Here is a 60,948-nt window from a genome sequence, read left to right as displayed (position 1 = left end):
ACCCAAGCTCTAGCACTTACCAGGGTGGGACATGGGACTGTAGGCAAGTCATGTCCTCTCTCTGAACCTCACTTTTCCACCTCTGTAAAATGGGCATATTACTATACGCCCAGTAGGGCTGCTTTGTGGATTAGCCATGCTAATGCATGTACACTGCCTGGGACGGAAGAGGGGGGCCTTTTTCTTCATTGAAATGAATGGAACTGACCACTGACATCCTGTAACTTTAATTTAATACAAATTCATCATAACTCACAAAATGGGCAACATTTAAAATAAAAATACTGCTGGGGGTGGCCCAGATTCTGGGAGATGAAGAGGCAGGGGGAGACTGAGGATTCCTCCTGCCCAAAGGAGGCCCCCGTGAGCAGCTGCTGTGAGGTGGGAGTCCCCCAAGACGAGCTGGTCTGGCTCCTTTGGGGTAGTTGTGGTCAGAGACCTGACCCACGTTCAGAATCTAGGCCCCAGGTCTAGAAAGAAGAGCCAGGCCAGAGAACATTTCAGCTCAGTCCTGCAGGCCCACCCCTCGGGCTCCCAGCCCTGGGTGGGGACACAGCCACAGAGCGGGACCCCTGGAGGCTCTGCTGCTTCAGAGCCAAGGCCTGGAGGTGGCCTCCTGGGCCAAAGCCATAGATGGGCTTGTTCAACATCCATTCTGACTTCCTTCTAGTGGGCCTTTTGTGTGGCTGAGGCTGGACAGAAGAAAACTACATTTCCCAGACTCCCCTGCAGCCGAGGTTCTGGATCTAAGTTTCTCCAAACAGAATCCCTCATAGAGATTTGGATTGGGAACTGAATTGAGTGGGAGAGAGGTAGGCCTCAGGACACCCATTGGCTGGCATAGGCAGTAGCACAGGGAGCCCAGTTCTGCAGTCAGCAGCTTCCGGATGCCGTGGCTTCCTGAGGTGGGAGCAGAGTTCCTGGTGGCTAGGAGTTTTTGTTCCTGGAAATTCAGCAAAGAGTCTGCTCCTCCTGCCCTTCCAGTGAATTTGCGAAGCCATCAGGGACCTGGTAATAAATCCTGTCTAATTAAACTAGCTAAAGCCGCTCTTTTCTGCAACAGGATCTTAACTGAGAAAGATGCCAAGATTGCTGAGACGTCTCAGCCAACAGCCCGTCCCAGGGCTCAGGTCCTGACTAAAACAATTGCTCTCTGCCCCCTCCTGCACCCTAGCCTGGTCACAGGGGCCTGGCTGGACCCTTATCCAAGCTGCTAGGGACCTCCATCATCCAGCGATGTTTGTCCTACAGTGGCAGGCTACTAGGCTACTAGGCTACTAGGCTCTGCATCAGCCTCAGAGTGTGCCTTTGTCCTGCCTTTAGACTTGTGGGCAGGAAAGTGGTGGCAGTGACTGTAACATGTGGGCTCAACTACTGGGTGCCTTCCAGAGGCCACAGCATCATCTCTCTCTCCCCGCAGGTAAGTGGGGAAAGCAGGAACCATAAAGCTCTTGGTCCAGAGGTGGAAGGAGAGGGTGGTCCTCAGGCAACCCGAGGACCAGCTACAGCCTGTGTCCACTGTGGGCTGGGGTCAAGGGCAAAATGGCCCATCCCTAGCTTGCTCAGGGGCAAGTCTTAGGCCTGGGAGCATAAGAGGGTTCTGTGTATATTTCAGGCTGCCAACTGCTGGCGACACTGACACATCCTGAGGTCAGGGCAAGTGGGAGGGCAGGAGGGAGAGGTGGGGAGGCAGTCCCCTGCCCCTGAGAGGATGGGGATGAGGGTTGGGCAGGGGCTGTCCTGAGGATGTCACATCCTCAGACCAAAGCTACACCCCCTCAAGGTCACAGCTACAGAACATCAATGCTGGGAGAGAGTCTGGGAATCGGGCACGACCTCCATTTTACAGACGAGGCTGAAGGGTAAACATCTGGCCTGAGATCTCAGGGTGGCCAAGCTGGGCCGGAGTCCAGGCCTCCCGTCTCTTGGCGGGGCTCTTGCTGGCGGCCATGGCCCAGGGCCTGCAGTCTCCCTCTACTGCACTAGATTCGCACAGTGTTGATCCGCAACGGCTGCACGTTCTTGCCGTTGGCGTGGCTCTGCCCGGGGCTGAAGTAGGAGCAGAGCTTGCCGGGGAACTTCTCCCGGAAGGTGTAGAGCCAGGACATGTCGTCAGCATTGTAGAAGATAAGCAGCCCTTGGTCGTAGTCCAGGAAGACGCCCACCTTGTCAAGCTTGTCGCGGACGTTGAGCCGCGTCCAGGGCTCGGTGCAGGCGCTGTACTGGTTGCCATCGTGCATGACGATGCAGTAGAAGCCGCGGCTGGGCTGGATCTGGATGCTGCCCTTACGGCTTGCGGCCTCGTGTGCCAGCCCAATCACCCACTGGGTCTTCTCCGCCACCACCACCTCCCAGTAGTGCACGCCGCCACTGAAGGCCTCGGAGCCCAGCACCGACACCTCCACGTCGAATCGCTTCGGCGAGTCCTGCAGCGGCTGTGGGTGCAAGTTGCCGTAGGCCACGATGGTACAGTCGTCGGACAGGATCAGGCGCTGGTGGGCGGTGCCCGGGTCCAGGGTCAGGGCAGCTGGCACTGTGGGGGGTGGAGGAGGGAGAGAAGATGAGTGGAGAGAAGACAATGGATCTCCTGAGGGCTGGGTTCTGGTCGGTCCCCAGGAGGCTGTGTGATGCTGAATACAAGCCTGCTCTTTCTGGGCCTCAGCTCCCTTCTCTGTAAAATGAAAGGGTGATGGCTAAGGTCCTTCCTGATTTACACTGGGTTGCAGGGGAGCAGGAGGCACAGCTGTTCACTGCTGATGCCCAGGGCAAGGCACTCTGTGGGCACTCCACAAAACTTTGTTGAATAAACCAGAATGAGGTCCAGAATTAGAGAATTTCAGAGTTGGGAGAGAGCCTAAAGATTATCCAGGTGCTGGACAATCACCCTAGGGGGCGATCTGGAAATCTGTGGGGGTATTTGGTTGTCTCAGTAGATAGGATGCTAAACGCCCTGAACAAAATGCAAAGGGCAGTCCCATGCCCCCCATCCCCAAAGATTTTCAAATGTTGCACCAGACATTCATGTGGATGAAAAGCCTTTTTTATAATGATCTGAAACTATAGCTTAACTCCATTTTATGTATAAACATGCCATGATGTTTGCACAGGGTTTTTTTTTTTTTTTTTTTTTTGGTGAGGAAGATTAGCCCTGAGCTAACATCTGTGCCAATCTTCCTCTATTTTATATGTGGGACACCTCCACAGCATGGTTTGATGAGCAGTGTGTAGGTCTGCACCCGGGATCAAACCTGCAAACCCCAGGCCGCTGAAGCCGAGCATGTGAACTTAACCACTAAGCCAGTGGGCTGGCCCGATTTTTGTAGTTCTAATATATACTGGATATTTTGGAACACAACGACCACGGAAACTGAGGGATGACTGAATTTGTTTTGTTTGGAACTTCACTGAGAATTATTCACTGTTTCGGAAACTACATCTCCAATAACAATGCCACTGACTGATCTAACCTCACGGTTTCAGACCGCTTTTGAGGCAGAATGGGGTTTACCTGCGGCGTGAGGACCTGGCTGTTCTTTGCATTTTCCAGTGTGGTTGTGAGTGAGCATCTACATACTGACATACACAACATTTTGTTATAAATAATTTCCTTCATATTATAGTCAGAGTATGTATACATATGTACATATACACACACATACACTTGAAATTGTGAAAAGTTTGCATTATGTTTGAGACAGCACAAATTATCTGTTATGAAAAGTAGACGATGGGTCTGAAAAAGTTGGAAACCACTGATTCTAGGCCATCTCTCCCATTTGACAGATGGGGAAACTGAGACTCAGAGAGGCAACATAACTAGTCTTAGGTCACCCAGCAAACATTAGTAGAGCCAGGACTGAACAAGGCCATGTGCAATCCAGCTCAGCCCTCTCTTCCAGCACCCCCCCTCACTCTCCAGCCCCCACCCCACGCAGGCCCAAACCTTCGCTCCAACTGTTCCCCCCACCACCTCCTCTCCGCTTGCTGTATCCCCCCCACGAGGCTCAACTCAGGGCTCACCCTCTGGAGAGCCTTCCTGGTTGCCCAGAGGGTGGGCTCTCTCTTTCCTCCGAGACTACTCAGCTTTGTCTGTGCCCTCTCCCCCATATGTCTGTGCCCACATTCTTACCAGGGGGGCAAAGACTGTGTACTATCCAACTAGGCTCTCCCTGTGTGCCCAGCGCAGGGCCTGGCACGGGGAAGGTGCCCACAGTTCTCACTGAATTAAACCGAGCCAGCTTGTTGCTCCTTGGGCGAGCAGCACAGGCTGGCCCACCTGTCTCTGGTGTGGCCGCACTGGCTCAGCAGGTCTGGCCGTCAAAGTCTCATGAACTCTTGTCAAGGCCTCTGTTTACTTTTCCTCCCTAAGGACGCTGATGCCCAGACAGAAGACAGGGGAACCTGGAATTGGCCCTCCCGAGCCTGGACGACCACTCCCAGGCCAGAGCAAGACAGAGGGGAAGAAAGGTGGGAAGAAGAAATCCTGTCACTAGTTCCTCAGAGCGAAGAAAGGACTCTGGTGCTTTTCTTATCTGGTGGCGCAGGGACACGATTACACTTGGCTGGAGCATTGTCCCCTGCTTCCATCTCCTCTGTTGGCTGCATACATGCACAGAAATAAAATCAGTGATGGTGACTGTCCCCAACAGACAGCAACAGCCAGTTCCTGAACTGTGCTTCTGTTCATACATCCGCGAACAAAGCTGAACGTTGACACGCCAAGCTCCTTCCATGAGCTCTGTCAGAAGCAAATTGATTTTGCATTTTACACTCTTCTTTCCTGTTCTCAGAACTCAGAGGGCTGTATGGAAACAATTAGCCCTGTGAATAGAGGGGTCAATGGAAACACAATTCTCTACCCAGGGACACTGGAGAGGGGGAGCCATGACAGGGAAGACACTGAATCAGGGGGTGACCGTTTCACCCTGTCATCTGACTCGTCACAGTGCAGCCTGTCAGAACCAGAAGGCTCCTGCCATGTGGAATGTGGGAATGCCCACAGTGGGGTCAGGAGGTAAGAGGCGGCATGGGTGTAGGAAGTGTGTGTGCGTGCGTGTGTGTGTGTGTCTAGAGGGGGAGCTAGGGAGAGAATAAGAAACTAATCAGACACAGATGGGGCCCCTCCTACCGGCCGTGGAATGTGGGTCATACTCAGGCGTCTATAGCAGAGGGGCAGGGCAGGCACGATGCCAAGGTGCGGGCACAACACTTCTGAGTGCCATGCGGGAACCTGGGCCTTATATCTGAGGTACCCAGGAGCATCTGAGGAGACCAGCCACAGGCGGGAACTGCGGCTCAGGGCAGAAGGACCGGGAGGAGACGAGCACGAGGGCAGGAGGGCTCAGCCCCACACTCTTAAGCCTGTAGGGCAACGTGGGCCACTCCGGGTGCCACTGATGAGTGGGGATGGCGTGCTAGGAGGCAGCCAAGTGGGCTCTCAGTGGTTCTGAGACTGGCCGGCAGAGATGCGCCTGGAGGACCACACTGACTGCCAGCTCTGGGTGTGGACCCTTAGCTCTTGAAGCCCAGGCGACCGGATAAGGGCAGGGCCTGCCACTCATTGGGTGGGTTTAGGGGTGGGGCCTGCCGCTCATTGGTCAGTGCTGATCATGGAGGCGGGGCCAGGGGCGGGGCCTGATCCACGGGGGCGCAGGGCCCAACCTCCGGGGGGCGGGGCCTACTTTCCTGTTAGGCAGAGGGCGTGGCCTGACTCAGGAGGCTTTTACACACCAGAGGGTGGGCTGGGGTCCACCTCCAGGACTTCCCACCTCGTCAGAAACAGAGGTCCTGTCTTCCAGACTCCCTCTTGCTGACCCCGAGGCTAGGGCATCAGTAGTAACAGCTGTCAGACCAGAGAGAGACCCAGACCCGGGCATGGCAACACTTTTTCTGTCTTGGAAGTCAGCGCTTGTGTAGGGACTGGCAATCCCTCCACCCATCTTTTATCCTCAGGAGAGGTGACCAGCACAGTGAAACAGATCCAGTCCCCTGGGGGTCACTATTTCACAGGTCCGAGATCTTTTCTAGGTCCCAAGACACTGTTTTATAAAAACAAAAAGCAGGCACTGGGGCAGCCTGTCTGGTCTCCAGGTGTGTTCTCCATCCACTTAAGGCTCTCTGGGATCTCGAGGTCAAACAGCCCTCAGGAAGGAGCATGGACTGCGGAGGCCCCGGAAATATCTCTGGGCTGTCATCAACCACAGCACCCCAGCAGCAGAGAAACTTGCCCTGGGCACAGCCCAGTGCCATCACTTGGCAAAAAGTGGCTGGTGCCTCTTTGTTCTCAAAGACAGTCACAGGACAGGAAATACGTGAGCTCTTCCTTCTGGCCAGGCCTTTAAAAAACCTGTCCCCTCGGGCCTCCCACCTACTCAGGCCCTCAGCTGCACAGCGCTGGCATTCGAAAAACACGTTCGCACCTTCCAGCTCATGGGAACACCCTAGTCGCCCCAGGAGCACAAATTATTATACCCAGTTTTCAGAAGAGGAAACTGAGGCTCCAAGGAGATTTCTTTGAGATAAGTAGCTTGCTCAAGTTGTCACTTGGGGTGGAAGCAGAGTTGGAACTTGAACTAAGATCTTTCCACACCACATTCTTTCCTTTATGTGGCCCCAGAAAGCCCGTTCAGCAAGACTGAGGACCCATCTGATGACTCATGATACTAACAAACAGGTATCGAGTACTTAACTAAGTTGCAGGATTATTATCCCAAATAAATAATCTTATTTAATTCTCACGCCTGCCCATCTGTTTTATGGATGCGGAAACAAGCTCAGAGAGGGCAGCGATTTGCTCTGGGTCACAAAGCTAGGTAGTAAACATGCTGGAACCCAAAATGATTAGATTCAGATAAGCAGGGGGAGAGGAGAGAGTAGGCCAGGAGAGGGAGGTGGCAGGAGCAAAGGCAGCAGTGTCTGGGGCCCTCAGGACAATGGTCACCTGATCTGGCTGGAAGTCTGTGCCCAGGAGCTGGGGCCGTCAAGCCAGGCCACTGGAGGTGGGTTTCCAGTGTCAGCTGAGGGGTGGGGCAGGGGCATAAGGGTGGTGGAGAGTGGAGGTCCCAGAGCAGGGGAGTGACAGGAGCTAACTGGGATTCTCAGGTGACCCATTAGGAAGCCTGAGCTGGAGGGGGCACAGGCAGGAAGCTGCTAGAATCCGTGGGCTAGGTCCCTGGGGGGCACCTGCCCCTCCAATCTGGACAGAAGGGCCTTGGCCCTGGCAGAGGAGCCAGAGTGACTTCCCAGGCCCTACAGACAAAGAAACGGGCCTCGCTAAGTAGGTCACTGTTCTCGGAGCTCCTCCTGGGCCTCTGTCCTTGGCAGGACGTTCAGGGCGCAAGTCCTGCTCCCTCAGCCCCTCTCCCATGGGCAGCTCTCGTGGGCCAATGGTTCTCAGCCAGGGGGATGTGCCTCCCAGGGGACACTGGGCAATGCCTGGAGACATCTGTGGTTGTCACAACCTGGGGGAGTTGGCATCTACTTGGGGAGAGACTACGAATGCTGCTAAACATCCCCACACACAGGACAGCCCCCTACAGTGAGGAATTATCCAGCCCCAAGCATCAACAGTGCTGAGGTTGAGAAACCCAGCTCTGGGGCGACCAGCAGGTTCCCACGTGCGTTTGCTCTCCTGTGAGGGAGGCGAGAGGAGGACACTGGCATCCCTAGTTTACAGAGTTGGAAACTGAGGCTCAGAGGAGGAAGTGACTTGTCCAAGAATGTGCGGCAAGTTCCTGCATTCAAAAAGTATTTAGTGAGCACCTACTTTATGGCACTATTTAGTTGCAGAACTGAGACTAGGACTCATTCATTTCTGTATTCATTCATCAACCAACTTACTGTGCTGGCTGCTGGGGATATCTAGTGATGAATCAGACCCAGCCCCTGACCCCTCAGAGCTTATGGTCTAATGAGAGAGAGAGCCACACAGACATTGACAAAACAGTGAGACCAGGAAAGGCCTACCTGGAGCAATCCAGGAAGGCTCCCCAGAGGAGGTGTTTATAAACTAAGATGCAAAGAAGAGTAGAAGTTAGTCATCAAAGATTGAGGTTTGTGTAGAGGGTTCTAGACAAAGGGAACAGCATGCATAAAAGTGTGGAGGAGGGAGAACATGGCTCATTTAAGACCTGAAGATGGTTCAGTGTGGCTGGGTGTGATGTGGAGGGGAGGATGAGAGAATGGCAGGCCCAGATCTCGGAGGGCCTTGACTGTCAGGCTGACGTGCCTGGATTGCCTCTTTGAGCTGTGACAGGGATGCAGCAGGTGGCAGCGGAGACAGAGCTCCTGAGACCATGGGCCTGAGGGGCTTCCCCGGGTCAGCAGCTGGGGAGGGAACAGGACCCTTGGATGTGCTTCTTGCCTCCTTCATTCATTTGGACATGCCTGCTTCACCCACGTGTGGCCCTCACCCTGCTGGGTCCCAGTGTGGTGGTCCCTCCAAGGCTGGGAGCACACAGAGACCCCCCCCCCCCCAGGAGGGCAGCCCGGAGCCCACCCGATCTGCTGGAAAATGTGCCCTTCCCCCAGCCACTGGCCCCTTTGTCAAGGAGGGCACAAATCCAGACTGAAGATACTAGGGGGCGTCCTTTCACTTCCGTGAAATTGGTGATGATGTGTCAAATGAGACCTTCGGTCGCCTTCGGGGGAGCCCCCTATCCGCCCTTTTGTCCAGCATTCATACTCAGTGCTTGTCCTCAGCCCCTGTCCATCCCCACCCGGAAGGCCCCGTGTGAACATCCTGGGATCCTCACGCCTCTGCCCTCCGTACCCCTAGGCAGTTTCTAACATGGGGGCTGTCTGGAGGCGCCTGCAGGCCACACTCTCCCCGAGTGGCAAAGCGCTCAGCTTTCAGCACTCAGTTCAAACATCATCTGTTCAGTGCTTCCTGGCCCCTCCCCTGCCCCTTCTAGAGCTTTCTGTTGCCCCTCTGAGCTCCCACTGGCACTAAGTCCCTCGTCATAGCCCTTCTCCTGCTGGACTGTCTGGGTCTATTGACCCATCTGTCTCTCCTGATCCCTGAAGGTGCCTCGAGGGACTTTCAACGTTTGTAGATGGACAGGCTGAATCCAGATAGGAGGAAAGAACTCTGCCTGCTGTGTGACCTCGGGAAGTCAGTGAGCCTCTTGGAGCCTCGGTCTCCCCAGCAGCCTTCCTGGGTTGTGCGAGGCCAGAGAATGGCTGGTCAGCTTAGAAGGTAAGGGCGCAGGCTCTGGGGTCTGACACATCTGGTCTAGATCCTGGCTGTACCTTTTACAGGTTGTGACCCTGGACAAGCTCCTAGCAGCTGGGTGCCTCGGTTTCCTCATCTGAAAAAATGAGGATCACAATAGTGCCTACCTCTGAGGGAGCACTCCCCTCTCTATCCTTGTCGCACCTCTAAAGGACATTGTGCCTGACTCAGGAACACACAGGGTCCCCTGGCGCCAACAGGCTCCAATATGACGCTCTCGTGAGCTGTGTGATTTCGGGAAGGCACTGGTCTCCCATCTGGGGTCCCCCAACTCTACTCGACACCCACTAACTGGACTCAGTACCCTTCTCTCTCGGCAAACCTCCCACCGCCTCCTCTCGCCCATCCGCATCACCCCGATGACCTGGCTGCCCATCTTGCTGGGAGAGGTGATGCCATCAAAAGAGAATCTCGCAAGCTCCCGCCTCTGCCCCCGCTGCTCCAGGGCCCATTAGTCTACCTTCCCTGGGCTCCCGGCACGGGCCGCGGAGCATCCCGCTCCAGCAACTCTCTCTCCTTCATCCTCAGTTCTCCCTTCTCCTACTGGATCTCTCTAGTCACCCCACCAATATGCTGTTATTTCTTCTGTCTTAAACAAACAGCCGCTGCCACACTCTCTCTCCGCCCCTTAAATAAGATTCCTGGAAAGCCTTGTCTCCACTCGCTGTCTCCACTTCCTCTCCTCCCGTTCCTCCTGGACGGCCTCAGTCAGGCTTTGCCGCCATCACTTCACCAAAGCAGCACTTGTCAAGGGCTCCAAAGACCTCCATGTTGCCAGACCTGCAGGCCAGTTAGTTCCAGGCTCTGCCACACTTGGGTCAGCACTTTTGCCGCCATGAGCCCCGCTCTCCTCCTGGAAACGCTTTCTCCGTTGGCTTCCAGGACATACCCAGGTTCCCCTCCCACTTCTCTGGCTGCTCCTTCTCGGTCTCCTGGCTGGATCCCCCTCCTGTCCCTGACCTCTAGGAGTGCCCCGGCTCCAGATGGTAGAGTGGCCCTCTCTCCCCTCTGTCTACCCTCACTCCTAGGCGATCTCAGCCAAGCTCATTAAACACCGTCCACATGCAGATCAAGCCGGCCCCGACCTTCCTCCTGTACCGCAGACCCGTAAGTCAAGCAGCCTTCTCCCCATCAGCACTCAATTGGCCTTGCAAACCTCATGTGCGTACAGCTCCATCCTTCCAGTCACCTCGGCCGAAATTGCAGCAGTCTTCCTTGTCCTCTTTCTCTCACACCTGAGAGCCAATTCATTAGCCAAGCCTGTTGGCCCTCCCTTCAAAATACATCCTAAATCCGATCACGTCTGACCGCCTGCACGGCCTCCGCTCTGCCCCGAGTCACCGTCCTCCCTCACCTGGACCCCTGCAGTTAGTCTCCCAACCGGCCTCCCAGCCTCCACCCTCGACCTTCTTCAGCCTATTCTCAACCCAGCAGCCATAGGGAGCCTTTAAAAAATTAGGCCAACTCACCTCACTTCACTGCCCCGAACCCTCCAATGGCTCCCATCTCATTCAGCATAAAATTTAAAGTTCTCACGCTGGCCCACAGGTCTTCACAGTCTGGCCACTGCCACCTCCCTGACCTTCTCACTTCCACTTTCCCTCTCACTCATTCCACTCCAGCCACACTAGCCTCCTTACTGCTCCTTGAACATGCCAGGCTTGCTCCTGCCTCAGGGCCTTTGCACTTGCTGTTCCCACGGGCAGGAAGGCTCTTTCCTCACAAACCTACATGGTTCACTCTCTTTCTTCCTTCAGGTCTTTACGCCCATGCCTCCTTCTCAGTGAGGTCTTCTAACTGGATCCGCTATCTAAAATCTCTATCCTACCTCAACCTCCCCCAGCCCCCTTCCTTACCCTTTATCATCATCTCACAAACTATATATGTTGCTGATTTACTTTTGTTTTCTTTCTCTCTCACACCCCAGGATGTAAGATCCACGAGGGCAGGGCTTTTGCCTGTTTTGCTCACTGCTGTAGCTCCAGCGCCTAGAACAGCATCTGGGGTGAGGCAGGTGCTTGATGTACACTGTACAAATAGAACGAATGAGTGAGCGGCCCAGGGCCTCAGTCCCTTCATCTAGAGGGTGGGTGTCCTAATGGAACCTCCCTCATGGGGCTGTGTGAGGAGTCACCGAGCTGAGTGCCTGTGCAGGTGCCCAGCAGGGCCCTCTTCTCAATCCTCTGCTCCGCCCCCTGCTGTGTGTGGAGCAGAGGGCTGGGCTTGGCTGGGACGGCCTCATCTAGCTCCGACCCTTGATAACCTTGCCTCTCCGGGGGCCCTTGGTGAGCGGTGAGCAGGCCTTACCTGGGTGGATGTCCTGGAACAGGGACTTCCAGATGGTGTACTGCAGGGGGCCTGTGTACTTGGAGGTCGGGAAGTCTTCGTACGTCAGATTCGTCTCGTGGATTTTCCCTTTGAGCCTGGAGGGAGAGCAGGAGAGCAGGCTGCACTGGGGGCTGGGTTCCTGTCCCCGTGCTGGGTGCCCCACAGCCACCTTCAGGGCAGCTGACATGGGGCGAGGTCATGCCTGTGAAGTCTGCCGGACCAGATTCAAGCGCCTGCTTGTGCCACTTCCTTCCTCTCTAGCTCTTACCTCAGTTTCCTCATCTTTAAAATGGGTCCTATGACAGCACCTGCCTTCTAGGCTTGTTGAGAGGATTACACGGCATGACGTATGAAAAATGCTTAGCACGGCACTTGGCTCATGGTCAACACCGAATACATGATGTTAGCTGTCAGCACGGACCATTAATCAACCAATAATTAAGTGTTATTATTATTAAAGGTGGCTATGGGACCAGAGAGACCTCTGCTTGAATCCTGGCTCCCCCATATCCTAGATGAGGGGCCTTGGTCAACTGATCTAGTTTCTCTGTGCCTCAGTTTCTACATGTGTGAAATGAGGATGACAGTGGCAACTACCTCTGAGGGGGCTAGTCGGGTTATAATAATATAAATATTATTATTTATCATATATCATATCAACGTTATCATAAATAATATAAAATATAAGAACAATGCCATATAATATAAGTCATATAAGACAAGTAATATACTGTGTGATTACAAATATTATATGTATACATATAGCCTTTGGCCCAGGCTCTAGCACACAGCAGACGTCCTGTAAGTGTCTGATGAAGATCTGAATGAATGACTTCTCTGCTCCATTCCCTAGCCCGCAGGGAGGGATCCCCGTCTGGGAAGGCTCCAGCAGGCAGGCCCTTACCGCTCGGACAGGGAGGCCACCCCGGCCAGGAAGGTGTGTCGGTCGGTTTCCGCCAGCCGCTCCTGCAGGATCTGGGCCCCCTCCTGCACCTTGCGTAGCTGCTGGCTGTAGCGCTGGACCTTCTGCTCGATGTCGGTCAGCGTGCGGGCCGTGTCCGCCTCCAGCTCCTCCAGCATGGCCTTCTGCCGCTCGCGCAGCAGCCGGTGCAGCCGCTCGAAGGCCTCGCCGATGGTGGTCCGCAGGCTTTTAGTGGAAGACTGTGGGGACAGTCACCAGGGGTTATGGCGGGGAGAGCAGATTGGGTGCTCCCCGCACAAGAGGAAGAAAGCAAGAGCCTTGGCATGCCGAGAGGAGAGGGCGGAAAAGGATGCGCTTGGTGGGGGTGATGGCACGCACGTGCAAAAACCTGGTGGCATGAAAGGACTGGCATGGCCAGGGACAGAAAATAATCCTATGTGCCCGTTAGGAAACTAATGAAATGGTTCGGGTGAGACAATGAGGCTTGAGCTAGAGGAGCAGCAGAGGGCCACAGATTGAAAGACACTTAGGGGGGAGTGTCTGTGGCCCTGGTGTGACTGGCTTAGGGGTGCAGGCGAGCAAGGTGTGAGGATGGTGCCCAGACTTCCGGAACAAGAGCTGGAGGTTAAAGCCATTATCAGAGGAGGCAAGCACAGACCCGCATGGTTCTCTCTGCCCCTGGGGGGACTGCCAGGCCCGGGAGGGGTTGAATGGTGAAGGGCACAGGCTTCGGTGTCCAACAGCCTGGGGGAGAACCCCAGCTCCAGGTCTCTAGCTGTGGCCGCCCCGGCCGCCTCATACCTCCGAACCTTAGTTTTCCTATCTGTGAACAAGGTAACCCAACGACACTGCAGGGTCACGGTGGAGATGAAACGAGGGAATGTTCACAAAATGCACGGCATCGTTCGAGGTGCAGAGAAAGAGCCTGGAGGTTAAAAAGTCATCGATTCTAACAGGCACACCCTAGAAGTCTTGCTGGAGAGATGGCTTCTGAGCTGGGGCCTGAAGGATGGGCAGGATGTCAGTTGGGGGGTGGGGGGTAAGAAGAGACAGAGGGAGCAGCACGAGTCGGGGACAACACAGGCTACAGAGGAGGCCAGGCGGCAGCAGTGTGTGGGGCCTGCCTCTGCAATTTGACTTTGTGGCATCCTGGCTGGGAGTTCACCAAGTCAGGGACCCTGCTGTGTTCAGTGCCCAAGGCTCTGTGGGAGGCCCGACAAAGGCTCAATTAGGGCCTGTTCCCCGCACCCCCTCCAGCCCCGCAGCTGCCGGCCTGCAGGAAGAACTGTTGGCAGGGGGCCAGCCTCCCTGCGCATGCCCACCCAGAGCGCCAGGCAGACAAAGGGGGTGGGGGAGAGGCTGGGGATGAACAGCCGGGCTGCCTGTGGCCTCCCTGAGCCCCTCGCCTGGGGAGGGCGAGGCTTCTGCAGCGGCAGGTCACAGGTGGGCAAGACGGGGCCCACCCTCCCTGCACCATCTGCCACTGTCCTCCAAAGGCCCCCAGACCCCAGGGCCACCCCTTCTGGCTCCTCCTCGACCACTCTGCGGCAGTGTTTGGCCCTCAGGCCCCTCTCTACTAATGGAAAATTCTAGTTTGCCTCCCACCTCGGTGGCTGCTCCCTTTCTGCTGCCCTTGATCCTCAGGGCTGGGCCAGGCTGCCTCCTTCCATCCTCCCCTGCCTGGCCTCCCTCATCTTAGACTCCCTCGGCTTTGAGGATGGCTCCCAGTCCATCTCGACTGCCTTGCTGCTCTCCCGAGCACCACACTCATCTTTCCAACTGCCTCCTGCCCACTTCCCGCTGGGGTCCCACAGGCCCTCCAGCTCACTGAGTCCACAAGTCAACTCCGTGTCTTGGCCAACAAACTCACCGCCAGAGTGACCCTTCTAACACACAAATGGGGTCTTAGCCAATCCCACACTTAGAAACCTTTTCTTGGCTCCTTAACAACTAGTAAAATGCCTAATTCTTTAGCTTGGCATTCAAAGTCCTCAATCTGATCCCAACTGCCTCCCTAGTGCCACTGTATTGTAATTCTACCTGCCTAGAATGACACCCCCCACCCCGCCCCAAACAAATCCTTTGTTCAACTGGCAAACTCCTACTCATCCTGCAAGACCCAGATTGAAAGCCACCTCCTCTGTGACATCTTCCCTAATTTTTTCAGGCAGTTAGATAATTAAATGTTCCCAGAGCACTTTGTAAATACTCTTGATACACTGTCCCACATTTTCTGTGGCTCCCCGCCGTCCTGGGTAGGATTGGTACCTTTCTCAGCCCTGCGCCCTCCGTGCCCATCCCAAGGCCTGGCACCAGGCAGGCAGAAAGGAACTGCTTGATAAGAGGAGGAGGGAGGGGTCTTGCCAGGAGACTGCTCTGCAGAGGTGGCTGCAGACTCCATCTTCTTTCTAGGGAGGGGGCCCAGGGTCTCCAGGACCAAGCATGTCCCCGATGGGTCCTCTCGACCTACCTGGCTTGCTGACCACAAAGCTATAGATCTTGCTGAGGATGTCCCAGCATGAGGCTGGAATGTGCACTAGGCTCTGACAGGAGTGGACGGTAAGTTCCCAATTAACCGCTTACAAGCTGTGGGGCCTCAGGCTGGTCCCTCAACCTCTCTGGACTTCAGTTTCCTTGCTGATAAAATGGAGACACATGGAAGCAGTTCCTACCTCAAAAGGTGTTTTTCCCCTACTCATTTGTTCTACAACTGTTTATCACATGGAAGGCAGGGTGCGAAGTTCTGAGGAGTCCTGCCATCAGGGAGATGACGTTCCACGGGGACCAGCAAAACACAATTCCCAGCCCAGAGAAAGGGCAGCTCAGCTGGTGTGGCCCATTGACTCTGGTTCTTTCTGGGGCAGAGTCACCCCCAGCCCACTCTCACTCCCTTCGGTACCGCGCCTGGGAAAGCAGCCCCCGCCGGAGCCCACCACATCCCTGGGAACACGCTGGGGCCATTTCAAGAAATCACCCTGCCAAGAACGCGTCACTCCAGGGCCAACCAAGGAAAACATCGGCCCAGGGAGGGAGAGGAGACAGGCCCTCAGGCCGGGCCAGCAGAGGGGCAGGCGCCTCCGCAGGAAAGCCGGGTGAGGCACCAGGTGAAATACGACCTGCAAGGCCTCCATAGGCATTTCTTGTATAAACACCCCAGTCCAGACAGGAAGCAGGGCTCGGCGAACCGGGGGAGGGGGAGGTGGCCCCACAGGACCCCTCAGAGGTAGACAGATGGACAGGAAAGCAGGGGAGGAAGAGGTCAGCAGAGAAAAACAATGGAGGGTGGAGAGAAGAGAATGGGGGGGGGGGGGGGAGGAAACAGGCCATAACATTCCCCCTCATCCAGACAGAGGCTTCCACTTGCTTCTCTTCACCTGAGAGGTGCAGAGTCATCAGGCAGATGGGGAAACTGAGGCTGTGGGAAGCAAGTAGGCCAGAGTCCTGTGACTGTTTCTCGTCTGTTGCCCGCTGAGGGTCCTGCCCAGAGGCACTCCAGAATGTTCTCTGCAGAAATGTTTGTCATGACCTCCCTGAGACCCTCACATGGGTTGGTGGCCGAGCTGGGGCACAGGTCTGGATCTCCACTGGCCTCTCAGGCTCCAGGGTGACCTCCAGAGACTCAGAGCATCCCTGAGGCTCTGCTCTAGCTGCTGCTGGCTGAGCCCCCTGCTAAGGAACGGAGCCAGACAGAAATCCCCCGAGGGCTGAGCAGCGGGCCTGGGTCCTCAGTTCTTGGTCCCAGAAAGATGGGGCAGAAATCAAGGCAAGCCTTGCCCAGTTAGTGAAATACCTGTTGGGAGTACTTACAGGGAGCCCCTGGAGGTGCGCTAGGAACCACAACTTCGGGCCTGGAAGGAGCTCAGCAGAGTCCCCACTGTACAGATGGGGAGACTGGGAGCCCAGAAAAGTACGCGATTTACCCAACGTCACCCTGCGAGGTGGCAGCTGGGTCAGAACCTGAGGTTTCCGCTCGAGTCAAGGAAAACGACTCTTCTTTTCAAACCACGGTAGCCAGAGCCTGCAGGGATTGGCCTGACTTTCAGAGTCCATATCCCCATGGCCTGAGCTTAAGGGAGAGATGAGACCAGGGCTTCGAGGCAACATGCTCAGGGTTGGCTCCTCGGGCAATGAGAGTGTTTAATAAGGAGAGAGGAAAGAGAGTCTTGGTACATGCTCCCAGCCCTGCAGGACGCCAGGGTTCTGGAGAGTCCCTGGTCCCACCTTAACTTCCACCCAGGGCAGGTAGGGAGAAATCGCCCCACCCTCGACTCCATCCCCGCACGCCCCGCCCCCAGCAGCCGAGGCCCCGCCCCCTCCTTCCCAGCTGGCTCCGCCCCTGCGCCCCGGCCAGGCTCACCTTGGTCTCCGCCAGCTGTCGCTTGAGCAGCTGCAGCGCCTCCGTGTGCTCCCGCTCGCTGTCCTGAAGGGCCTGAAGCTGCTCCTTCAGCTCCCTCTGGAACAACACAAGGCCGGGATGGGGGCGTTCCACGGCAATGCGCAGCCCAGGCCTGGCGGCTGCCAGTGCTCCCCCTAGCCTGGCCCAACACCCTCCTCCGGTCACAGGTCAATCACCACCAAGTCCTGGGGGGTCTGTCTCCTGAGTACCTCCAGCTCTGTTCCCATCTTTTCATCTTTCATCTGGAATTCTGCATACTAGGTGCTTCTGGTCTCCCTGCCTCCAGTCCACCTCCCCCTGCATTCTTCCACACCCCGATCTGCTCGCCGGGACTCCTTGCTTGGAATCCTCGGATGGGAAGCAAGGCTGTACCACCGCCCATCGCTCCGACTAACTGCCCACATTCTCTGAGCGCTTCCAGTGGGCTAGGCACTGTTCTCAGCCCTTTGCTGGCATTGGTTCATTTGAGCCTCTCAACAATCCAGAGGTAGATACTTTTATTTTCCCCATTTTCCGAGGGAGAAACCAGTGCAGAGAGGTCAAGCAACTGGTCCCAAAGCATACAGCGAAACATGTCAGGGTAAAGCCAGAACTGGAACTCAGGCGGTCTGGTCTGGAGACCGTGACCTTGACACCAGACGACACCGATGATGAACAACAACAATCCACGACAGACAACATACAATTTCCAATAAGGACAGGACAACATGACTGATTTTTCCTTTGCTTCAGGTTCCCACATGGCTCAGCATGCCCCTGCTGGTGATCTTGCCTTTATTTAAAATTTTGATATTTTGTTCATCATGGGATTTTTTGCGTGCATTTTGATTTTTTAAAAATTGCATTAAGGATTATTCATCTCAGTGACTGAGTTTTGGGGTGCCTGCTTCCATGTCACGCCTGAAGCAGGTGTCTCACTCCCTCACCCTAGTCCACCCCTGTCCCCATCCTTCTCTCACTGCCCTCCAGCCAAAGTGGCCTTCTCTCTCTTTCTCCATCATCTTTGCTTACTATCCCTTACTTATGCTGCAAATATTTATTGAGCAACTGTAACGGGCACTGTTGAGGCACTGGGAGTACAGTGGAGAACCGGGCAGACATAGTCCTGCAAGGATCTTCCAGTCTAGTGAGAGGACAGATAATAAACAAGGAGAATAAGAAAAGAACCAGATAGTTACCGATTGTAGTCTGTGCTCTAGAGAAAATAAAGCAGTGTGGGATGGACAGTGAATTTGGGTAGGGGTGGTCCAGGAAGGCTTCTCTGAGGAGGTAACACCTGAGATGACAGCTGAAGGAGGAGGAGTCAGCCATGAAAATAAGAGTTAGATAGAAAAAGAGGAAGAGCTTGTTTTGTGAAGAGTAGAGAGCTTGCACAGACAGAATGCCTGGAGCCGGATGGCAACCAGAAAGATGGACGTCACAATCTAAAACCGGGGAAGTCAAAGGAAAGAGCGTGGGTCCCTGATCACTGGGGGTAGCCGCACCATCACTGGATTCTGTTATGTGCTAGGAGGCTTGCCCTCGGTGGGGGGAAATGGGGGGAAGCCCCAATTTATAGTGTTTGCCAATTTCCATGGTATAAATGCTCCCACCAAAGACGCTTTCAAGCTATGAATGTGAGGTCACTGGACGCGGAGCTGGGAAGAGATTTACACAATCAGCTCTCAGAAGCCGGTGCATGCTGGGTCCAGCACACCACTCCCTGGGGTCCCTGCCTTTAGACTTGTTTTACATGAGAGAGAAATACACCCCCATCGAATTTCAGCTACTTTAGTCAGGTCTCTATTAGTAACAGCTGAAAGCCATTCCTAACGGATTCATCTGCATCTGGGTTGTTGGAGCAGACGACTCTCGGACTCTCGTTCACCAAGGAGTGCAGGATGACTGCTCCTTAGCCCGCCCTGATGGCCAGGGGTCTGTCCAGCTTGGGACACAGTCTGGCTGAGACGCCGACGTTTGAGGAGACGGGTCAAGTGCTACAGTCCTCCCCCTCGGTGGTCCTCACGGGTCCACAAGAGACCCAGCCACCCAGGCAGCTCTTCAGAGTCTCTGAGAAAACTGCCCTGGAGGCCACGTTCCTCACATTGCACAGGGCACCCGAGGGGACTCGGACAAATTCCTCCCTGCTTTCAGGGCCAGGGAGCAAGGAGAGCAGGCCTGCCCCTTCCTCCTGGGGCCTGCAAGCAATGGAACACGGATTCGCCCATTCCGCAAACATGTGCTGAGGCCTCCTTGGGCCCCGCCTGGTGCTGTGTCAGCGACAGTGATGAGGGACAACACATCCCAATGCACGATGCCTCAGGAGGGGTGCACACAAGTTGGGGGGAAGAGAGATACAGACATTAACATCGCAGTAAGTGCTAGAATAGTGTTAGGGGGTCCCAAACCTGCTCTCCTCCCATGTTCCCCATCTCCATGAAGGGCACCCCCACCTCCCACAGCCCTCCAAGCCAGAAATCTGGGAGTGACCCTTGACACTGCCCCAACCAGTCCAATCTGGCATCAAGTGTGCCCCGGAATGTGTTCCCTCCTTTCTACACCCACTGCCCCCAGCTTGGTTTTCTTCACTTCTTTTCTGGACTGTGGGCCCAGGCCTCTCTCTGCCCCTCACTCTCTAAGTGCCCCACAGAGCAGCTGGAGTGATTGTTCGAAGGGCTGTCCACGCTCCCCCGACCCCATGCTTCTCTGCAGGATTTCACGTTGTCTAGGAAGAAAGGCACAAAGCCTGAGTGTGGCATTCAAGGCCCTTCATCACTAGCCCCAAACTTCTCCAGCATTCTGTCTTGATCCAGACCTGCACTGTCCCATAGGGTAGCCACTAGCCACTGCTTTTAAATTAAAATGAATTAAAATTAAATAAAATGGAAAATTCAATTCCTCAGTTACACCAACTGCACATTTCAGGTGCTCAATAGCCACATGTGACGAGTGGCTACTGTCTCAGACACGCAGGTGCAGAGCACTTCCATTCTCCCAGAAGGTTCTATCGGACACTGCTGCTCTAGACCCACTAAGCGTCTTGCCGCGCTCTCCTCCAGGCCTTTGCACATGCTAGTCCCTCTGTCTGGAACGCTCACCCACATGTTTTTCTCCACTTAGACTCAAACTCGTCTCTTAAGAGTTGGATCAGACGTCGCCTCCACGAGAATCCACACCCCAAACTGTCCATGCTGCCCTCAGACCCCTCCGTGTGCACAGCCCTTCATGTGAATGATTCTGGCACACTCTGCCTTTTAACTGCGAGGGTACCTGTCAGTCTCCCCCACGAGGCTGCGGGCTCTCAGGGCAGGCATGGTGTCTGATAGACTTTCACACTCTCGGTCCCTAGGAAGGGCCAGGCACGGAGTGACCTCCGTGAGAGTTTGCAGCATAAATGTTCCCAGAGAAGAGGCTGGGCTGCTCAGAGGGTTGGCAGAGAGGGCCCCAGGCAGGCAGCTCCCCCCAGGAGGGCTACACAGCCTGGGCGAACAGCTAACTTAGGACCAAACCCTAGAACCCACAGGGCAGGACTAGGAAGCAGCCTGAGCTCTGTCCCGTCCCACCCCCACCACCCCCTGCCCCTCTCCAACACTACCCTCCAGGGTCTCCTTCCAGGCCTAGGATCAGACAGACCTGGGTTAGGAGGTTGGCTCTGCCACCCACTAGCTGTGTGACCTTGGGCATGTACGCTAACCTCTCTGTGCCCCAGTCCCTCATCCATGAAATGGGGATAATACCTCCTAAGGTTGGGAGGGTGAAATGAGATAATGGTAAGAAGTGTTTAGCCTCCTAGGGCAGAGCTTGGCATACACTGGGTGCCCGGGAGACGGAGTGGCCACCATGCCCCACGTGAGGCTTCTTGGTCACTTCTCCATGTCCTCACCCCATGCTGTGTCCAGGGCCCTCCCTGCCTCCTCAGATGGCCAGAGCAGGAAAGGGCCCCAGGGGCCATCTGGTCCAAACCCCTGGATTTCTAGAACAGGAAACTGAGGTCCAAGAAAAGGGACCAACTGGCCCATGGCCACAGAGCTTGACAGAGGAGAACCAACCAGAAAACTTACTTCCAGCAGAAGTCAGATAGGAAACAAGGAGTGTTGATAAACTCCTAATGATAGAGTTAACCAGAAGGAAGGACAGTGGCGATGCCAGAGACTCAGAACCAGAAGGGCTGGAGGTCACATGGTGTGGGTCTGAACTTCACAGGTGTCATGTCACCTAATTCTCACAACCACCCCAGGAGGTTAGTGTCTTTATCATCTCCATCTCACAGAGGGGGAAATGGAGCTCAGAGAGGTCAGGCAGCTTGCTTAAGGTCACACAGCTCATAAAAGGCCGAAGCGGGGCTCTGAGTGGCTCCGAAAGCCATGATGGAAACCGCTCAGCCACTCTGCCTCCTGCTCAATTCAATATGGTGATCATGTCTGGGCACCACGGTCCGCTTTGTGCCAGCCACTCCGGGGGCTGTTGACACAGTCCTTGCCCTTGAGGATCTGCAGTTAGGCGGGGAGGCAGAAATGTGAATAGGCAGACCACGAGGAGAACAGGATAAACCTGGAGGGACCACCTAGGATCCAATCCGCCCCTGGCCGTGTTCGTGACACTCTCCCTCCGCCTCAGTTTCCACATCTGCGCTGATGGCGCCCCGGCTCCGTGGTCTCGGGAGGGTTACAGGACGTGCTCGGTCACTCTTGGCTGTGGTCATTATCATGCTAATAATTACAATTACGTGTGAAATAGGGACTCAGAACTGGGGAGCTTCCAGGAGAGAGCTGACTTCTGATGGAGGATCAGGGAGGATGGGTGGGTGGGGTCCTTCACATCTGGGGTGGGGCCAGAGCCTTCCAGGTGGAGAGAACTAGTCAGGCAGGGGCACACCTGGTGTGTGCAGGAAGTAGGGGGCCGCTGGGGTCGGCTGGAGCCAGGTATGTGGCAGGTGGGTGGAGTCACAGGCTGGAAAGGCCAGTGGGGCTAGCTGGGGTGAGGGTGGGGCGTGGGGGAGGCCTTGAAGGTCAGCCTGGAGGGTCCCATTAGAGCTGGGGCAGGGCAGGAAGAGGGGACAGGAGGGACACACCTCAGAGGGTGGGGCCACGGCTCTGTACCCCTTCTTCCAGAGAGGGGGGCAGGGTCAGGGCTGGGGCAGACCGGAGCACCCAATTATGCAGATATGTCAGGTGAGAGGCTCTGAGGCTCCCACAGGTTTGGAGAGGCCGGGACTGGGGCAGCAGCTGTGGGGAGGACAGACAGCCAGGGCTCACACGTCCCCAAGGTCAGACTTCCCCTCCTGCGAGGCCACCCTGCCCCCGGCCCAGAGGACAAAGCTGCTACAAAAAGTCATCTCCCCCCGGTTTCAGGGACCCTTCTCGTCCCCCTCATCAAGTAGTGCTGCCCAGGGGGGGACAGCATGAACCCTGGAACCAGAAAAACCTGGGTTCCAATCCCGGCTGTGTGACCTAGGGCACATCACATCTTCCCACCTCTCAGCCTCACCTGTGAAACGTGGATAAGAGCCACTCACAGCTTGTGGTGAGGGTTAAATGAGATGACACCTACAAAAGGGCCCAGCATGGCGCTGGCACACAGTAGGCGCTCAAGGCTATCTCCCCTCCTCCATGCCCATGTTCTGCCCTCTCTTCCCCTCTCTGACCCAAGGATGCAAGAAATCATAACATGGCAAGCTGAACTTGCCTCTCCTTTCCCCAAAACCCCTCTCCAACCCCTGATGCTCTTGTTCCTCCCGACAGACTTGAACTCTGGTACTCCTCCTGTCTTTGAGCCCCGCCCTGCCCTGTCCACTCAGCCCAGCAGGCCTGGCAGCACCTCCCGCTGCCCCCTGCCTCCAGGCTCTCTCAGCAGTCCCACCTGCACACCGCCCCGTGACGCAGATCTGATCAGGCCATGCTCACCTGCTCAAACCTGTGCCTGGCTCCCCAGCATCTTCAGGATCAAGTCCAAGGTCCTTGGGGTGGGCCGTGGTGCACTCAAAGCCCTTCTTGAGCTGGTCGATCCTCACTTTCCCATTCTTGCCTCCCCTTACACACCCTCCCCTCCAGCCCCAACAAACCACCTGCTCACCTCATGCCCGTCCCTGGGCAGACTCAGAAAACCTGAGTCCGAGTTCCAGCCTCAGGGACACTTAGTGGTTGTGTGACCTTAGGCACAGTTTCTGAGCCTCAGTTTCCTCATTTGTAAAACGGGGCAATGAGACCCAGCTCATAGGGTTGCTGTGAGGATTAACTGAGAGAGAGGGAGAGAGAGAAGAGAGCAGGAGAGAGAACCACAGCAGGCCCAGGGCTCGTTCCGTTCTCTCCTGGGCCCAGCACAGGGCCTGGCCTCAGGAGCCACAGCAAAAGTGTCGACTGAAGAAGTTATTGACTGAATTCCTGAATCCAAAATGGAACCCACCTCCAAATTGTCCACACCCACCCCATGTGTCCAAGCAGAGCGCGCAGTCCCGACGGTAAAGGATGCTGTGAAAACACACCTGGACTGAGAGTCGGGGAGCTGAGCTCTGGACCAACCTCGGGCAAGTCAGTTTCCCCAACTGGAAAGTGGGGAAAGGGGGAACTGGATGATTTCTGAGGTCCCTCCCCATTTGGATGCTACCAGAGGCAGTTAGCACGTTGGTGGGAGGAGGGTGAGTTCTGAGCCAGACAGACCCGTGTCTGAATCCCAGCCCTGCCTCCTATCGCAGTGTGACCTTGGGCAAGTGACGGAACCTCCCAGCCTGAGTGTCTTCATCCGTGAAATGGTGCTGGTCTTAGTCCCACTCAGGGAGTAGGGAAAGCAAAAAGGGCTGTTGTGAGAATTTAATGCCCGTAACGGCACCTGGCACACAGCAAGCGCCCAATAAAACTGGCCCTTGTTTTTTAGAGTGGTTATTATTTCCGTTGTTGTCATTCCCTGCCAGATCCTCTTCTCCCCATAAAATAAACATCCTGGGGCACCCACTTCAACTCTAAGTTTCTACTCTGCAGCGTGTGCTCAGCCAAGGTGTCCTGGATGAACAGGGCATTCCTGGCCGCCCACAGACACCTGTGAAGAGGGAAGTGGAGACGCCCACAGGCAGCCCTGGGTTTGACTCAGCCAGCCTCGCCCCCATGGAGGCTGCGGTTGGCACATAAATGCTGCCCTCTCCTGGGAAAAGAAACAGCAGAGGCTGCTTCCCCCAGGACACAGACACTCTGGCTGCCTCCCTGTCCACGGTGCAAAATAAAGTGCCTTCACACATAACGTGGACAGTCTCGGGGGCCGGCCCGGTGGCGCAGTGCTTAAGTGCGCACATTCCGCTTCAGTGGCCAGGGCTTCACCAGTTCGGATCCCGGGTGCAGCCATGGCACCACTTGGCAAGCCACAGTGTGACAGGCGTCCCACATATAAAGGAGAGGAAGATGGGCACGGATGTTAGCTCAGGATCAGTCTTCCTCAGCAAAAGAGGAGGATTGGCAGCAAATGTTAGCTCAGGGCTAATCTTCCTCAAAAACAAACAAATAAAAGTGGACAGTCTTGTTCTCACCTCCATTTCCCAGATTGGGAAAGGGTGCAGAGAAGGCAGGGTCTCCCGCTCAGCTGGAAGAAGCCAGAGGCAGGATTTGAACCCAGTCCCTGAACCCAGCTCTCTCCCCGGGTGGCTGCCTCAGCATCTCTGCATCACCGTGCCCAGCTCGTCAGGGCTCCCATCCAAGGCTGATCCACCCCTGTCTCCCTTGGCATGAAGGAGGCCTTGGGAAAGGCTCCAGTCATCACATGAGGCCTGCAGGGGGTGGCTGGGCCTGGATCCAATCCCTTCTCTGGAGGTTAGGGAGCCGAGATGGCCAGAGAGCCGGTGCCATGCCTGCCCAAGATGACAGCCGGCCACCTGCCCTCGGTGCGTGAGTCGGCACAGACAGACTGTGTCCTCAGCCTGACCCTGTGCTGAGTACTCAAAATACAAAGACAGGCAGGGGGAGGGAGACAATTCCGAGGCCCTCAGAGGCAGCTCGGAGGCCGTGAGGGGCCCAGTCAGACTGGCTTCAAATCCTGCCCTGCCATTCACCAGCTGGGCCACCGAATGCCTCTGCGCCTCTGTTTCCTCATCTATAAAAGGAGCAAATTAAACGACAGTGCCCACTCGGCAGGGTTTTGTGAAGATGAAATGAGATATGAGAGAGAACGTGCTCAGCACAGCCTCAGGCATTGGGCTGGGGCCCCATGAGTGCTGCTCAGAAGCCCCCAACCCTTCTGAGACGGGGCTCCCTCCCTCCCCCTTGCTCTGTGGTCTGATACTCAGCAGGGAAAAAAAAAGGAAGGCCCGCATACACACACACACGTGCTCACACGTGCTCGCGTGCTATTTACACAACAGCAATTCTGTAGGACTATAAAGCAATTCTAACCAAGTTTTTCTATGCGATAGGATCCATGGAAGGATTTTAGTGTTTACCTTATATAGCTCTGTTGATTATGTTAATTTAATAATAAAAAAATAAACAGTTTTAAAATTGTTTTGTTGCTCTGGGCCAGGCACAGGATCAGACACGTCTGATACAGCATCCCGACTCCTTACAATGTCCTTCCCAGGAAGGTCACATTATCCCCGTGTTAGAGATGAGCAGGTGGAGGCTTGGAGAAGTGAAGTGACCTACCAAGGACACACGGCTTACCAATGATGATGCCAGGATCTGACCCCAGTACCGGAATCCGGAATACAGAGCAATTCTGCTTGGCAAGTCAGGGAAAGCTTCGCTGAGGAACTGATATTTGAGCTGAGCCTGGAAAGCTGAGTAGCACTTCTCTCAGCCAGGGTTCTCAACCAGGGGGGGATCTGGACCCCAGGGGACATTTGATGGAGTCTGGAGACATTTTTCGTTGTTACACCTTGGAGGGTGAGTGCTACTGGTCTCTGGGAGTAGAGGCCAGGGATGCTGCTAAACATCCTATAATGCACAGGATTGCCTTGCACAACAAAGACTTACCTGGCCCCAAATGTCAATAGTGCAGAGTATGATGTGGCGCACTAGGGCTGTCATTTATTGAGTGCTTACTAGGTGCTGAGTGAAGTACTAAGTTCTTCAAATGTCATCCTATTTAATCCTAACCCCATTGCTCCCATGCTGTCAGTGAGGGACCTGAGGCTCAGAGATGGTAAGTAACTTTCCTGAGGTCACACAGTCAGAAAATGGTAGGGGCCAGGATCGGAGCTGCCCGGTACACAGCCAGAGCTCTTGACCTTTCTGCTCCCAGGATTTACAATAAATATAAAAGTTCCAGGTCAACGGCTAGGCGGGGTGCGAGGAGATTGGCTGAGCCCAGGCCCAGCATCCTCTGACCTCAAGGCCTTGGGCAAGGTCCCCTCCCTCCCCCTCTGCCATTTCCCCATCTGTCACATGAAGTTTGCACCAGACGATCGCCAAGGCCCTGCCAGCTCTGAGTCTGTTATTCTCTGGGAGAGGGGCCCAAACCCAGGCTCTGGGAGCCCCGGGGATGAACCGCTAGCTGCTGGGAGAGGAGGGGGTGTGCTGGGCAGGCCCAGCCTCATTCCTGGTGCCTAAAGAGCTAATGAGCCCTGCTTCCTCACTAGGAGGGAGAGGCAGGTGGGGGTGGGGAGTGGCTCGAACCTCACCCAGGTGCTTACTTCTCGGGTGGGGAGGGATGTTTCTCTGCCACCTTCTTGCCAAGCCCAAAGGAGGCAGCAAAGCAAGGCCTCCTTCTCAGGTGAGAGAGGCGGCTCTGGGCATTCACCCAGCTGGGCACAGGAGTTCTCCCAGGTAGACGGAGCAAGGATGGAGTGCATGCTGATCCAGCCCCTACCACATGCCAGGCACCTCAAATAGCAGGTTCATCTCAGGTGAGCCTCACGAAAATCCTGGTAGGAAAGAATCATCTGACCCCAGTTTACAGACGAGAGCATCAAGGCATCCATGACATGACTTGCCGAGTGACACATGCAGTGCTAAAGGAAGGTTTGGAACCCAAGGGTGTCTGACCCCAGAAGAGTACTCTAGAGAGTAAATGAGTGACAGTCATGTTTTCCTTTTTACCCAAGAATGAAAGTGGTTTTTTGTTTGTTTTTTTTGTTTTGAGGAAGATTAGCCTTGAGCTAACTGCTGCCAATCCTCCTCTTTTTGCAGAGGAAGACTGGCCCTGAGCTAACATCCATGCCCATCTTCCTCTACTTTATATGTGGGACGCCTACCACAGCATGGCGTGCCAAGCGGTGCCATGTCCACACCCAGGATCTGAACCGGCAAACCCCGGGCTGCCAAAGCGGAAAGTGCGAACTTAACTGCTGCGCCACTGGGCAGGTCCAGAAAGTGTTTTTAATAACGTTTGGAGAAAACATATATCCAGTTTCTCCTGCATTCCCCAGGACACGGAATGGACCACAAGAACCTGAAACAATAATTCTGATTTCCTGGTTTGCAGTCAGAGGAACTCAGGCTCAGCAGGCAGAGGCCTCTCCAGCTAGAAAGTCAGACAGGGAGGGGCGGTGGTGGATCTGGCCAGGGCAGGCTGCGCTTCCCAGCCCGGCTCTCTCTCGTCGTCTGGGAGTGTGGCTTTGGGTAAGCCACATCACCTCTCCAGACCTCAGTGTCCACATCTATATAGTGAAGAGGTTGGACAGACAGTCACAGACAGAGTCCCTTCCAACCTCACAACCTGCACCCAGTCCTGTCAAAGGCCCTCTTCTCCTCCCTGTTTATGTGACTTCATAGACGGGGAAATGGGGACACCAATGCCTGGCACAAGGGGCTCTGGGGGTGGAGGGCCAATGCCAGCCTTGTGCAAGCTCCCAGAGCCCCCAACCCTTGCTCACCCTCTGAGGGGGCCTCCATCCTTAGAGAGCCAGACTGGAAGGGAGTCAGTCACGGTTTGGGGATGAATGGGACAGGGAAGGGGTTATGGTGAAGATGGCGCCATTTCTCCTGGGGCCAACACTCATCTCAATGGGCATCTGCTGGGTGCGGGCTGACTCACAGAGACTCACATATCGGGAGGACCCTCTACAACACAGGGAAAGTAGTTATTTAGCTCCTGCTTAAGCATAAACAAACAAACAAAAAAAACAAAGCGAAAACAAACACACAGATACAGAGAACAGATCGATGGTTACCAGAGGGGAAGGAGAGTTGGGGGAGAGCGAAATGGGTAAAGAGGATCAGTTGTATGGTGACAGATGGAAACTAGATTTTGGTGGTGAGCACGCTATAGTATATACAGAAGTTGAATTAAAATGTTGTACACATGAAACTTTTCAATTAAAAAAAAAACCTTCTGCCTCCAAAGGCTCCACACTCTGGGGCCAGCTCAGGCCAGTGTTGGTCATTCATTTATTCATTCATTCACTCTTTATTGGCGTGTACTGTGGGCCAGGCCTTATGCCAGGTTTGGGGTCACAGATATGATGAATAAGAGACTGTCTCCACTCTGGGGAACTGTGTGCTAGATTGGGTATCGTAAGACCAGAGACATGGGGCTGCTGGATTTAAATGGTTTAGCTTGAGAAAAAGATTCTGGGCTCAAATAAGCTTGGGAACCATTTTAGTAAATACAGTGAAGCCTTTAATATGCAAATATACACGGCAGATCCTCCAAGAGGGGGCATAGTGAATATAGTATATTTCCCAAATATAGCTGATCCTGGAACATTTCTTTTTAAAACATACTTGTTAACAGTGAGTATTTGGGGAAGTGTGGCTCTCATGCTACTTTTTGGCCAGTGGAGCTTGGGCCAAAAGTCCTACACAGAGAGGACATTTGCTCAAGGCCTTGAGAGTTGAGTAGGAGTTGGTTAGGGAAGATGGGAGACCAATTATAGTCCTAGGCTGACTGTGCTCACATTACCCTGCACGTACTGTTCCACTTAGTCCTCAAAGGTCCTGATGTGGGTGCCAAGGAGGTCATCAAAAGGCCCTGGAGACTCCTAGAGGTCCACCCCTTCCCTTTTCTCCAAACACCTCATCTCAGTGCCTTATTCTCCAAATCTTGAATCTTCAAGTCCTGGCCTCACACTCAACATAGCCTCTACTCCAAAATGGTTCTTACAGTATCTGCACTTGATCCCAGCCTTAACCCCTCACACACCCTGGCCTAGCCTCTGGCAACCAACCACCCTCTCAGGAGCTTGTTGACCCTAACTTAGACCTCTATTAGATTTAATCCTGACCTGCCCAGCCAATCCGGCCCTGGTTCTGCCTCCTAGGTCCTGATGCACCTGAGGGAGCACGACCGCATGGCTGCCCCCAAGCCTGCCAGAGCTCAGCTACTCCATACAGTGCTGACCCATCCTCAGATGGAGGCCCCGCCCCCTCCCCTGCATAGCCCCGACTGTGTTCCCATCCCCATCTCTGTCTTGGTCCCCAAATCTGCCCTGTGCTATTCTGATGCGGGGCCCTGATCACAGGTCCAGCCCTCACGACCCCTGACAGTGGCCCTGCCCGTGCCCAACTCTGATTCGGCCCCATCCTCAACCCTGCCCCAGCCCTGTAACCGCTCCAGCTCTGATCTCAGTTGTCCCCGACGTCCCACGCCACCGGTGACCTATCCTAACCGCGGACCCACCCCCACTCCTGGTTTATCTCCGACCGCGTCCAGCACAGACCGCCTAAGGCCCCGCCCCCAACACCCCGCCCCTCGCCGCGATCCCGCCCGGTCCCCGCCCCGTACCAATCTGATAGGGCCCTGACCCTGCCGGCGGCCCCGCCCCGAGACACTTCTGACTGTGCCCTGCCCCCGGTCCAGCTCTGACCCCGCCCCCGGCCCGGCCGCGCACCTGCAACTCCTCGAAGGCATCATCGATGCCGGTGACCTGGTGCTGCTCGTGCAGCGCGGGCTCGTCGCAGAAGAAGCAGAGCAGCGCGCGGTCCGTGAGGCAGAAGAGCTTGACCTTGTCGTGCGCCTGGCAGGGTCGCGCGGCGCGGCGCGCGTTGAGGATGGCGTCCAGCGGGAAGGCGCTGTAGCGCTCCACGATGTTGGCCAGCTTGAGGCTGGGCGCGAGCGCGGGCTCGGCGAACGTGCGCCGGCACTCGGGGCAGTCGCGGGCGCCCTGCGCCTCCTGCCGCACCCAGTGCTCCGTGATGCAGCGGCGGCAGAAGTAGTGCTCGCAGCCCAGGCTCACCGGGTCCTGGTAGATGCTCAGGCAGATGGAGCAGAGCAGCTCGTCCTTGAGGCTACACGCCATGGCGCCGGGGGCAGGAGATGCAGGGGGGCGGCTGAGGGAGCGCGGCGCTGTCGGGGGCAGCACCGAGGGCTGGGTACGGGGAGCAGGCCCGGAGAGGCAGGAGTAGTAGCTACTGGAGAAGGAAGGAGGGCTGTCCGGGAGGGGGGCAACTCGAGGAAAGGGAGCGGGGTAGAGACTCCCGGCATGCGACCCCGGGAGGGTGGTCTCAAGGTAGTGGGTGACCTGGAGCGATGGGTGCCCGGAGGGTGGGGGCCGTGGGTGTCTGAGGGAAGGGTCTTCTGGCAAGGAGGTTCTAGTGGAAGGGACAGCCCGAAGGAACGGGTGCTCGGAGGAGCGGATCTAGGAGGGGGGCGGAGGCCTTGAGGGGGTTGAAATCCCGGGATGGGTGCGGTGGGGGGAGGGGGAGAAGCTGGGGATGGGGAAATCTAGGGGAGGGGGAAGCCAGGCGGAGCCGCACCGCGGCTGTGCCTGGCAGAGGAGCGGAGGGGTGCGAGCAGGCTCAGCTGCCCGATTCCGGCCCCAAGACCCTGCCCGGCGCGGCCCCTTACCCTCGCCGACTCAGCGGCCACTGCTCCGGTCCGAGCGCAGCCTCTCAACCCGGAACCAGCCAAGCGCGAGCGGCCGGTGGCCGTGGCTCCCTCCCCGCCCCCGCGGGCGGGGCCCGAGCGACTCCGCCCCCGCGGCGGGCGGGGGAGAGGAGGGGCGGGGCCCGGCCTCCAGCCTCCGGACCACCTCCCCGCCCCCATCATTCTTCTGCTCCCCGGGGAGCGAAACCCAGCTGTTCTTTCTGGGTTTGCCCGCCAAGCAACATCCAGATCTCGCTTAGGGTCCCTGCGGCGGCTGGGCGGCGGGGGACGGCTAATTTAAGAGGATAACAGTAAACAAGGAGCATCTTTCCGGACCATCAATTTCAAGATTGAGGAAAAGTAATATTTTGTGTTAAAACAAACAGGGATATGTCGTGTAATCTGCATAGAATAAAACTTTTGCATAAAATATAAAGATAAAACTCGAGAAATGCCCTGCTTACTCAGAGCGCACGGTCAGGACCCCCACACTCCTAAGCCCTGGGGTCCCGTTTCCTCTTCACTTTCTTAAAGAGTGCTTGGGGGGGAAGTTTGGAAAGTCCTGCCCTTGGGTAATGTCTGACCCAAGGAGTTCTCTGCATTCAGCAAACATTTCTGGAGTTCTATATTTGTTGGGGCGGGGGGGGGGGGGGGGGGGGGGGGGGGGGGGGGAGGGGCGGGAGGAGGGGGTGGAGCAGGAGAGAGGGAGAAAGAGTAATAGGAGACCTTGTCTTGTGTGCCAGATGGAGAGGGGATAAGGGATTTCTAGGCGGAGGGGACAGCATGTGCAGAAGCATGGAGGCGTGAAAGGGGAGGGCACATTTGGGGAGATGCACAAGCAGTTGTGTACTGTTGGAGGTGGGGTGGGGAAGGGGCTTGGGTGTTAAGGGTCATGGTAAAGGATTTCCTGAAGGCACTGGGGTTTCCGGCAGGGGAATAACCTGGGTTGGTGTGGGTTTCAGGAAGTCAGGGAGATGCTCCTTATGCCATCAGCAAGGTGAAGGCTGGGACACTTTCTGATCTGTCTGCATATGTACAGCGCCGGGCACCGGAAAGGTCTGTAGCTGAATGACAGCAGCAAAGATGTGGATTGCAGGAAGAGAGACGGGACACCAGTCAGGTCACTGTTGTCCTAGTGCCTGCAGGAGGTGAGACCTGAACTGGGGCCATGACAATAGGTCAGGAGAGAAGGCTGGGGTATTGAAAGTGTAGACGCTATGAAATTTGGAATGAATTGGATATGGGGATGAGAGAAAAGGAGGCATCGAGAGTGGCTCCCCAGTTCCTCCAGAAATGTCTTCACTGCAGTTAAACTTTATTGAGGTACAATTTAAGAAAGAGCTCGAAGTTTACTCCTCTGCTGTTTATGACTCCTCCATCTCACCATCACCTGGTCCCGTGTCCCCATCATTGCCAGAAACAAGGTGGTTGCTCATGCAACAGCCATTCCTCGAGTTTTCCTTGCAGTCAGAGCCCTCATTTTGTTCAGGTGGCCCCCTTCCCCATGTGACCAAGGGAAGGCTGACCCCAACCCACTCCAGGAGTAAGTCCCATTTGGTTTGAGTCCACTGTGGTGGTTGCGTTCCTCTTGCCAGTGTGGTTTGGGCTCAGACATGGCTGATCTGAGAAGCCAGAGGGGAAGGCTATGGAAGAAAGGGGGCTTCTGGAAAGGGTCTCTTCACTTTCAAAAACACTCTGCCCCCTTTGCTGGGTGTGGATGTGTTTGGTGGCGATGCTTGGAATCACACTTAGAATTGCAGGCACCTTGCTTCCAGTCTGAGGATGCAGCCAACATGTGACTGAGGCTGGGAGTGTCCTAGGGAGGAGGAGCTGCTGCTCTGACGCAGAGCCCACGCTTTGGGATATATGAGATGGTCCATCTTATTGCTTAAGCAAGTTTAATAGCAGTGTGCTGTCACTTGGCAACCAGAAGAATCCCAAATGATACACTGATATGCACTCCCCCCGACTTTTTTTTTGTAGAGAAGGCAGGGTCTAAATTATTGAAGTACTTGAAGTGAAATGAAAAAAGTCTCAATGATGGATGAAACAGTGGGCTTCATTTATCCTGCGTGTGATCCATCCTCTTCGATAGCAACATAGTAGCTGGAGAAGTGGTTGGTCTGCTCTTAGATGCATTTTCCAGCTGCTCTTGAACCAGTGTGTGCCTTTATGACTAAGTCCTTTCCAATAAAATATAAATAGAAACAGTCCTTAAGGCATTTACTGATATTGACTCTAGGCCTGCGTTGTGCAAGGGATGGAATAAACTATGGCCCGTTAATCTCAAGGAGCTTGCGGTCTAGAGGGAAAACAATGTGAACTCCTTATCAAGCCCAGCAGGGTTTACTGAGCGCTCTCACATAAATTATTGGATCTGAGTCTCATAGCAATGTAAACCAGTAGATATTATTATCCCCATTTTATAGAGGAAAATACTGAGGCTCAGAGAAAGGAGATGTGGAAGAAATTGCTAATTGTCTATCAAAATCCCTCCTCCTCTTCTTCTGTACCAACATAGTGGATGGAGAAATGGCTGGTCCACTAGAGACCGCACTTTCCAGCTGCTTTTGCAGCCAAGTGTGGCTTTGTGACTAAGTCCTTTCCGACAGAACATAAATAGAAATAGTCCTTAAGGCAATGAGCTTTTGCTCTTCCATGCTCCATTTCCTCTTCCCTCGAGTTGGAACACAGATGTGCCGGGACCCAGCTTCAATAGCGCTTCAAAGGGGCTGACGGAGCAAAGATAAGGAAGGAACCTGGGTCCTGAATGACTACGTGGAGTGGAGCCACCCATCACTGTGGACCAGAGAGTGAGAAATAAGCTTCCATTTTCTATGAGCCATTGTATTTGGGGTGTCTTTGTTGCAGCAGCTTAGCCTTCCCTATGCTGTCCTGTAGCTGCTTTTAGAACGAGCTCTGGTACTATTTTATGCTATTGTCTGAATCCTTTCAGTAGCTAAGTTCCTCTTCGTGTCTAGCTCCAGTCTCTTCCAAAGTGGATGGAACATGGTTTTCTCTGGCTGAAAGTCACAGTCTCTTTGACTTTTCACAATACTTTCCAGCTTTTAGTCTTTTCCCCCTTGGAGCTGTTCTTCTCCTGACCTTACTCCATCTAAGTTAATATGCAGAGCACTACCCTCACTCCAACTGTTGGTTATAATTAGGTTTGGCAAGTCATTGCTCTTTCTGGATCTGTTTCCCCAACCTGATGCGGCTGAGGGGTCTGAACTAAGACTTGGAGGTCCCAGCTGCAGTGTTTGCCGCCTGCTTCCGTTCATACCCTGAAAAAGAACATCAGGAATTTTTTTTTTTGAAAGCTGTCCAAGAGATATCTTTGAGTGGAAGAAAACAAAACAAAACAAAGGAAGACCCAAACAGACACACAGACACGGACATGCACAGACATGGACATGCGCAGACATACAGTGCGCACACGCATTATTTGTACAGCAAAAATCTGTAGCAATTCTAACCATGTTTATCTATGGGCTGGCAGGGCGTGGATTTTAACTTTTACATTGTATAGCTCTGTTGTTTATTATTCAATTTTATAATCAGAAAAAAATAAAGATATAGTTGATCTTTATTATTCACGGATCCCATATTTGCAAACTCACCTAATCATAAAATTTATTTGTAACCCCCAAATCGTGATTTGAGGCGCTTTCACGTCATCTGTGGACATGCGCATGCACAGAGTGGTGAAAATTTAGACTTGCGTGTTCCCAGCGGAGGTTGCACAAGGCAACGCTCTGCCTTCTTGTTTCAACTCTTATACTGTAAACAAGTATCTTTTTTGTGCTGTATTCAGTGCCACGATTTTCTTATTTTTGCTGGTGAGTTTGCTGTTTAAAATGGCTCCCAAGCATAGTGCAGAAGTGCTGTCTAGTGTTTCTAAGTGCAAGAAGGCTGTGATGTGCCTTAGGGAGAAAATATGGGTGTTGGATAAGCTTCAGTCAGGCAGGAGTTACAGTGCTGTTAGCTGTGAGTTCAATGGTAATGAATCAGCAGTATATATTAAATAAAGTGTCTTTAAACAGAAACACACATAAGACCAGGTTATGTATTGCTCCATTGATGAAAATGTGGCCAGAGGCTTGCAGGAACCGAATGCAGTATTTCCCCAAGGAGCAATTGTTCTGTATTCACCATTTCAGTCTTTGCATCAACTTTATAGAACATAACTACTTTGAATAACAGAGTCAACTGTATTTAAAATTGTTGTGTCTAGCAGCATCTACCAATCCAAGGTACCGGCACCGACATCCTTTTCCATCCAGGTAACATTGGCTCAGGCCCACTCGTAGGGGGAAGGGCAAGAGAATGAACATGGAGCCACTCCCATGTGCCAGGCACTGGGCTTAGGAGGTTCGGTCCATTGTTTTATTTAATCCTCATGACAGCCTTCCAGACTTGACATTTTTCTCCCCATTTGCAGGTGAGGAAACTGTAGCTCAGAGGGGTGAAGTGACTTGCCTTAAGCCAGAGCAAGTAAGCAGCATGGACTCCTCCACCCCAAGCTGGCGGAGAAGATTCCACAGTTATGCAGCCTGGAGCTGGGCCAAATCTGGGCCCTCAGCTCCATCTGATGGTCTTTATAGAAGGTCCAGCTGGGCCCCCTCGCTCAGTCCCTTCCCCACCATTCCAAACCTTTGCCTGTCTGCTCCAGGCCCATAGACACACCCCTGCTCCTTTCTCAATGGGAGATCTTGCATTCCACTCCGGGAAGAAAGCAGAACCCCTGAAGGGGGGCCGGCAGGGATGGACTTCTCAACTTCTAGTTCCCCTCAGCCTATCAACTTATCTATAGAAATGCCTCAAGTCCTCTTTGAAATGAGGCTGAGGGTAAAATAAACAAATGGGTGAAGTTAATGCATTTGTCACTCGTCCGTCCTCACCTCCTTTCCTCTAGTCTGAGGATGAAGTATGCCTTCTGTTCAGACCCAGTTCCTCCCCCTGGGCCCTGGTCTGATCTCCGCAGACCTCCTCTGGGACCGACTCCTTCCATTATCCCCCTCTCCACTCTGTGGTTTTGTCTCCCTCTTTGGCACTGGCTACTTTCCCTCAGCCTATAAACATGCTCAAGTTTCTCTTAAAACAGCACTTTCTACAGTTGTCCCACCTTTAGCGACCACCTCGTTTCTTGGCTTTCTCTGGCCCGGTTTCTTGAAAGAATCGTCTACACACCCTCCCCTGCCGTTCATCCACCACGGCAGCCTGGCTCTGCTCCCCACCACCCCGTGGAGCTCACCGATAATCTCCTAATTGCTAACTAACACGGTTGCTGCTGCAGAATAACAAAATGCAGAGAAAAACTCAAAGGAAATCTGAAATGTTCATGATTCCACCACCCGGAAAGAACTATTGGTAATACTTAGTTTATATCCTTCTAGACCTTTTTCACGTATTAAATGTGCTCGCGTGTGTGTGCGCACACACATGAAAGGGGCGGAGAGGAGGAGGCAGAGGGAGAGGACGAGGGGGAGGGGGAGAGATGTTTTAAAAATAGAAATGAGTTCACTCTAAATCATTGCTTCTCAAAGCATGGTCCTTGAACCACAAGTGTCTTAGCGGAGTTTCGTCCAAGAGCTGACCTTGAGATAAGGACTGGAGTGAAAATAGTTTATTTGGGAAGTGTAAGTAGCACTGCTAGGGGGGTGGGAAAACGATGCAGGGAGGGAGGCAGCCCTGGAAGTCTGCACCATTAAGCCGCTAGCACAGAGGGCAACTGAAGATTTCTCCTGCAGGGAAACCCTCAGACGTGGTACCAAACACAGGCCTCAGGATGATCCCACCCACAGGGCAAGCAGGCTGGGTGTTTAGACACCATCTTTGAGTGTTGAGGCTGCTCCCCGGCACTTGTGACCCATGATATGTGCAGTCAGCTTTCTGCAGTTCTGGGAAAAGCTCTCTCAGCCATGAGCAGATGCTGGCAGTTGGAAGTCTAGGGAGCACGCAGACAGGTTTGAGGGCTAGGCAGGGCAATGACAGTGTCACCCTTCGCACCAGATCAACTTGCACACCTCCTTAAGTTTTGTGTCCTGCCACTGCTTCTTCAAGGTGGTGGCGAGTTACAATTTCTTTCTTTCCTTTTTTTTAAAAGGAAGACAATAGGAGGAGGAGTGGAAGAAGCTACAGACGCCGCTGTTGTAGTTGGTCCTGAGACTAACTGGTGCTCATCATCTTCCTTCTCTACCAGCGTTTCTAGATGCCCCTCACCTGGGCCAGCAGGAGTCACTTATCCTTGCTAGTTCACTCACTGCTTCCTTTGCCTGGTCTACTGGCATGAGGAGTTCAAAATTGCCAGGGGGCAGATAGAATTTTAGTTTTGGTAAAACCATTACTGTGTCCTCTGGTAGAAGACCTGGCCTCTGGGCAATCTTAAGGACAGCACCTCAACCCTATCTTCAAGCTGATGCCCTAGCTATACCTTCAAGTAGTTATTCCAACATTTTCTCAGGATGGCAGCTTCTGGTTGATGTGGTGTATAGTGGGACCAGTGGATAATATGGCCATGTGCCCACTTCCTCCATGGTTATGTCATGGGGGAATCCCATGATGATAAATGAGACACTCTGGGAGCCCTCAGATATTAATGCTAGCCAAGACATTGTGGACAGAGAAGGCAGACCTGTATCAATCCCATGAAGTCATAGAAGAATCACAGCCCCTCTAAGACGGTTGGGTTCATTGTAATCAACCTGTCACCATGTGGTGAGGGATGGTACCGTATCAAGAGCTGGTCCCGACTGACTGGACACTTAGTAGTAGGAATCCTAGATCAGCTTTGGTGACAGGGAGCCCATGCTGTCGGGCCATGCATTGCTTCCATCTTGCCACCATGGCTATTCAGTTCACAGCCACACTGTGCATGCTCTGAGGGGGCTGAGGTGAGAGGATGGCTCATGTCAATTGAATGAGTCATGCTATCTACCTGCTTGTTCAGTGCCTCCTCTGCAAAGGGCACCCTCTGGTAGACATTGAAATGAGACAGAGATCCATACATTTTGTATCTTCTCTCAGTGGTCAATCCACAAGCTTCTTTTCCAGACTTCCTTAACTCCAATATTTTAATCTTGCCCTTTGCGGGTTCCTGATCAATCAGCCAAACCATTCACCACTGCCCAGCAGTCCTTTCCTCAGGCCACTTCCCCTCTTAAACCAAGTTGATGACTCAATGCACTGCTTGAAGTTCTGCCTCCTGGGAGAATGTCCCCTTTCCACTGTCCTGCAGGACACTCCTGAGTGGGGTTGTAGTCCAGCAAAAATGTATTTTTGTCTTCTACCAACCTATCGTGCTAGCCTGTCCACAAGCCAGGCCCAGGCTTTTTTCTCCTCTGTCAGGTGGTCAGGAATCCCCAAGAGTTCATGGACTTCTCCCCATGAGGGAAACGCTCAAATGAAAACAAGGGTGACAACATGGGGTCTGACCTGCTTGTATAGTTTATTTGTGACCTGTGGTCCCGCTCAGGCCTGACCTTGACTGTCCCATTTAAAATCCATCCCACAATGGTTGACTGTTGCACCTGTCTGACTTTATGACTTGGTGGATCTGACAGAACACGACTTACAATGGGACGTTCTGGCCACATGGTCAGTTGATCTCCCACAGTCAACTGCTCCATCTTTGTTAGAATCCTGTAGCATGCCAGGTGTTGGTTTACAGATATTGAATGGTTCCCTGCCGTCAGAAAGCATGCTCCAGAATCCTAGAGATCTGCACTGAAACCCTCCTACCGGGACTTGCCAAAGGCTTTATACGTGTTCTTACCTACTTTGAATACTTCCATCACCACGGCATCTGATCAGTGGATTGGAGCAATATTCCCACATGAGATATATGCTGTCTCCAAAATCCAGGGTTCTACTGAGTGCCTCTTTCTTGCTGGTAAGAGACACAAGGTACAGTTACTTGTCCACTACTTTGAAGGGGATGTCTCTGCGTGTCCTAGATCATGGAACCCCAAAAACTTTTACTGTTGTGTCAGATCCCTGAATCTTTTTATCTCCCACCCTCTCATGCATGCATCTCAGAAGGCATACTTGTCACTTCCTCTGCCCCAGGTCTGATTAACATGATCTCATCAACATAGAGAACCAGTAGGAGGTTCTGAGGAATAGCAGGTACTATATTGTGACAAAGTGGGGAAGTTAACACAGCCCTGGGGCAAGACCATGAATGCATACTGCTGTCTCTTCCAAGTGAACGCAGACTGCTTCTGATCTTCCCTCCTGAAAATCACTGGGGCAAAAAAGGAAAATGCATTTGCCAGAACAATTGCTGCATACCCAGTTCCAGGGGTTATCTTGGTCTGTTTTAGTAAAGATATCACATCTGGCACAGAAACTGCAATTGAGGCTATGACTTGGTTGGTTGGTGGTAGCATACCATCAGCCACCATCATCTATCTGTTTTGGGTTTTTAAATTTTATTTTTGTAGTGGCTGGTCTGGTGAATTAAATGGGAATACCATGGGGACCACCACCCCTGCATTCTTTAAATCTCTGAGGGTGGGCCAAATCTCCGCCATTCACCGCAGAGTGTAGTATTACTTCTAATTTACTGTCTCATCTGGTGGGGTGTGTGTGTCAATTTCAGAGGCTTCCACTTGGCCTTCCTACCGTTATGGATCTCTCTGTACAGATTAAGAGACCAATGTGAGGTTTCTACCAGCTGCTAAGTTTATTCATCTCAAGTACCCCACAAGTATTTGGGGATGGGGAAATGATCACAGTAGGGTCTGCAGACCCAATGGACCTAGTGCGAGATGGGCTTTGGCCAAGACTCCGTTCATCATCTTGGCTCCTTTTGTCCCTCCTTTAATGCCATAGTACCATTTTAGTTCTCCTGGTATTAGTGTCATCCCAGACCCCATATCCAAAAACCATAGAAATATCTGGATATTCTTCTCTCCCAAGTGTACAGTTACTTTGGTTAAATGACCAATCTCCCTTTGGGGAGAGTGCGGGAATCAATTCTGTATATGCTTACTGTGGCATTGCACAGTTCTTTCTCAAAGGAATCTGTTCTTCCCTTCAAACAATGGGCTCTGCATCTAAGGACTGACTTAAGTGTGGAAAATGGGTGAGGGATAGCGATTTTCCATTGTGATGGCTCACATCAGCCTTCAGATCACATGGTCTTGATCTGTTTTGAATATGTTGGTCAATAATACCTTTGCTGGTTCCCTAGTGATCTCTCCCTTAGTAAATCCAAGGTCTGTTGGCTATCCCTCAGTTCCCTGTGGGTAAGGGCCCCTTGGGACACTTTCCATCCACCTTGCCTCTGATGGTTAAGTGCTGCCACCTGGCCTCTGTGTTCTGGAATCCTATTGTCACCATTAACAAACGCTAGGGAGTCTAGTCCCATAGCAGCCTACCCTACTGTCCATCTAGTTTAGAAAGGACAGCCACCACGGAGCTGCTCAATGATACCAGTGCCCTCTTCACAAGCTCATTTCTTATTGCTCCGGCTAAGGGCGCATACTGGGAACATACTCAGCTGGAGGGTCCTCTGGTTTTAGGTAACACATTTCTTCCAGCAGGCCCACCTCTCTGAACTTTTTGACTACTTCCTCCAGTTCTGGCAGTTCATGCATTTCTACATCGTTTATTGTAGTTGTTCTGTCAGTTATTAAGCTATTGTCTCTTAGTGCCAAACCCACCCTTCTATATCGCATTGTTTAATGCTAGAGCTGGGACTCAGAAAATCACATTTGTGCATCGCCAGTTGCTCCCTGTCATTTCCTGCCAATAAGGAGTGCAGGAAGGAATCGACAAGGCTGAAGCAGGAAAGAGGGACTTCTTCCCATCGGCTTCCTGTCGGCTTCCTGTTCCTGTGAGCATCACCCCAGCAAAGCGTCCTCACCCTTAGCAGCAGCTGAATCCAGTGTGCAGTTTCCCCAACACTGTGTAGCACCAGTTTCCAGCACTTTGATGCCCCTCCTCACAGGGCTGAGTTTCAGTTTCTTGGCATCCCTCCTCTAAGCTTTCCAATTTTGGTAATTCCACCCTTTTACCTTATTTCACCAGCTCTGGGCATAACATCTGCTCCTATAACTGCTACTTTTGTGATAACGTTGACCTCTCTTTTCACCTTTTCAGTTGCCTAGTAAATAACATTATACGTACTTAATACTTTAGATTCTATTTAAATTAGTGCTATGGTTTTTGTCTCCTGACTGGATGCTGGTCATTTTTTTTTTCAAGTTTCAAGGAGCCATCCCAGCTCTGAGTGCCCTTGCCAGGATGATAAGTCTGGATGCCCAAGAGGGTGCCTCTGTATCAACACGGTCTTCCCTAATCCAGCCCCATGTCCCATTTCCCCTCCCAACTCAACGCCCTCAATGTCTGTTCCTCGGCATGTTCTCCAGATTTCTCTTGGTACCTATTCCCCCGATCCTGCAGGGTTTTTTTGGTAAAAATCCCATTTCTCTAAGCACAGATAGTGCTTCCTCAGTGGTGCCGTGCTGAGACTTGACCCTAGTGATTGGCCTTCGAATCACAAGAGGAAGTAGGAGCAGGTGTTGAAGAGCAGCTCTTGCAAGGTACCTGCCTTAGGTGAGGCTCTGCATGGTCTCTAGGCAAGGGGCAGTGAGAGCCTACTATCCTCTGACAAAGGGGCGTGGGACTTCTGCCGCTCTCATCATTGGGTCCTGGGCCTGGTTTTCAGCCCTACCTTCCCTCCAGCTGAAGGAGATTAGGAGATTCTAAAATGCTGTTGTAGAGGTGTTCTGACGTTCATGCTGTGCTCCAGATTGGTAGTTGGCTAGTTTGAACCTATCATTTTCTTCTTGCATCACGTAATGGTACTTAACAACAACCAACAAACTCCACCAGTTCTTTTAATTACCATTGCCTCCACCTCTCTCAAATGCTGGAGGGATTGCATAAACCATGATATCCCTTACACTTGTATCCTAGCCCCCAATTCACCACAAGTGAGAGTTTTCATAATGGGGCTTCTACAACATGTCAAGAACTACCAACAATGGGATCTTGTGGCCATTGACTGGCAAGTGATCCAATTCTAGAATTCCATCCTAAGGATCTGCTTCCTAATACCACTTCTGGTACAAGCTGTCTTAGCTTAGAAGACCCCACGACAAGGACTTGAGTTCAATTAGCTTATTTGAGAGGTGTCAATTATGCTAGTAGAGAAGTGGGAAGTGATTAAAGAAACGCAGGCAGCCAAGAAGAGTGCACCATTAAGCTAGCTACCACAGTTGGTTATTAGAGCTTAATCCAGCAGGGAAACTCTAGGAAGTGGTACAAAACATGTGCCTCAGAAGTAAGCCATGTGAGGGACGAGAGAGCCGAGGTGTTTATACACCAACTCCGAGAGTCATTGGTTAGAGGTGGATGCTAGCAGTTGGCAGCTGGCAGGAAAGGTTCAAGGCATATGGGAGAGGAACTGATAACATTGCATCTACATCTGAGTCATCTGGTTACTTGCCTAAAATACAGATTCCTGATTAGCAGAAAGCGTGAAGGCTACATGGGACTTCTCTGCAACTTCCTGAGAATCTATAATTATTTCAAAATAAAAAGTTAAAAAAATAGATAGACTGACCAAAGAAACCAATCGTATGGAAATACAATTAACAGAATATATATAATTAATGTGGGTTTTTGGGTTTTCTTTCAGTAAGTATGAGGTACTATAGTGAGGACAGAAGCCTCTTTCATCTCCTACTCTAAATAGAAATGGTGGATAAAATATAACAAATGTATTTTTGAATATATAGCTGAGTTCAAAAGCTGTAGGCAGAAATGGCTCACCTGGGAGTAATTGTAATCACAGCCTGCATTAGTGTGGGTGTGAGGATTAAGTTTGTATTAGCAATACAATGATGGTGGTGGTGGTGGTTGGGGGAAATCTTAGCCAAGAAATTGAAATAAAATTTGTCTTGGGACTGGTTAAACTAATGGAGCTTCTTTTGAAACTACCCATAGCACTCCTCTATAATCTCATACACATGAGACTTGTACAGAAAAAAAATCCCACTAGTGAAAACATTACAAAGTATGAGAAGAGAAAGACTTGTAGGAGATAAAGTCAGAAAATGAAACAACTTGGATAATTCACACGCCATGTTAGTTGGGTTCTCCAGAAGGTAAATGTAGGGATGGCGTTACGATTGCGAGGGGTGTGTTGAGAGGTGATGCCTGTGAAAGATAAAAGGAGAGGAAGCAAGATTGGTCAGAGAGAGACTCAGATGGGATGCAGATCTGACAAAGTCTTGGCTAGCCCAAAGGGCAATTACAGAGCAAACATTGCCTGTTAGAGGAGTCCCATGCTGAGAAGAAATGGCAAGACTCTAGTACCCTGTTCATAACCAGTCATTGCTTGGGGACCGCCAAGGAAGAGCATGGCCTCCACTCAAAAGCTGAGGCGGATCCCGAAGGCGCTACCAGCTAGAGGTGTCAGCTAACTGCACTCCTTGTGGCTGAATGGCACATTTTTTACCGAAGGGAGGTCTGAGTGGTGCACATGCCCAAAATTAGGACAACAGAACAATCTGAAAGCCTTCAATATAAGCATGTTTAAAAGAGAAAAGAATAGGATTAGAAGGCATAAGGCAAGACGAGGACCTTATGAAAAAAGAACCAAGTAGAAATAGTAGAAATGAGCTATCAAAAACTCAATAGATGTTTTGAAAAGTAGACTAGACACAAGCTGGAAGGAGAATTAGTAAACTCAAACTGATCTGAAGAAACCACCCAGAATACAGCACATAAAGGAGCGCAAAAAGATGAAATTATGATAGACAGTATAGAATATTAACAGATTCACGGACTCTGAAGCCACATACCTGGTATAAATTTCAACTCTGCTCCTTCCTACTTATAAGGCCTCAGGCATGTTTTTAAAGCTCTTTGTGTCTCGGTTTCCTCATCTATAAAATGAAGATATACTAGAACCCACCTCATGGTGTTGCTGTTAGGATTAAATAAGTTCATAGTTCTTATCAATGAGTTACAGTTCTTACAGCACATACTAAGTGCTCAGTAAGTATTAGCTAATATTATAGAGGGATGGAAAGTATGAAAGATAAATTAAAAGTCACAGCAGAGAAAATGAGAAGTTCCGATATTTATCTAATAGTAGTTCCAGAAGGAAAAAATAGAGAAAAAGCAGCACTTGAAGAAATAATGGTGGAGAATTTTCTATACATAAAGAAAAATGAGCCCTTAAAATGAAAAGCACTGAATTCTGAGTAGGATAAAAAAATTCCATTCATAGACACGTTGTAGAGAAATTGGAAAACAATGAAGATGAAGAAAAACATCTGGAAAGCTACCAGAGAAGAAACCGATTATCCACAAATGAATGACATTCTGCCTCAAGCCAATTTCTCATCAGTAACAATAGATACCAATGGGAAAATAGCTTCAGAGTGATCAGAAAAATAATTAGAATCCTACATTCACCTAACCAGCATTGAAAGCTGAAGCTAAAAGAAAGAAATTTTCAGATCTACACAGACTGAGAGATAAGGCAATCTTATCTCTGACTTTTGCTCAAAGAATTTATGAAGGATGAACTTCAGCAAGAAAAAAATTAAACTCAGAAGGAAAAGATGTCTCTTCCAGCCAATATGGAATAACAAGAACCAGATTTGCCCTCTTACCTGGAACAACTGAAAAACTGAACAAAATATATGAAACAGTGGTTCCCAAAGCACTGGACATCTAAGAGATGGGAAACAAACAAGGCAAACCCTATCATTTCCCCAGCTTACTGCCTAGAGAAAGTTTCCAGGTTACAGTGTGGGGAAGGGGCACCCAGGCAGACCCTGGAGGTCTTCCTGAGACAAGGAGACAGAGCTGGGAGTCTGCAGAGGCCAAAGGAGCTGGAGTTTGCAGAACAAAGTACCAGAGAGAGAAGAGCTGCACAGTACTGGGTACTGATCAACACATGCATGTGAAGAAATGACCCAAGGCTGGGGAAAGAACCTCCAGGAAGGATTAGAGGGAAAAATTCTCAGAGTTTACATATAGCCAGGAATAGTGCCATTCCCACCAGCTAGAGTGGAAAATACCATAATTCTTGGGGCATTGAGTAGAGTACTCAAAAGGGTTTTGCCTCAGTAATGGTGCAAGTTATCTTTAGACTGAATGTTACTCTGGTCCTGCCAAAAAAGTTTAAAAGCAAGACCTAAGAGGATCAAATGATTTCCAAGCAACTAAACCACACCCAGAACAAAACTAAAGAACAGGAATACAAAAATTATCCAGCATCCAACAAGGTAAAATTCACAATGTCTGGCATCCAATGAAAATTATCAGGCATGTAAAGAAGCTGGAAAATACTACTTATAAGGAAGAGAAAAATCAATCAAAACGGACCCAGGAATGACACATGACAGAATTAGGAGACGAAGACATTGAAATACCTATTATAACTGAATTCCATATGTTCAAGAAATGAGAAGAAAGAGTAAACATGTTAGGTAGAGACATGGAAGATATAAAAAAGGCCCAAATCAAATGTATAGAGATGAAAATGACAATGTTTATGATGAAAAATATACTGAAGGGGATTAACGGCAGTTTTGATGTTGCAGAAGATTCATGAACTTGAAGACATAGCAATACAACCTATCCAAAGAAAAAAGACTGTAACACATTAAAAGAACGTAAGTGAGCTGTGGGGTAACTTAAAGCAGCCTCGTGTTTGTGTGTTTGGAACTCCTGAGGGAGAGGGGAGAGGGAGAGACAGAAAAAAATTTGAAGTATCTTAAAAATGTCTAAATCTGATGAAAACTATAAAGTCACAGATCCAAGAAACTTAATCAACCACAAACACAGGAAACATAAGGAAAATACACCAAGGCACAGCATAATCAAATTGCTTAAAACAAGCGACAAAGAGAAAAATCTTAAAAGCAGCTAGAGGAAGAAGCACACTACATACAGAGGAGCAAAGAATGGTGGCAGCAGATTTTCTATTGGAAACATCGCAAGCTAGAAGACCGTGGATCTTCAAAGATCTTTAAAGCACTAAAAGACAAATCTGTTAACTTAAGGTTGCTAACTTAGATAAAACGGACAAATTCCTTGAAAGATACAAACTACCAAAGAATAAATAGATAACCTGAATAACTCTACAGATATGAAATAAACTGAATTTGTAGTTAAAAATTTTGTTTCCACAAAGAAAACTCCAGGTCCAGGTAGCTTCACTGAGAAATTCTTCCAAATGTATAAGGAAGAAATAAATCAATTTTACACAAAATTTTACATAAAATCAAAGAGGAAGGACTACTTCCCAATTTATTCTATGAGGCCAGCAAATTGAATTCAACAACACATACGAAGAATACTACATCATAGTCAAAAGAATAATATGCCCCAGGACTGTAATCAATATAATTCACCATATTAACAGACCAAGAAGGAAAAGCCATATGATCATCTTAATATATGCAGAAAAAAGCATTTCACAAAAGCCGATATCCATTTTTGATTAAAACTCTTAACACACTAGGAATAGTAGGGAGGTTCCTCAACTCGATAGGGGGCATTTATGAAAAACCTACAATTTACCTCATACTTCATGGAGAAAGACTGAATCCTTTCCCCTAAGATCAGAATCAAAGTGAGGATGTGAGCACTCCTTCCTTTTACTCAACATTGTGCTGAAGATTCTGGCCAGTGCTATTGGAACTAATAAGTGAGTTTAGTAAGGTTTGACACAAGACTAATATGCAAGAATCAATTGTATTTCTATATACTAGGAACAAATAATCAGAAATTAAAATTAAAAACTTCATTTACACTAGCATAAATATATGAAATACTTAGGGATAAATCTGACAAAAGATGTGCAAGGGCTATTCAGTGAACCCTACAAAGCATCGCTAAGAGGAATGAAAGACCCAAATCAATGGGAAGATAGAGCACGTTCCTAAGATTAGAGGACTCAACATTGTTAACATGTCAATTCACCCAAAATTTACCTGTAGATTCAACAGAATCCTAATGAAAACTCTAGCAGGCTTTTGTGTGTGTGGAGAAATTAACAGGCTAATTCTGAAATTTATATAAAAATGCAGAGGACCTGAAATAGCAAAAGCAGCTTTGAGAAAGAAGAGGAAAGTTGAAGAACTTAGACTATTTAACTTCAAGATTTATTATAAAGCTACAGTAATCAAGGCAGTGTGGTGCTGGTTTCAAGACAGACAGATAGGTCAATGAGACCGAATAGAGATTCCAGAAATAGACCCACACTTAGTCAATTGTTTTTTGAAAAGATGTCAAGGCAATTCAGTTGAGAAAGGATAATATTTTCAAGACATAGTACTTGAACAATTAGATGTCCACAGGCAAAAAGCCAAAACAAAAATAAAACTCAAAATGAATCATATATTTAAACATATAAAATAAAACAACAAAATTCTAGAAGAAATTCTTTGTGGACCTTGGGTTAGGTAAAGATTTCTTGGATAAAACACTGAAATAAAAAAAAAATGGATACAACACACAAGAAAAAAATGATAAATTGGAGTTCATCAAAATTAAGAAAAATCTATTCTTTGAAAGACGCTGTTATAAAAGTGAAAAAACAAGCCACCGACTGGGAGAAAATATTTGTAAATCACATCTCTAATAAAAGACTTGCATCCAGATTATAAAGAACTCTGAAAACTCAGTAATAAGAAAATACACAGCTCCTTCCAAAATGGGCAAAAGATTTGCACACACACCTCACCAAAGAATCTATGTGAATGGCAAATAAGCATATAAAAAGATGCTTGACATCATGAGCCATCATTAGAGTGCAAATGAAAACTACAATAAGAAACTAATATGCACCTATTTTAATGTCTAAGACCATACCCAGTGCTGGTGAGGATGTGGAGCGAGTAAACCTTTCTTACGTGGCTGGTGGACACGTCAAATGTACAATCATTTTGGAAAACAGATTAGCAGTTTCTTAAAAGGTTAAACATACACCTATCAGACAACCCAGCCATTCCACTCCTAGGTCCTCCAGAGAAATGAAAACATTTGTTACACAGTCATTCGTCACTTAACAACAGGGATGCGGGGATACATTCTGAGAATTGCATTGCCAGGTGATTTCGTCATTGTGCGAACATCACAGAGTGCACTTACACAAATCTAGATGGTATAGCCTACTACACACCTGGGCTATATGGTCCTAATCTTAAGGGACCGCTGTGTTGTTACGGGGCACATGACTATATAAAAATTTGCACACAAATGTTCATTGCTGCTTTATTTATAACAGTCCAAACTGGAAATAACTCAAACGTCCCAAATCAACAGGAAAATGGTAAACAAAATGTGGTATATCCACACCACAGACTACTACTCAGCAAGGAAAACAATAAACTATTTATGCAACGACATGGCTGAATCTCAAAATAATTGTGCCGAGTGAAAGAAGACAGACAAAAAAGAGTCCATGTGGTATGATTCCATTCATAAGAATTCTAGAAAGTGAAACTAATCTATAGTGACAGAAAGCAGATCGGTGATCGCCTGAGGATGGGGTGGAGCAGGGAGTGGAGGGAGGGAGGGATAAATTACAAATAGTCACAAGGAGACTTACGGGCGTGATGTTCTTTATCTTGATGATGGTAATGATTTCGTGGGTGTATACATATGTCAAAACTTATCAAAATTGTTCACTTTAAATATGTGCAGTTTATTATATGTTATTTATACTTCAATAAAGCTGTTAGAAAAAATCCCAGAAGGAAAGTGTGGGAAGCAAGAGGTAACAGCGAACAAAGAAATTGGCAAACGCGTTGGTGAGTCTAAATAAGTAGTGGTTCCTCGCAGCGTAGCGATAATCATTATAAGATGGATTGAAAACATCTGATTTTATATTGGTTGGTAGAAAGAAGGTGAGGGGTTTTTACTTAACTCGATTTTAAGTGTGCATTGTGTATACTTCTGTGCTAGCTGAGGGCACAAAGAATGGATTTTAAAAAAATCAATTCAAAAGAAGAGGTGAAATAAGAAAAACGAAGCATAGTAAAAGCATGTAGTAATTGAAGTCACAGGGAAGCAGGTAGGAATGGTTTAACTCGGCCCCTTAAAAATTCCTGTGGGAGGCAAGGAAGGCTTCCTGGAAGAGGGGACATTTATTTAAGATGGTTTTAAAGAATGAGCAGGGGCTGGCCCCGTGGCCGAGTGGTTAAGTTCTCGCGCTATGCTTGGGCGGCCCAGGGTTTCGCCATCCGGATCCGGGGCGCGGACATAGCACCGCTGATCAAGCCATGCTGAGGTGGCATCCCACATGCCACAACTAGAAGGACCCACAACTAAAAATACACAACTATGTACCGGGGGGCTTTGGGGAGAAAAAGGAAGAATAAAATCTTTAAAAAAAAAAAAAAAAAAAGAATGAGTAAAACGTGCTCACGTAGAGAAAGTTGGAATATTATAGTAAATAGAGGAAGTTGATGAGCAAATGCACAGGAAGGGGAAACACAGGGTAGCGTCAGCACCTCGGATGCGACCCCAGAGGAGGAAGCCAAAGGAGGTGGGCAGGAGGCTGCAGGTGGAGGTTGAGGCCACACCACTGAAAGCCTTGAATGAAGGCAATGGGGAACCACAGAGAGCTTTTCCAAGCAGAGGTGACACGGCTGGAGCCGTGTTTTCGAAGTATCCCCGAGGGCAGTGTAGACAATGAATTATTGAGGCAGCGCTGGAGGCAAGGAGAGCCTGAGGGGGCTTGAGGGGAGGCCATGAGGTCGAGAGAAGAGGCCACCACCTGTTCCCCTACAACTCAGCTTCCCGCTCAGAATCAGTGACAGGCCCTCCGGTACAAAGATGTCCCCAGGGAGCTGGCTTCCTGCCTCAGAGATGAGCAGACTGAGATGGAGAGAATTGTTCTTGCAGCATATCGGTGGCAGCACCGTATGTGTGAAAACATGCTGTTTCAGAGACCTACCTTCTGACCTTCAGGTCCGCCTCAGGAAGTGAGAGCAGCAAGGAAAGAGCCCTGCCTTGGGGCTGACGGCAGGGGTTCTGGTGCCTGATTCAGCATCAGCTCACTGTGTAACCTCGGCCAAGGCCCTTGCCCTCTCTGAGCCACCATCTAATCTATCACCCCTCCCTCAAAATGAGGCTGTTAGACAAGCAGGCCCTCCCATTTCTGACCACCCAGGGCTCACTCCAGACAACTTCAAAATGGGCAGCAAATCCGGCCCCCACTCTCCGTGTCCCTCGTAATGTCTCAACCTGCTAATAGGGTCACCCCCATCTCCATCACGAGGCTCCACCACTTGGGGAAACAAGACCCTCTGATTTCTTTCTTTCCTCAAAATGAAAATAGCTTTATTTTTCTCTTTATAAATATAACATGGGCTCACTGTTAAAAATTTTAAACTATAAGAAAAGTATAAAGAAGAAAGCAAAATTCGACGGCAATCCTATTATCTAAAGGTAGCCAGATTTGTTCAGATTTTGGCAACAGTCTTCCAGACAACTCCCTATGTTCACACACACACTTCAGACACCCTTATACTTTGGATAAATGGGATCGTAGTATTTTAGCTGTGTTGCAATCTAAGCTTTTCACTCAGTGATATGTCATGGATATCTATGTAAAAAAATATTTACCATGTTATTTTAAAAAATGTATTTTGATTACATGCCCACATACAAATATACCATTTACACAAATTTATAAATGTGATCAGCAGAAACATGACCAAACTGTAGATACCTCTTTATTTTTAGTGGCTCCCTATTTTCCTCTGTAAATGAGTGAACCATAAATACTGCTGCAATGAACATCTTTAAATATATATCCTTTTGCATTTTAGAATAAATTTCTAGACGTGGAATTGTTGGATCAAAAATGTGAACCTTAAAATGCTTTATACCTATGGCCCAACTATCCTCCAAAAAGTTAGTACCAATTCTCACTTCTACCAAAAATATGTGTCCGTTTCTCAGCACCCTTTGTCATAGAGGGTATTAGCAATTTCTAATCTAAAAGGCGGACATGCCTTCTAATTGTTTTTATTTTCGTTGCTTTGGGTTTTAGTGAAGTTGATCATCTGCGTCTTGGCTATTTGGATGTGTTCTTTTGTGACATGGCCTGTTTAGATCCTTTGTCTATTTTTCTGTTGGGTATGTTTGTTTCTTATTGCTTTTTAAGTGCTCTTTGTATATTAGGGGTTTAACCTGAGACCACCTGGTTTCTCAGGATCCCTGGAGATGGGCAACCTGGTTCCCTGTGAGGTCAGATTCCCAAGAGACTGGAGCAGTTCTGCCTCTGGTCAGCGGAGGGCAGCAGTGGGCAAGATTCCCTTTCTGGCGGGACACATTTAGGCCTGCTAGGAGCTAGACACACAGACAGACAGACACACGCACACACCACAAACACCCTTCAAAAGAGCTTCTCAGGAAACCACTTAGCCCACTGACTCCTAAGGGCCCCCCAGTACAGAATTATCTAGTCTCCAGCTGCAGCTGACCAGTGAAGAAAGTCAGACTCTGAAGTCAGACTAGATTCAAAATCCAGCCCTCTCCCCTCCTGGCTGTAGGTTGGGCGTGGGCTTCGTCACCTCTCTACCTCGGTTTCCTCGTCTGTAATATGGGTCCTGTGATACAGATCTTCCCAGGGCTCGCTGAAGGGAAAGTGAGCGGAGGAACGTCCCACCTACAGCGTTGCTCCTCTGTCTCGGCTGGTTTTGCCCCTTCCAAGCCTGCCCCCAGGTCTGACCAGGTCTGTTTCTATGGCAGATCCCTTTGGGCTGACTGTATGGAGGGAGAAGGCAGGAGACCTGTGAGGAGGGAGAGAGCTGACGAGGACCCACACCAGGACGTGGGATCAGTGAGAGACACGCAGAAAGGGCCAGCGCCTGGCGATGGATGAGATGTGCTGGCCTGAAGGGGCCGTGGGGGCTCCCAGCCTTCCTACCTGAGGGACAGCGTGGCCAGCCAGGGAGGTGCCGGAGAAGAGTTCTGCTTGCATTGGTCCGAGTTTGAGGTGCTAAAGGGACCCTCCCAGCAGTGGGAAATCAAGGCTCCAGGCTGACCTCTCCCCTCCCTGCCCTAGCCCCCTCTCCGCCCTGCAAAACCTGTGTCCATCTCTGCCCAGGGATCAGAGCTGCTCCAGGCGTAATTCAGGCCAAGAGAGGGGATTGGCTCCTTCCTGGCTTCCTCTCTGATCTCCCCCTTTGTTGCCCTCACCCCCCCAGGTCCCAAGTCTGGGGAGGGGGACAGGGGGAGACCATTTTTCCACTCAGGGCCCCCTACGCCTCCTTTATGCTAGAAGCAACGCAGAGCCCGAGGGGCCCCCACCTCAGGAGGGGAAACCGGAAAAATGGGTTTCTGATGGGCACGACTATGGCCTGGAGGTGGGATGAATCAGCAGCAGGCGCAGAGGGCAGTGAAGGGGGAGCAGAGGGCAGAGCCCAGGCCCCCAGGCTGTGGGCTTTGGGGCAAGGAGCGGTGTGCAGGTAAGAGGTGGCGAGATCCTGGGAGTGTGCAGTGGAGGGGGTCTCTGGGTCTCCTTCAGTCATCAATCTGGTCCCAGGGCTAAGGCAGGATTACAGAGGTTTCTGCCTCTGTGTATATTAATGATGACAGCAGTAACAGGTTCGTTTACAAATTGCTTACTTATGCCAGGCCTCCTGCTAAACTCTTTCAGAGCATTATTTTATTTAATCCTCACTTACCTTATTGTCAATCTCTATTTTACAGATGAGGTCGCAGAAGCTCAGAGAGGTTAAGCCACTTGCCCCAGGTCACACAGAGGCGTCATGGAGTCAGGAAGTCTGCTCCTGGAGGCTGAGAACCCCCCTTCTTAGTCACCCCCCCCCTCCCCCCAGACACGGTTGGGCTGTGTCCTGCACCCATCAAGATCCGTGGTTTCCCACCTGGGGTCCCAGGTACCCAGAGTCCTTGGAGCGATCCTCAATGTGAAGATGCCCAGAAGGTGATGGGGACGTTCACCCGATAGGGTCACACGGTTTCCCTAATGCTGAGGGACTCTGAGCACTTTTTTTAAATTTGAGTTTCGTGGGGGAGGAAGGGAATGAAGCTGCTTGGTGCTCGGTGGGGAACCTGGTGGGGCCCCGCCAGACTGGCAGGGCCAGGGTCCGCTGAAGGACGGTGCCGGGGGCTCTTTGGGGCTCCTTAAAGCTGTGCTGTTCTGTGGTTCTGTGGAGAAGGGACAGGGGCGTGTATATTTGGGGGTGCTGGCAGTCATCCCCCGCTGTGTGGAGGGGGAGGCTGGTGCTCCCCTACTCTAGCAGCAGATAGGCACTGAGTGGTGGACGTGGCTTCCGGAATCTTATCAATCCCTCAGGAATGCATGTGGCTTTAGTAAACCCCAGCCGCAGGCAGAGGAGTGGGGTACAGGCCGGGGCCTGTCCTAGATGTGGGTGGGGACCCTGGGGAGGGTTCCTGCCAGGCGGGCTTGGGCTGAGGCCAGGTTTGGGGTGGGGCTGGTCAGGGAAACCACTGGCGAGCGCCAGGCATCCCTGCCCCCTGCCCAAAGCTGGCTCTCCTCCCTGCGGCCCGCTCCACTCCAGCTTCACACCTCCCCACCTGCTTCTCCAAGATCAAACCCAGGGGGTTGCTACATCCTTTGTTATGTCCTCACTGATCAAAGCGTAGAGTACCTGAACTGCACCAGGCATTTCTCTTCAAGATCTTATTTAATCCTCATACCTATCCAATTGTATATTTCTAATCCCTAATTTATAGATGAGGACAAATAAGTATCAGAGAGGTTAAGTAACTTGTCCAAGGCCACACAGCTACTAAATATCAGAGCCTGGTGGAATCCAGGTGTCTGATTCCCAAGCCAAGTCACTTTTCATTTCACTAAGCTAGGGGTTCAGAGGGAATAAGCTCTGGTCCGTACGCTTAAGGGGTGACTAGTCTGTTCCTAGAGGGACAAACAGATAGATCATCTCACACAGCATGAGTGATGGAGCAACAGAATGTAGTGATAGGAGCAGTGGCTGTGGGAGGGCTGCCTTCCTCCTTCTGCAGAAGATTCCTCGATGAGGGGGACATGGCCGCAGTCACTCCAGGCTTAAATCCTCCCGGCAAAGGAGGAGGAGAAAGAGATAGAAAGAGAGAGCGAGAGTGTGTGTGTGTGTGTGTGTGTGTTCTCATGACAGAGTGTCCAGATCCAGCTGTCCGTGAGGCTGTATTTCCCGAAAGGGTCAGCCAACAATTTCCCATTTTTGCTTAAGCCAATCTGACACTTGTAACCGAAAGACATCAAATTAATGCCACTTGTATAGCACGTAAATGGCTTCAAATGGAACTCCTGACTTTTATCCCCCAAACCTCTGCCTTCCCCACACTTCCTGGTTTTTGTATATGGCTCCCCCATCCACCCAACTCCCTTCCCCCTCTTCCAACCCAGCAACAAGTCCTGTCAATCCTCTCTCCAAACTACGTCTCCAGTCCATCTGTTTCTCTTTCCATGCACTGCCACTCTAGTCCAGGCCACCATTCTCTCTCACCTGGATTACTGCAAATAGTCTTATCAGTAGTCTCTCTGCTTCGATTCTTCTTCTCCATAAATGTTCTCCACGCAGCAGCCAGGGTAATCGCTGAAAAACATGAACCAGATCATGTCACTCCCTTGCATAAATTCTTCAATAATTTCCTCCTGTACTTGGAATGACCCACACCTTTTCCCAAGGCTTCTACTACCTGACTCTTATCTACCTTGGAAAGCCATCTGTCTTCTTTCCAAGCTCATTTCCACCTCAGGGCACTTGCATTTGCTGCTTACTCTGTCTGGGAGAATCTATATCTTCACATGGCTGCTTGCATCTCATCAGTCAGGTTGGGCCTCAAGTGTCACCTCTTGCAGCGGCCTTCCTTGAGCACCCCAGCTAAAGCAGTACCCACTTCTCACCTCGTCCCATTCTATCCCTCTCTTTACCTCCTTTGTAGCACTTTGCACAGTCTGTGGTTTCGAGTGACTCAGAAATAGACTAGCCATCATGAACACCGAAGACCAGCCTTGGATCAGCTCAATCCCTGACTGCATTGAGGGGATCCGCCTCTCCTACCTGTGAAAACTAAAAGTATATTCTTTCTTGAAGAAGAGAAAATGAGCCAGAGATTCAAATTATCTTTACATTTTCCATTCACAAGGCTAAAATTTAATCAAAAGTTACCAAACATGCAAAGAACATGAACTGACCAAAAAAAAAAAAAAACCAAAAAATCAAGAGAAAAAATATTTAATAGAAAGAGACCCATAGGAGACCCAGCTATTGGCATTATCAGACTTTTCAATAACAGTGATTAATATGACCACCAAATTAAATGAAAAGATGGAAACATTCAGCAGAGAAATAGAAACTATTAACATTATTACAAATAAATTCTATAACTTAAAAATATAAAAATTGAAATTAAGAGCTCAATGGATGGGTTTGCAGCAGATTAGATGCAATTGAAGAGAGAATTAGTGCACTAGAAATAGGCCAAAAGAAAACACCCAGACCAAAGTGAGAAAAGATTAAAGGACGAAAAAAACACAGGAAAGAATGTAAGAGCCGTATGAAATAGAGTGAAAATGTCTGAATTACGTGTAATTAGAGTCTCAGAGTGAAAGGAAAGAGAAAATAGGGCAGATGCAATATTCAGAGATGATGGTAGGGAATTTCCAAAACCAATGAAAGACATCAAGTCATAGGATGCACGAAGCACTATGAATTCTAGACAGAATAAATACAAAGAAAACAAAATTCAGACACATAATAGCAAAACTCCTGAAAACCAAAGAGAAAATCTTCAAAGCATCTGGAGGAAAAAAGATATGTATATTATTTTAAAGAATATGCAATAGGGCTGGCAGCAGACTTCTACACAGAAACCATGGAAGCCACAAGACAATGGAATGAATGACAAACTGTTGAAAGAAAAAGCTGCCAATCTAGAACTCTATGTCCATTACTACTGTGACCTCATCTTCTGCTCTCCCCTCCCCTTATTTGGTTCCAGTCACACTGGCTTCTCATTCCTTATGCATTCCAGACATGTTCGTACCACGGGCTCTTTGCACTGGCTATTTCCTCTACTGATCCATTCTTCTCTTAGATAATCATATGGCTTTGCCCTCATCACTTTCAAGTTTTTTCTCAAATGTCGCCATTTCAATGGGACCTACCTTAAATATCCTATTTAAAACTGCAACCTACTTATTCCTGATCCCTCTTCCCTGAATTGCTTTTCTTTATACATTATTATCTTCTGACATGTTATATGCTTACTTATGATTGGATGTTTTTGGTCTCTCTTAAATGTAAACTGATAATTATAATGGAGTCATTTAAAAATACATACATTTAAAATAACTCCAGCTGTGTTTTTGTGGCTTTTTTTTAAAGATTTTATTTTTCCTTTTTCCCCCCAAAGCCCTCTGGTACATAGTTGTATATTTTCAGTTGTGGGTCCTTCTAGTTATGGTATGTAGGATCCCGCCTCAACGTGGCCTGACAAGCAGTGCCATGTCTGCACCCAGGATCTGAACCAGCAAAACCCTGGGCCACTGAAGCGGAGCGCAAGAACTTAAGCACTCAGCCACAGGGCCGGCCCACTCCAGCTGTTTTTATCAGGAGGGTCATTAAGGGTATTTAGTATGTCATGATGTCAGAAATAAAAGTCTCCCTTCATTTATAAAGTCCCTTGTTTACCCTTGTTCTGATTTTTCCCTGTGTCTTTTATTGTAAAATAAGCCCAGTCCTCTGTGGAAGCAGACAGGAGAGAGAGAGACAGGTAGATAGAAACTGATATGTATTTAAGTATGGATGTTTTCAGTTGCAAGTTATGGGGAACCCAACTACAAGTGACTTAAAGAATAAGGATAGGGGCCGGCCTGGTGGCGCAGCAGTAAAGTGCACACATTCTGCTTCGGCTGCCCAGGGTTCGCCGGTTCAGATCCCAGGTGTGGATGTGGCACCACGTGGCAAGCCATGCTGTGGTAGGCGTCCCACATATAAAGTAGAGGAAGATGGGCACAGATGTTAGTTCACAGCCAGTCTTCTTCAGCAAAAAGAGGAGGATTGGCAGATGTTAGCTCAGGGCTAATCTTCCTCAAAAAAAAAAAAAAAGAAAGAATAAGGCTATTTATTATCTCATGTAAGAGGTCATCCAGAGGTGAGTCTTCTCCAGTGTTCGCTCAGTGCTGACATCAGTTTGCTTTCCAGTTTCACATTTTACCACACTCAGCGGGCTGACTGTTATGCAGTTTCCCAAGAAGACATGAAAATATCTCGCTAAAGAGGGATGGTGTCTTCTTCTGTGCCTCTTTTTTTTTTTTTTTTTAAAGATTGGTACCTATGCTAACATCTGTTGCCAATTTTTTTTTTCTTCTTCTCCTCAATGCCCCCCAGTACATAGTTGTATATTCTAGTTGTGAGAGCCTCTGATTGTGCTATGCCATCTCAACTTGACCTGATGAGCAGTGGCACGTCCATGCCCAGGATCCTAACTGGTGAGACCCTGGGCTGCCGAAGCAGAGCAGGCGAACTTAACCACTCGGCCACGGCACCGGCCCCTCTTGCCTCTTTTTAAGGGCTAAGAGACTCACCTTCTGCTCCACTCCCAGAAGACCTCCTTCCTCTCATTGACCAGGATGGCTATTCTGAAGCCACTTACAGGAAAGGACAATGGGTGGCTGTGATTGGCTTAGACTGATCATGACTTATCTGCTGTGGTGGGGAGGCTCCAAACCCATGAAGCAAACAACTGCTTGGTACCTGACCACAATCAAGGTTCTGTTACCAAGAGAAGGAGTACTGTCAGGTGGGCAACCCATAGCATGTCTTACGTAGCATCTCTCAGTTTTTTTCTTTTCTTTTCTTTTGGCGCGAAAGATTAGCCCTGAATTAACATCCGTCGCCAGTCCTCCTCTTTTTGCTGAGGAGGATTGGCCCTGAGCTAACATGTGTGCCCATCTTCCTCTATTTTATATGTAGGATGCCTGTCACAGCATGGCTTGATGAGTGGTGCATAGGTCCATGCCCAGGATCTGAACCCACGAACCTTGGGTCACTGAAGCAGAGCATATGAACTTAACCACTACGCCACCAGGCTGGCCCCTGAGTTTTTCATTTTAAAAGTCACTTCATGAGGCTGACCCTGTGGTGTGGTGGTTAAGTTCATGTACTCCACTTTGGTGGCCTGCAGTTCATGGGTTCGGATTCCGGGCATGGACCTATATACTGCTTGTCAGGCCATGCTGAAGCAGTGTTCCACATATAAAACTGGAGGAAGATGGGTACAGATGTTAGCTCAGGGACAATCATCTTCAAGCAAAAAGAGGAAGATTGGCAATGGATGTTAGCTCAGGGTCAATCTTCCTCACCAAAAAAAAAAAAAAGTCTCTTCACATCCTTGAGCTAACTAATCCTCACCTGTCCAGGGGTATTTTATCATCCTACATTGCAGATGAAGTTCAGAGATGTTGGGTGACTTGCTGAAGGTCACAGAGCTAAGACAGGTTAAGATCCTGTTTGGGATCCACCATCCCTGGATGTCCTACCTATGGATCTGTGGTTTAAAAAATTGGCCACAAAACTTGCAGGTGAATGTTCGTAGCAGCAGTATGCAAAAGGTAGAAATAACCCAAATGCTCATCAACTGATGAATGGACAAACAAAATATGGCATATCCATACAATGAAATATTATTTGATCATAAAAAGGAGTCAAGTTTTGATACATGGATGAACCTGGAAAACATTATGGTGAGTAAAAAAAAAAGCCAGTCACAAAAGACCACATACATGATTCCATTTATATAAAATGTCCAGAAAAAGCAAATCCATTGAGACAGAAAGTAAATTAGTGGTTGCCACGGGCTGGGTGGACAGTAAATATTGGGGACAGTGATAACGAAAGGGTATAGGATTTCTTTTTGAGGGGATGATGAAAATGTTCTAAATTGGATTGTGGTGATGGGTTGCACAACTCTGAATACACTCAAAACCAGTGAACTGTACACTTTAAATGAGTGAATCATATGATATGTGAATTATATCTCAATACAACTTTTCCTTTAAAAAATTGGCTGCAAATTATTTAAAAGCCACCCTATGGAAAGGTGGGTGTCTCGGGCTCCTCCTCTTGAATCTGAGTGGGCTTGTGACTGCTTTGGCCAATAGAGTATGACAGAAGTGACAACATGTGACTTCTGAGCCTAGGCCTTTCAACAGCTTCCACCTGGCTCTCTCTAGACACTTGGTTCTTGGGACATTCTCTCTCAGAACCGAACTGCCATGCCCTGAGAAGCCCAAGTCACATGGGAGGCCACACATAGGCTATCCAGGTGACGTTCCCAGTTAAGCCCAGTCTTCGGCCATCCAAGGCCGAGAGACATGTGGGTGTAGGAGCCCCCAGATGATTCCAGCGCCCAGCCATGGGAGGGAGTCTTCCCAGGTGAGGCCTCAGACACCATGGAGCAGAAACAACCCATTTCCGCTGTGCCCCATCCAAATTCCTGACCCCCAGAAGCATTAGCATAATAAAAATGTTATTTTATACTGACATGCTGGGGCGGTTTGTTAGCAGCAATAGATAACCAGAGTCACCTTCCTCCTCTCAGCCCTACAACCCCTGCCTCTGTCCCATGGAACCCCTTGCAGGTCTCTCAAGAGCCCCTCGTTCAGGCGCCTGGAGAAGCAGATGGTGCTCAGAACTGGGGAGGGCGGGGTCTCTTTTTTCCCCTCACCCTGTTCTTCTCTGAGGGCGTTTCCCTCGCGTTGCGTCTGGTTGAAGGTTTCACCTGTGGGTTCAGATTCCTGTTTTAATCCCTGGGACACCTGCGCTGACACCTGTTGGCCCTGACTCTGGGAACTGGGAGAAGGGCTCAGCTTTGCATAGATTTGCATTGCTCTCACACGAATTTGCTGGGCCCTCAGTTACCCTCTGTCTCTGTCTCTTGCCCAGGCCTCTCTCCTGAGTCATGGCCTCTAGACCCACTGCCTGCCAGGCCACTCCCTGCCCCTCTGGGATGTCCTACAGCGCCTCAAACTCAGGGTGTCCACCAGTGAACGCATCATCTTCCCTTCAAAACCTGTCCCTCCTCCCACGTCCCCCGTCTCTGAAGCAGGAAAACCATCCTTGCAGTCACCCGAGCCTGAGACCCAGGAAGCAGCCTTCTCCTTCAGTGTGCACTCCTGGACCCTCTCACCCCGTTCTTGGGCTTTAAATATCATCCGTACATTGATGACTCCTAGATTTGTGTCTCCAGCCCTCTCTCCTCTGAACTTCTCTCCGGTACGTCCAGCTGTCTACGTGACAGCTCCACATGGGCGTCTGGAAGTACGTCAAACCTAACATATGCAGCACCAACGCCTCTGTGCCTTCCACAGATCTGGTTCTCGGGCAGTCTTCTTCCCAGGAAACATCGACTCCTTTCTCCCCTTCGCATGGGCCACAGATTTTGGCCTTGCCCTTGACTCCCCTTGCCATTGGCTCTATTCAAAGTACATTCAGAATCCAACATTCTCAGTGTGACTGCCACCCTGGCACTACCATCATCTCTCTCCTGGATTATTGATAAAGTCTCCCAACTGGTCCCCTGCCTCCAACTTTGCCTGCATCTATTTCCCACACAGCGGCCTCAGCAATCCTTTAAAACGAAGGTCAAGCCTGTCGCTCCTTTGCTGGAAACTTCTGCTGGCTTCCCATCTCACTCAGAATAAGAGTCCAAGTCCTGACAATGGCTGACTTCCTTTGGTGTCTCCCCCAGCCTCTCTGACCCCATCTCCCACTGCTGTTTCCCTCCCTCCCTCTCTCCAGCCACCCTGGCCTCCTTGCTCTTCCGTGACACCCAAGATGCTGTGGTCACAAAGCCTTTGTGACTGCTGCTCCCTGTGCAAGGGATGGTTTTCCTCAAGATATATGCCGGGCTCCTTCTCTCATTTCCTTCCGTCTCTGCTCAAATGTTTTCTAAAGGAGAGGCCTTCCCTGGCTGCCTTCCTCCCCACCCAGGCACCCTCCATCCCCCTCACCTGGCTATGCTTTCCTCCGTAACACTTAGCTGACTCATCATGAGCTGGCTTCTTTGTTACCCCTCTTCTCCTGGCTGAATGGAAGCTCCGTGAGCTTAGGGTTATATCTTTGTGCAACTCCGGGTCCTAGCACAGCTCCCAGAATGCTAGTGGGCACCTTAATGGTCGTCTGTGGAATGAAGGAATGGATCCCTCACCGTGTCCCATCAGTCACAAAGTCACTTTTATTCTTGCCTGTACCCCACCCCCCGAGTCAGTGCCCTCCTTCAGACCTCACCTTCTCCCCCCTCGACTATTGCAATTGTCTGTTAACCAGTGTCCCACCCTCTGTCCCCCATCCATCTAGGCTCTTGCCACAACCATTTAAAACACTA

General features: G+C 50.6%; 1 protein-coding gene across 3 annotated transcripts; it reads right to left on the bottom strand.

Moving 5' to 3' along the window:
- Positions 1-211: 211 nt before the first annotated feature.
- Positions 212-30,629, bottom strand: TRIM62 (tripartite motif containing 62). 3 transcript variants are annotated; one of them, XM_046659997.1, is made up of 6 exons: positions 30,562-30,629; positions 29,606-30,125; positions 16,840-16,935; positions 12,465-12,721; positions 11,540-11,655; positions 212-2,533 (listed from the first exon to the last, which is right to left on the bottom strand). In XM_046659997.1, the coding sequence occupies exons 2-6, from the start codon at positions 30,011-30,013 to the stop codon at positions 1,983-1,985; spliced, it is 1,428 nt and encodes a 475-aa protein (XP_046515953.1). In that variant the 5' UTR covers positions 30,014-30,125; positions 30,562-30,629; the 3' UTR covers positions 212-1,982. The 3 variants fall into 3 exon arrangements, with proteins under 3 accessions (XP_046515953.1, XP_046515954.1, XP_046515955.1); XM_046659999.1 differs by adding an exon at positions 7,966-8,008 and having other exon boundaries at positions 2,137-2,533; positions 29,606-30,614; XM_046659998.1 differs by lacking the exon at positions 16,840-16,935 and having other exon boundaries at positions 29,606-30,614.
- Between the last annotated feature and the right edge of the window lie 30,319 nt (positions 30,630-60,948).

This window comes from Equus quagga, chromosome 5, assembly GCF_021613505.1.
Source record: "Equus quagga isolate Etosha38 chromosome 5, UCLA_HA_Equagga_1.0, whole genome shotgun sequence".
Lineage (NCBI taxonomy): Eukaryota > Metazoa > Chordata > Mammalia > Perissodactyla > Equidae > Equus > Equus quagga.
The sequence above is the reverse complement of the archived record's forward strand: the minus strand, read 5'-3'. Positions and strand labels throughout refer to the sequence as shown.

Excerpts from the sequence above, each read along its gene's own strand:
- TRIM62 (XM_046659997.1), bottom strand. The coding sequence starts at position 30,013 with ATGGCGTGTAGCCTCAAGGACGAGCTGCTCTGCTCCATCTGCCTGAGC. Across the intron at positions 12,722-16,839 it reads GACAGCTGGCGGAGACCAAG|TCTTCCACTAAAAGCCTGCG; the intron begins GTGAGCCTGGCC and ends CTGTCCCCACAG. Across the intron at positions 11,656-12,464 it reads GTGGCCTCCCTGTCCGAGCG|GCTCAAAGGGAAAATCCACG; the intron begins GTAAGGGCCTGC and ends CTCTCCCTCCAG.